At 36.7% G+C, this 72,089-nt stretch overlaps 3 protein-coding genes across 3 annotated transcripts; all 3 read right to left on the minus strand.

The window, feature by feature from the left end:
- Positions 1-21,869: 21,869 nt before the first annotated feature.
- On the minus strand, positions 21,870-26,045 carry LOC104112574 (enoyl-[acyl-carrier-protein] reductase, mitochondrial-like). Its single transcript, XM_009622538.4, has 9 exons — positions 25,865-26,045; positions 25,613-25,710; positions 24,112-24,243; positions 23,442-23,585; positions 23,143-23,345; positions 22,976-23,052; positions 22,799-22,877; positions 22,553-22,665; positions 21,870-22,210 (listed from the first exon to the last, which is right to left on the minus strand). The coding sequence occupies exons 1-9, from the start codon at positions 25,999-26,001 to the stop codon at positions 22,117-22,119; spliced, it is 1,077 nt and encodes a 358-aa protein (XP_009620833.1). The 5' UTR covers positions 26,002-26,045; the 3' UTR covers positions 21,870-22,116.
- Positions 26,046-28,886: 2,841 nt separating this feature from the next.
- Positions 28,887-32,624, minus strand: LOC138902043 (uncharacterized). Its single transcript, XM_070189854.1, has 7 exons — positions 32,532-32,624; positions 31,801-32,177; positions 31,198-31,689; positions 30,730-31,127; positions 29,860-30,103; positions 29,101-29,553; positions 28,887-28,992 (listed from the first exon to the last, which is right to left on the minus strand). The coding sequence occupies exons 1-7, from the start codon at positions 32,622-32,624 to the stop codon at positions 28,887-28,889; spliced, it is 2,163 nt and encodes a 720-aa protein (XP_070045955.1).
- Positions 32,625-36,093: 3,469 nt separating this feature from the next.
- Positions 36,094-47,221, minus strand: LOC104112573 (enoyl-[acyl-carrier-protein] reductase, mitochondrial-like). Its single transcript, XM_009622537.4, has 9 exons — positions 47,160-47,221; positions 46,943-47,040; positions 40,577-40,708; positions 40,006-40,149; positions 39,702-39,904; positions 38,814-38,890; positions 38,630-38,708; positions 38,406-38,518; positions 36,094-36,264 (listed from the first exon to the last, which is right to left on the minus strand). The coding sequence occupies exons 1-9, from the start codon at positions 47,219-47,221 to the stop codon at positions 36,171-36,173; spliced, it is 1,002 nt and encodes a 333-aa protein (XP_009620832.3). The 3' UTR covers positions 36,094-36,170.
- Positions 47,222-72,089: the final 24,868 nt, after the last annotated feature.

Here is a 72,089-nt window from a genome sequence, read left to right on the forward strand (position 1 = left end):
AAGTGTAAATCGGGCGCGTTCATCGAAGATTATCAGTTTGAAAGTTTAAAGAATTTTCGATCATCAATTCATAGTTTTGATGTTGTTTGGTGGGATTTTAGCCCTCGAACAGGTTCGTGTGATATTTTAGGACTGGTTGGTGTGATTGGACGGGGTCCCGGGGGCCTCGGGTGTGTTTCGGGATGGTTTCAGACCATTTTCCTTTGTTTTGTGATTGCTAGTTTCTGGTGTCACGGAAGTTCATCGCGATCACGTAAATTGACTCGCGATTGCGTAGTATTGATTGGGAGCTGGCCGAAGTTGTTTTTCTTGATCGCGTACAGTGGCTCGCGATCGCGTAGTTTGTGCAGATGGTTCATCGCGTTCGCGTTGAGAGGATCGCGAACGCGAAACGTTGCATGGTGGCCTGGTTTGGAGGCTAGCTCTTCACGGTCGTGTGGGTAAGTTCGCGATCACAGAAAGAATAGATGGGGGGCTAGCAGGTTTGGTCTACGCGTTCGCGATGGTTTGGCAGGGTGTGCTTCGCGATCGCATCGCCTACCTCGCATTCACATTGTGTGATTTCTGGGCAAGTTTGGTTTAGCTTTCATGATCGCGAGGGGCTTTCCGCGATCGCGAAGAGGAAGGACCTAGGAAGAACATGGATTTAATTCGGGACTTAGCTCATTTCTCCCATTTTTCACTTGGGTTGGTCGACTTTGGGAGCTCTTGGAGATGAGATTTTCATCATCTATTACAAGGCATGTGATTTCCACTTATTGTGAGTTAACTACTTGGATTATATATAGATTTTACATGGAAATTGATAGAAATTGTGGGATTTTTGAAAAAAAAACCTAGAAATGGTACTTTTGGATTTTAACCATGAAATTGGACATGGAATTAGGAGTAAATCGTATATTTGAGTTCGTAGTGTTATGATAATATTTCTCTTCAAAAATATTCGAAATCCGGGAACGTGGGCCCGAGGGTTGACTTTGTTTAGTTTTCGAGAAGAGTTAGGAATTGTTATAAATTGATTTATCATAAGTGTTGGAGTATATTTTTATTGGTTTTCATGATTGTTTGACTAGTTTCGGATCGATGAGCATTAATTTGAGGTGCTAGAGAGGCGTTGGAGCCAGTTATGATATTTTGAAGTGTGGTAAGTCTGTTGTCTAACCCTGTGAGGGAGAAACTGCCCCCTAGGTGATGTATTTGATATGTGCTACTTGTTGTGGAGGCTACGTACGCACGAGGTGATGAGAGTCCGTACGTAGCTAGATTCATGTTATGTTCGGGTAGACGTAGGCCTTTGTCATGTTATTACTTACACTATTCGAACTCAATGTGCAAGTTTAAATTGCTTGAATTAATACGTAAGAATTTGGTTAAAGATTATGTTAAATCAAGCTTCATTACTTAGAGATTTGTCGGAATGTTTAGTCATTGATGGAAATTTATATTCTTTTATGGGCTTACCCTGAAGTTGTAAATACATAATTCGCAAATCCAAAGCGTGTCTCTATTCTTGTGGATCGGGTCGAATGCCTATTTTGTAATGACCTGGCCGGTCGTTTTGAGTGTTTTAGCCCTGATCCCCTATTTACTGTTTTCCCCGTATCTGTTTCTGCTTATGCGACTTGCCGGGAGGTTTCGTTTTGATTTTTGGAGTGTTTTGGGACACTTAGTCCCTAAATGGAGGTTTAAGTCTCAGGAATTTGACCGTAGTCGAAAGTGTGTGAAGCCGACTCCGGAATAGAGTTCTGTCGGTTCCGTTAGCTCCGTTGGGTAATTTTGGACTTAGGAGCATGTCCGAACTGTGAATTTGAGGTCTGTAGCTAATTTAGGCTTGAAATGGCGAAAGTCGAAATTTGAAAAGTTTGACCGGGGGTTGACTTTTTTATATCGAGGTCGGAATCCGATTTCGGAAGTTGGAATAGGTCTGTAATATTGAATATGACTTGTGTACAAAATTTGAGGTCAATCGGACGTGGTTTGATAGGTTTCGGCGTCGATTGTAGAATTTGAAAGTTTAGAAGTTCTTTAGGCTTGAATCCGGGTGTAATTGGTGTTTTAATGTTGTTTTGAGTTATTCGAAGGCTCAACTAAATTCATATGATGTTTTGGGATGTGTTGGTATGTTTTGTTGAGGTGCCGTGGGCCTCGGGTGAGTTTCGGGTGGTTATCAGATCATTTTTGAACTTGGCTTGACAGCTGAAGTCTGGTTGCAGCAGGTTCTAGTTTCCTTGTACGCGATCGCAGGGATTCATTCGTGATCGCGTAAGCTTATTCGGGACATAGGTGAGTTTTTTCTACGCGACCGCAGAGTTAGGAACGCAATCGGGTATGTGTGCGAAGTCGTACTTCGCGATCGCGTGGCTAAGGTCGCGTTCGCATAGAAGGATTTGAGCAGGAGGGGAGGTGTTGCCGATGTTCTACGCGATCGCGTAGGTATAAGAGGCAGTGATCCGTAATAGCGTGGGTTATTCCGCGATCACGTAGGGTAAAAATGTAGGGCAGCATAGTTGTGCTTCACGATCACGAGGAATGTTCCGTAATATCGAGGTCGGATTCCGATTACGGAGGTTAGAATAGGTCCGTAATGTTGAATATAACTTGTGAGCAAAATTTGAGGTCAATCAGACGCGGTTTGGTAGGTTTCGGCATCGTTTGTGGAATTTGAAAGTTTAGAAGTTCTTTAGGCTTGAATCCGGGTGTAATTGTTGTTTTGATGTTATTTTGAGTGATTCGAAGGCTCGACTAAGTTTGAATGATGTTTTGGGATGTGTTGGTATGTTTGGTTGAGGTCCCGGGGGCCTCGGGTGAGTTTCGGGTGGTTATCGGATCATAGGGTAAAAATGTGGGGCAGCATAGTTGTGCTTCGCGATCGCGAGGAATGTTTCGCGATCGCGATGAAGGATATCTGGGCAAGCAGTATTAATTTCAAAAACGAGGGTTTGAACCCATTTTGCATATTTTGAGCTAGAGAACACGAAATTGGGCGATTCTTGAAGGGATTTTCGTGGAGTGTATTGGGGCAAGTGATTCTTACTTGGTTTTGGTTAAATCCCATGATTTCATCTTTAATTTTATCATCTAATTTGTGATTTGGGGTGAGAAATTGGGGAAAAAGAGGAAGAACTCTTGAGTTGGGATTTTGAGGTTTTGAATGGGATTTTGTTATCGGATTTGAGTAAATTTGGTATGGTTAGATTCATGAGTGAATGGGCTTTCGGGTTTTGTAACTTTTGTCGGATTTCGAAACGTGGGCCCGGGAGCCGGGTTCGGGCCAATTTCGGATTTTTGGCTATAATTTAGTACTTTTCTTGTGGAATTGATCCCTTTAGCCTATATTGATTGTATTGTTCTACTTGTGGCTAGATTCAGGACGTTTGGAGACCGATTTGAGAGGCAAAGGCATTTCGGAGTAGAGATTTGCTCGGTTCGAGGTAAGTAACAGTCTTAAATCTGGTTTTGAGGGTATGAAACCCCGATAATTTGTATGATGTGAGTACTTGGAGGTGACGCACATGCTAGGTGACGGGTGTATGAGCGTGCACCGCGAGGGATTGTGACTTGGTCCATCCCATGAGACTGTAAAGTCGAATAGCCATTGTTATTACTTGTTTTTCCTCGTCTTTGAGCAATTGACTGCCTTTCATGTTAGAAATTGTGCTTAGGCCATATGATATCACTGTTGGGACCCGCAACGGTCGTATACTTGTTGAACTGACTGCTAATTGTTGTTTTGTATTCAGTCACAGTCTTACTTGTGTGTTACATCTCTGTTCCCTCTCAGTTCTTGTTGATACTTGTTGTATTCTCTGTTTGGGCTGATTATTATGATATTCTATGAGCCCGAGGGCTGGAGAGGTTAGTGACTGAGATAGAGCCTGAGTGCCGAGCTGTGAGCTATGTGAGATTATATGGATCGGGTTGCATGCCGCAACGAGCCTTATGGCTACTTATATGATTGGGTCGGGCTGCACGCCGCATCGATATAGTGCTTGGGCTGAAAGGAGCCCCTCCGGAGTCTGAACACCCCAAGTGAGCGCATGTACCTATTGAGAGTGTGTATTGAGGGCTGAGAGCCGAGATTATGAGTTGTTGTGATGAGTTGAGTGACGACTGTCTTGAGAGGCTGTACTTGTTTTTGTTTATTGTTGCACTTAGTTGTTATCTGTTGTTGTGGTGAAATTTTTGGAAGATTCATATCTGTTTTACTTGAGCTCGAACTGATTTGACTTACACCACCGAAATTGAAAGCATGTTCACTCTTTACTGAAAACTTTTGAAATGAACTTTATTTTTATATCTCGTCACTGCTACTCAGTACCTTATTTAATTCTGTTACTTGCTGAGTTGGTTGTACTCATGCTACTATCATGACCCAAATTCCGTTAAAGGTCGTGATGGCGCCAGTTTAAGCCCCATGAGAAGATCTATCCTGTCCACGACCTTGAGTTAGCAACTATTGTTCATGCCTTGAAGATTTGGTGGCACTATTTGTACAGGGACCATTGTGAGATTTACACTGATCATCGGAGTTTGCAGCATCTGTTCAAATAGAAGGATCTTAACTTGCGTCAGCGGAGGTGGTTGGAGCTTCTTAAGGACTATTATATCACCATTTTGTACCATCCAGCAAAGGCCAATATGGTGGCCGATGCCTTGAGTTGCCGGATGGAGAGTTGGGGGAGCTTAGCATATCTTCCAGCAGCAGAGAGGCCATTGGCATTGGATGTTCAAGCCTCAGCTATTCAGTTTGTTAGATTTGATATTTCTGAGCCGAGTCGAGTATTGGCTTGTGTGGCTCTCGGACTTCTCTGTTTGATTGTATCAGGGAGCGTCAGTATGAGTACCCACATCTGCTTGTCCTTAAGGGCACGGTCCAGCACGATAATGCTAAGGAGGTCACAATTGGGGATAATGGTGCACTGAGGATGCAGGGCAGGCTATGTGTGCCAAATGTAGATGGTTTGTGCGAGTTGATTCTTCAGGAGGCTCACAGTTTGCGGTATTCTATTCATCCGGGTGTCGCGAAGGTGTATCAGGACTTGAGACATCATTACTGGTGGAGGAGAATGAAGAAGGACATAGTGGAGTATGTATCTCGGTGCCTAAATTGCCAGCAGGTGAATTATGAGCATCTGTAACCAGGTGGGTTGCTACAGAAGTTAGAGATTCCGGAGTGGAAATAGGAGCGAATCACTAGGGATTTCATTGTTGGACTTCCACGGAATCAGCGAAAGTTTGATCCAGTTTGGGTGATTGTGGACCTGCTGACCAAGTCAGCTCATTTCATTCCTCTGATGACTACCTATTCTTCTAAGCAGTTGGCTCAAGTGTATATCCGCGAGATCGTCAGGCTTCATGGAGTGCCGGTATCTATCATCTCGGACCGGGGTACACCGTTTACATCACGGTTCTGGAGGGCTGTACAGCATGAGTTGGGTACTCGAGTGGAGTTGAGCATAACATTTCACCCTCAGATGGACGGAAAGTCCGAGCGCTCTATTCAAATATTAGAGAATATGCTCTGTGCGTGTGTATGGAGTTTGGGGGTTCGTGGGATCAGTTCTTGCCTCTAGAAGAGTTTGCTTACAACAGTTACCAGTCGAGCATCTATATGGCATCGTATGAGACTCTGTATGGTAGGCGGTGTAGGTCTCCAGTGGGTTAGTTCGAGCCAGGCGAGGCAAGATTATTGGGTACAGACTTGGTTCAGGATGCTCTGGAGAAGGTTAGAGTAATTCAGGATAGACTACGCACATCCCAGTCCAGACAAAAGAGTTATGTAAATTGGAAGGTTCGCGATGTTGCATTCATGGTTGGAGAGCGGGTCTTGCTCCGGGTGTCACCCATGAAGGGTGTTATAAGGTTCGGAAAGAAGGGCAAGCTGAGCCCGAGGTTTATTGTTCTATTTGAGGTATTGCGATGTGTTGGGGAAGTTGCTTACGAGCTTGCCTTGCCTCCCAGTCTAGCAGGAGTTCATCCAGTATTCCATGTTTCTATTCTCCAGAAGTATCACGACGATCCGTCTCACGTGTTGGATTTCAGTTCAGTCTAGCTAGACAAGGATTTATCTTATGTTGAGGAGCCGGTGGCGATCTTAGATAGGCAGGTTCGAAAGCTGAGGTCGAAGAGTATTGCTTCTGTGAAGGTTCAGTGGAGGGGTCAGCCGGTCGAGGAGGCGACTTGGGAGACCGAGCATGATATGCGTAGCCGTTATCCTCATCTTTTCACCACTTCAAGTATGTCTCTATGCTCGTTCCATTGTTTTAAGAGGGGGAGGATGTAACGACCCGTCCGTTCGTTTTGAGTGTATTAGCCCTGATCCCCTATTTACTATTTTCCCCGTATCTATTTATGCTTATGTGACTTGCCGGAAGGTTTCGTTTTGGTTTTGGAGTGTTTTTGGACACTTAGTCCCTAAATGGAGGTTTAAGTCTTAGGAGTTTGACCGTAGTAGGAAGTATGTGAATACGATTCCGGAATGGAGTTCCGTCGGTTCCGTTAGCTCCGTTGGATGATTTTGGACTTAGGAGAGTGTTCGGACTGTGAATTTGAGGTTTGTAGCTAATTTAGGCGTAAAATGGCGAAAGTCGAATTTTGGGAAGTTTGACCAAGGGGTTGACTTTTTGATATCGGCGTCAGATTCCGATTTCGGAGGTTGGAATAGGTCCATAATGTTGAATATAACTTGTGAGCAAAATTTGAGGTCAATCACACGTGGTTTGGTAGGTTTCGGCATCGTTTGTGGAATTTGAAAGTTTAGAAGTTCTTTAGGCTTGAATCCGAGTGTAATTGCTGTTTCGATGTTGTTTTGAGTGATTCGAAGGCTCGACTAAGTTCGAGTGATGTTTTGGGATGTGTTGGTATGTTTGGTTGAGGTCCCGGGGGCCTCAGGTGAGTTTTGGGTAGTTATCGGATCATAGGGTAAAAATGTGGGGCAGCATAGTTGTGCTTCGCGATCGCGAGGAATGTTTCGCGATCGCGATGAAGGATATCTGGGCAAGCAGTATTAATTTCAAAAACGAGGGTTTGAACCCATTTTGCATATTTTGAGCTAGAGAACACGAAATTGGGCGATTCTTGAAGGGATTTTCGTGGAGTGTATTGGGGTAAGTGATTCTTACTTGGTTTTGGTTAAATCCCATGATTTCATCTTTAATTTTATCATCTAATTTGTGATTTGGGGTGAGAAATTGGGGAAAAAGAGGAAGAACTCTTGAGTTGGGATTTTGAGGTTTTGAATGGGATTTTGTTATCGGATTTGAGTAAATTTGGTATGGTTAGATTCATGAGTGAATGGGCTTTCGGGTTTTGTAACTTTTGTCGGATTTCGAAACGTGGGCCCGGGAGCCGGGTTCGGGCCAATTTCGGATTTTTGGCTATAATTTAGTACTTTTCTTGTGGAATTGATCCCTTTAGCCTATATTGATTGTATTGTTCTACTTGTGGTTAGATTCAGGACGTTTGGAGACCGATTTGAGAGGCAAAGGCATTTCGGAGTAGAGATTTACTCGGTTCGAGGTAAGTAACAGTCTTAAATCTGGTTTTGAGGGTATGAAACCCCGATAATTTGTATGATGTGAGTACTTGGAGGTGACGCACATGCTAGGTGACGGGCGTGTGAGCGTGCACCGCGAGGGATTGTGACTTGGTCCGTCCCGTGAGACTGTAAAGTCGAATATCCATTGTTATTACTTGGTTTTCCTCGTCTTTGAGCAACTGACTGCCTTTCATGTTAGAAACCATGCTTAGGCCATATGATATCACTGTTGGGACCCGCAGCAGTTGTATACTTGTTGAATTGACTGCTAATTGTTGTCTTGTACTTAGTCATAGTCTTACTTATGTGTTACATCTCTGTTCCCTCTCAATTCTTGTTGATACTTGTTGTATTCTCTATTTGGACTGATTATTATGATATTCTGTGAGCCTGAGTGGCTGGAGAGGTTAGTGATTGAGATAGGGCCTGAGTGTCGAGCTGTGAGCTATGTGAGGTTATATAGATCGGGTTGCACGCCGCAATGAGCCTTATAGCTATTTATGGACTTTGGATTGGGTTGCACGCTGCAACGAGCCTTATGGCTACTTATATGATTGGGTCGGGCTGTACGCCGCAGTGATATAGTGCTTAGGCTGAAAGGAGGCCCTACGGAGTCTGCACACCCCCAGTGAGCGCGGGTACCTATTGAGAGTGTGTATTGAGGGCTGAGAGCCAAGAGTATGAGTTGTTGTGATGAGTTGAGTGGCAGCTGCCTTGAGAGGCTGTACTTGTTTTTATTTATTGTTGCACTTAGTTGTTATCTGTTGTTGTGGTGAAATTTTTGGAAGATTCATATCTGTTTTACTTGAGCTCGAACTGATTTGACTTACACCACCGGAATTGAAAGCATATTCACTCTTTACTGAAAACTTTTGAAATGAACTGTATTTTTATAGCTCGTCACTGCTTCTCAGATCCTTATTTATTTTTGTTACTTGCTGAGTTGGTTGTACTCATGCTACTATCATGACCCAAATTCCGTTAAAGGTCGTGATGGCGCCGGGCACCATTGTCAGGCAAGCCAACACTAAATAGTTAATTAAATTCTCATTTTAATATTTTTGAAATCGTAAACTTACTTCAATTTAACTAGTAAAAGATGAATTTACAGAGTAGATAACAATGTTTTCCAATTTCAATACAGAACATCCCATAATCATCCCAGAACCCGGCGTCACAAGTGCATGAGCATCAACTAGGAAGATAAAATAAAATACAACACCTGTCTAGAATATAAATTAGACAGAAAAATACATAAGTAACTCTGAAGGGGACTCTGCTAGCTACGGATCGTAGATGGAAATGCAGCTCACCTAAGTCTCTGCATTGACCACACCTCTGCGCCCGCAAGGCTGCTAGACATATATGCACCTGCACAAAAATGTGCACCAAGTGTAGTATGAGTACGTAAATCAACGTGTACCCAGTAAGTATCCAGTCTAACCTCGAAGAAGTAGTGACGAGAGATCGACTCCGACACATACTAGTGGTCCAATAATAATATACCGATAATATAATATATTATGGTTTTTATGAGGAAACGGTAAACTCAATAACGTGAAGCAGGTAAGTAATTCTCTTGTTAATAGGGGATTTCCAAATTTATTTTCATCTTTTAACAATTTATATCTTCGGCTAATGAGGCCATATCAATTACCAATAATTCCAAAACAATCAATTAAGTCATGTGCAAATCATGCCGAGGTCGTACGGCCCGATCCAACATAATATTAAACTGTGCACTGCCGGAGGGTCGAACGGTGCTAACCATAGATGCATCTATTTAATCTGCCGAGGCGTTCGGCCCGTTCCACAAAAGATAAACACATTCAGTCAACCAAATCAAGGATTTATGTAGGTTTGATGTTTAAAGAAATATCAATTCTCATTAACGGTCAAGTGACCCGTCCAAAACCTAAGTAGGTGAAGTCTAACCCTTTTGAAATTACTTTATCAAGTTCTAATCTGTTTTAAGCAGCTAAATTAACAAGTAGGATGCAAGCATCGCAAGTATAACGTGATTTGGGTCCTAGACTACCCGTACATAAACATAATAGTAGCTACGCACGGACTCTCGTCACCTCGTACGTACGTAGCCCCCACAAATAGAAGCACATATTGAATTATTTCACCTATGGGGTAAATTTCCTCTTACAAGGTTAGAAAAGAGACTTACCTTGCTCCGCAACTCCTTAACCAGTTCCCAAGCCCTTTCGACGACTCAAACCGAAGCCCAACGCTCCAAAACTAGCCAATAACTATACAAACCCATAAAGATATACTCTAGTACTTATTATAATCCAAATTATAATAATTTCTAACCCCGATCGAAAAGTCGATAAAAATACACTCGGGCCCACGTGCCCGGATTCCGAAATTTTAAAGATAAACTTTACCCCATGGCACCACGAACTCAAATATGTAATTTATTCCAAATTCCATGTCCAAAATCATGGTCAAAATTCAAAAATACCAAATTCTAGGTTTTCTACCAAACCCCACAATTTCTACTAATTTCCATGTTCAAATCCATATATGACCATGTATTTAGTTTATAGTAAGTGGAAATCACTTACCTTAACATTGATGACGAAGAATGAGCTCCAAAATCGCTCCACGATCGGCTCTCATGAAGGAAATGAGGTCAACATGAGCCAAGCCCTCGTTTTAAAGAACACACTGCCCATCCCCGTCCTTCGCACCTGCGGTCAAGTAGCCGCACCTGCTTCGCAGGAGTGAGAAACCTCCCGCTTCTGCGCCTACTTCCGCTTCTGCGAGGTACTATCCGCTTCTGCGCTTGCGCAAATGCGGCCAAAAGCTCCGCACCTGCGGTCCTTTACCTGGCCAGCCTGCCCCGCTTCTGCGACTCTAATGTCGCTTCTGCGCCCTCCGCACATGCGGTCAAAACCTCGCAGGTGCGGGTACACCAGATATCAGCTGCCTCAACTCTTCTTCAAATTACAAATTTGATCCGTTAACCATCCGGAATCCACCCGAGGCCCTCGAGACCTTAACCAATTATACCAATACGTCCCAAAACACATTACGAACTTAGTCAAGCCTACAAATCACATCAAACAACGTCGAATTCATGAATCGCATCCTATTCCAAGCTTAATGAACTTTAGAATTTCAAACTTCTACCTTCGATGCCGAAACCTATCAAGTCACGTCCGGTTGACCTTAACTTTTGCACACAAGTCATAATTGACATTACGGACCTACTCTAACTTTCGAAATCGGAATCCGACCCCGATATCAAAAAGTCCGCTCCCGGTCAAACTTTCCAAAAGCCTTCAAATTTTCATTTTTCGCCTAATGACCCGAAATGACCTATGGACCTCCGAATCCACTTCCAGATGCGCTCCCAATACCAGAATCACCATACGGAGCTATTTACAAACTCGGAATCCCAAACGGACATTGATGACATTGAAATGCACTTCAACCCAAATTTATGAAATTCTTCCAAAATACCAACCTTCCACAATAGGCGCCGGAATGCACCCGGGTCATCCAAAACTCGATCCGGACATACGCCCAAGTCCAAAATCATCATACGAACCTGTTGGAACCTTCCAATTCCGATTCCGAGGTCGTTTACTCAAAAATCAAACCTTAGTCAATTCTTCCAACTTAAAGCTTTCGAAATTAGAATTTTCTTTCCAAATCAACTCTGAACTTCCCAAAATTCAATTCCGACCACGCGCACAAGTCATAATACCTGAAGTGAAGCTACTCAAGGCCTCAAACCGCCGAACGATGCGCTGGAGATCAAAATGTCCGCACGGGTCGTTACATTCTCTCCCACTTAAACATACGTTCGTCCTCGGACATGCTAAGAACTGCTCTGGAGTTGTTCGAAATCATTGTTTAATACCTTGTGAACCTACCTGTGCTACCACAATTCAGTTGAGCACATTAACTCGAGCTAATATGAAGATTTTCCTTTTTACTTAGCCAAATAGGCCTTAAAGCCCAATTCCAACATCTGGATTTCTCTGCCAAGCATGCTTCCATCATACGGACACCGTATCAATCTCTATACGATGCACCAATACATGATTGCATACCTTTGTTGAATCCACACTATGCACTGCTTAACTCACATGACCATAATAACATCCCCTGATAACAATAGCAAAAATTTCACGAATTCGATGCTCACAATGCACCTCATGGCATATATAAGTCTTGATCCAACTCTTGCAATACCGCCACAACGGAAGAGATGTGTAGAAATTCATAACCAACTGTCGAGTCAACAAACCACCGAATCTCCCTTCTTGACTAGAATCATCACCTCATTATGAACCAAATAATGGTATTTGCTCTTTAATATACTGCATATAATTCGATCGCACTGATCCTAGATCCAATAATCTTGTCTCTACCAGTATAAGATGCTCAAGAAATAAGCCACCCCAGACACGATCAAAGGTCACATGTGATGCCACAATGTTCAACCAAGATACCAATTCGAATGTGATACATAAAGAAAATGAACTCTGGAAAGGACTACTCTACCCACGTAACTAACTAGACAACCGAAAAGGTGTTACGAATCTTCCTCAGAAAATGGAAAACAAAACACACGAAAATAGATATAGGGGACTGTACTCAACATCACACTGTTATGGCGCGCAACCCGATCCAAACAACATGCCTGTGGCAGTGTGCCACCCGATCCACACATAAAATCTATATAAGGAGATGCTTACCGAGCTAGCATGCTCATTATTACAAAATACCCGAATATCGGCCACAAGCACGCTAAGTGTATAATACCATCCCTAGGGAGACAGATAGTGCCATACGCTACAAAATCCAAGCACAACTAAGGTGCGATATATGATTTGAATCTCGAGAGTCATCCTGCTCATATAACATCATCGCTACGCAGAACCTCAACACATGTGGAATTTATCAAGCCGTTTCACAACTCACACGGCATAATATAGTATTACATGAAATAGCCGACGACGAAACGACATCCAACGTCCGAATACTCCTCCATAAGGAGCACTATGCTGAAATGAACACATCCAACCTGATACATAACCCATATTCATATTTAAATCCTTTCATGGACCTCAAGCTGATTCTGCTCGCACCGTACTAGGCTAATAACCTTTCAAGGGTCCATAATAACACCTTTTTCCCATAACACATAAGAACAACCATCATAATCAGAACAAACTTCCACAGTCCACCACCAAACGAACCGAGCGTTCTCCAGGCACAAATTCCTAAATCAGCGTTATTACCACAATCTTCATACTTGGTTTCCATTCTTCAATCAATCAAGTGACTACATGTCACACTTATACAATCTTCCCGTAGGATATTCTCCCAGGACCTTCCGCACCAGGTAACAAGTCTGCACATCCATACCACCGGCCGCACAAATGTTGTAAAGCAAATCAAAAATCCGAAATCACTACTCAAAGCCTCTTACATAGGATACCGATCTCAGGTGACGCTAAAGACAATACCATCTTACTCTAACCATCTGAATCATTTCCTGTTCATCCGAGCTCTTGACATTCTTGTCGACACCAAACTGCAACCTTGATCCTCAACTTCTGAATCCTATGCCGATCACTGCACTTAATCATGCCAATGCGCAGAAGTACAAGAATTTTATCTTAACTATCAAACTACTAATAGGGTAAACACTTCATCACATAGAAACCTTTTACTTAACTCATTCCAAGAGAACCATCGCAACACGCGACTGAATCCTCATATCCGCAGAAAATACTTACCTCAAGTAGTGGTCTAAACCACCATAACCCTTTCGGGATCCATCTACACATAACGGGCCATAATACTCGAAAGCCTCCAAATAAGATCAGTTATGGCGACCGTCAAACCTCGCACATACCGGCACAATTCACATGAATAACCCAACACACTGAAGGAGCTGATCATTGCCATCATTATGCCGATTCAACCATTGCTAACCGACCCGACTCCTTCTAATTTACCCTAGACTTGCCTTAGGAATAATAATAACCCCATTCAAAACATGGCGAACTCAATCTGTATTCGTTCTGAGTGATCCTATTTCACAAGACCACAGTGTCTCAAAACCCACGAACCATTTCATACCCTCCTTATGCGCATAATCGTGTCTTCAACTGATACACCCATTCTGATAATTCTTCTATAAATCCAAAGTTACATGCTCTCCTTCCTCTCATGATACCCCGTAGACCAAAGATAACATGGAACACTCCAAGCTCCTTTATCATAATCCACTGTAAAAGCTCGATATTCAACCATACTATGGACTCGAAATCCTTGGGCACCACACCTTAACTTTTGAATCCACTAGGACCGTTATTGAGAGTCACCCACTCTGACTTGGTCCCGAATATAATCAACTCCAAGGATCTGCTAGCACATGAGCACCCTCTCAAAGAAGAACCTGGCCGAATCATCTTCCATGTAACTCGCCTCTACACGAAGCATAAATCCTGAGTCTACCCAAAGCTTGAGCATGAATTGATAAGGCCAACTATAGCACACATTCCTCAAATCACTTGCTCAAATTACCACTGATGTTCTCTTTCCTTAGTCGTAATAACCCATCAATATGTCGATAACCAAAAATCTTACAAATAGACGACCATGCAATCCAACTATAGGCGGTGGGACTCTCCCACTTAGCTTGAAGCTACTATTGCATAAACCTGGAACCCACCAAGATTCTTCCTTCATCGACATGATCTAGCACGATCAACCTGCCAAATTCCTCGAAATCCTTCCATTAATCTTTAATGAACACTCCGAACCACTAGCCACATTTACATATTCAATCTCTTACTGGGTAGCCAATAGAATTCTTCGCAGAAGCTTCGTCAACACCACGCGACCGCTAACCTGCTCACAGGATATAACCCACATATGGAAATTATATGCCGACATATTCCACGTCGCTGCACTGGGTATAATTACTATGAAATCAATAGATCATCCTGAGTCTAAGCTCATTCACCAGCTGCACCAGTCCGTTCACTCCTCATGGACATCGACTGAAGGTGCGACAATACATTCCAATCCAAAGTCATGTTGTATCCTTCTTCATATCAAGCAACTCTTTCCTGTTGTATCCAATCTCCCGCCGTATAATAGCCAATATTTCAAATTAAGTCTGTAGACCCAATCACCGTCCACCATAATTCCCAAATCACTATAAACTTTCCTCAAGGCGTGTAGCTATCCTACCACAGAACCCACATGCTACTCTGTCACTCTCTTGGTCAAACTCACTCCTTTAAGTAACTACCCGACTCCTGTTTCTCAAACTTGGCTTTATATAAGTTTATTCACGGCAAGGCACCTCCCACATGTCCTTCCTCATCCTTTGCTGCCTAGTTGTTGCCTTAAATCAAAATCTACCTCTGTAGCACTTGAACCAATAGATTGCTACCAACTTTAAACCTTTCCGAAAATCATCTTTCTCGAGTCATCAATACCGGGAATGTCGATTCGATCATGAACCACTGCACACTGCGACCTCTAACAGCCGATTTCCCGGCACCATTTATAATACTCTACCCTAAGGTGAATTGAAGGAAACCATAACACCGGCGAACTTAACACATTCTAACCAATCAAGGACGATGACGCCACATCACAGGCGAAGATTCCACCATGCTCGAAAATATCGAGTCCCGCTACTCCATCTACCCAAGTCTGAACATTCTTAGTTCGATCGGCTTTCCTCCATCGGAAGTAAAATACCGAATCTCTGAATCATCCACTGAGTAAACCTCCTTTCAAGTCATTCACAGCCCTGAGACATAGGCAAGAATCCTACCATCACATCAATATTGTGCGATAGCAATGCACGAATCGTCATAACAATCAATGCCAAGCCTCAAAACCTTAGGTAATACTGATGCTGAGACAGAACGGCCTTCCGCAAGGCGACGACAATAGCCCAATCAAATACGCACGGAGAAACACCCTGCACCACATCTGTAGTACTATTAAAATTCCTCGATTCCAATTTATAACAAGCGCTTCACGTCGCATAAGGTTGAATAGGAAGGCAATAAAGGCATAAGCCTTAAAAGAATCAAATCGCACGATGAGGAATCAAGAAGGAAAATGCTCGTAATAGCCATGTAGCCTCTCGAAAATAAGTACAGACGTCTCTGTACCGATCCGCAAGACTCTACTAGATTCGCTCATGAATCGTGAGACCTAAGTGAACCTAGTGCTCTGATACCATGTTGTCACGACCCAAAATCTGCTAAAGGCCGTGATGGCACCGGACACCATTGTCAGGCAAGCCAACACTAAATAGTTAATTAAATTCTCATTTTAATATTTTTGAAATCGTAAACTTACTTCAATTTAACTAGTAAAAGATGAATTTATAGAGTAGATAACAATATTTTCCAATTTCAATACCGAACATCCCATAATCATCCCAGAACCCGGCGTCACAAGTGAATGAGCATAAACTAGGAAGATAAAATAAAATACAACACATGTCCAGAATACAAATTAGACAGGAAAATACATAAGTAACTCTGAAGGGGACTCTGCTAGCTGCAGATCGTAGATGGAAATACAGCTCACCTAAGTATCCGTATTGACCACACCTCTGCGCCCGCAAGGCTGCTAGACATATATGCACCTGCACAAAAATATGCAACAAGTGTAGTATGAGTACGTAAATCAACGTGTACCTAGAAAGTATCCAGTCTAACCTCGAAAAAATAGTGACGAGAGGTCGACTCCGACACTTACTAGTGATCCAATAATAATATACCGATAATATAATAAATTATAATTTTTATAAGGCAACGGTAAACTCAATAACGTGAAGCAGGTAAGTAATTCTCTTGTTAATAGGGGATTTCCAAATTTATTTTCATCTTTTAACAATTTATATCTCCAGCCAATGAGGCCATGTCAATTACCAATGATTCCAAAACAATAAATTAAATCATGGCGCGAACCATAGATGCATCTATTTAATCTGCCGAGGCGTTCGACCCGTTCCACAAAAGATCTGCTTCTGCGAGGTACAATCCGCTTCTGCGCTTGCGTAGATGCGGCCAAAAGCTCCACACCTGCGGTCCTTCACCTAGCCAGCCTGCCCCGCTTCTGCGACTCTAATGTCGCTTCTGCGCCCTCCGCACCTGCGGTCAAAACCTCACAGGTGCGGGTACACCAGATATCAGTTGCATCAACTCTTCTTCAAATTCCAAATTCGATCCGTTAACCACATGGGGCCCTCAAAACCTTAACCAATTATACCAACACGTCCCAAAACACATTACGAACTTAGTCGAGCCTTCAAATCGCATCAAACAACGTCGAATTCATGCATCGCACCCCATTCCAAGCTTAATGAACTTTAGAATTTCAAACTTCTACCTTCGATGCCGAAACCTATCAAGTCACGTCCGATTGACCTCAACTTATGCTGACAAATCATAATTGACATTACAGACCTACTTAAACTTCCAGAATCGGAATCCGACATTGATATCAAAAAGTCCGCTCCCGGTCAAACTTTCCAAAAACCTTCAAATTTTTATTTTTTGCCAAATGACCCACAGACCTCCGAATCCACTTCCGGACGTGCTCCTAATACTAGAATCACTATACGGAGCTATTTCCAAACTCAGAATCCCAAACGGACATTGATAATATTGAAATGCACTTCAACCCAAATTTATAAATTCTTCCAAAATGCTAACCTTCCACAATATGTGCCGAAACGCTCTGGGGTCATCCAAAACCCGATCCAGATATACGCCCAGGTCCAAAATCATCATATGAACTTGTTGGAACCTTCCAATCCCGATTCTGAGGTCCTTTACTCAAAAATCAAACTTTAGTCAATTCTTCCAACTTAAAGCTTCCGAAATTAGAATTTTCTTTCTAAATCAACTCCGAACTTCTCAAAATTCAATTTCGACCACGCGCAGAAGTCATAATACCTGAAGTGAAGCTACTCAAGGCCTCAAACCGCCTAACGATGCGCTGGAGCTCAAAACAACTAATTAGGTCGTTAGAACTACACCTTGCACTTCATGTGCAGATCCAGGTGCGTACGGTTCTGACGATCACTGAGTTAGTGCGCGGGCTGATCATCTGAGACTTACGAGGTAGTTGTCGGATTTCGCAGTCCTTGTTTCTCCTTTCTTATTATCTTTTCTCTCTTGTATTGGCATTTGGCACAAATTGTAGTAGACTATATTTCTAGATTGGTTGTTAGATGCTCGTGACTTAGTGACACCCCGATGTCGGGCTATTTTTTTTCGCACTTATGTTTTAATTAGATTTTACCCCATTTATGAAAAACTCCGGTTATTTTTAATGTCTTAATTCATTTATGTTAATTTTTTTGAAAGTGTTTTGGAAAGATCGGCTTGTCTAGTACCACGATAGGCGCCATCATGACGGGTTAGGTTTTGGGTCGTGACAAGTTGGTATCAGAGCCTAGATTACATAGGTCTCACGAGTCATGAGCAAATTTAGTAGAGTCTTATGGATCGGTACGGAGACGTCCGTACTTATCTTCGAGAGGCTGTCGAACCCTTAGGAAACTTCACATTCTTGAATTCTTGTCGTGCAAATCTGTTGATTCTAGTAACTAAACATATGTTGTTTCATTCTCTCACAGATGGTGAGGACTCGTGCTACCGGATAGGATGGACAGCCACCAGTACCACCAGCCAGGGTCGCGAGAGGCCGAGGTAAAATGAGCGGTAAAAGAAGTAAGGATAAAACTTGGGTGGCTTTTGAGTAGAACCAATGAAAGAAAGAAAGGTGCACTTGTATTGTAAGGAATACACCACTAACAGGAAAGGTAGAAAAAAAAATATTGTTGAAAAGAAAAAAAAAAATATGTAGCAAAGGAAAATAAGTATATCTTGTCCTTGCTAGTGTGTATGAATTAATGTGGTATTTAAAGAAAGAGAAAATATTTTTCGGGGTGATAATGTTTGTGAAATTGAAGTGGATTGAGAAATTTGCGCTTAAAATTTATTATATGATGTGTTAAAATACTTGGGGAATGAACCACTAATCCAAAATACATCTTACCATTTCCTTAAGCCACATTACATGCATAAAAGGTCCTAATGGCAATTAAGTTTCTTTAAGTGATGATATTAAGGGAAAATAAGTGTGTTTGGTGTCATTAAGTGGCTAATAAGAGTTTTTAAGTGGTGATATTAAGGGCTAATAATTGCCTTTTAAGTAGCGGCATTAAGTGGCTAATAAGTACCTTTAAGTGGTAATATTAAGGGATAATAAGTGCCTTTTAAGTAGCGGCATTAAGTGGCTAATAAGTGCCTTTATGTGGAAGCATTACGTGACCAATAAGTGCTTTTAGGTGATATATCAAGGGATCGTTTGGTAAAGTGTATAAGAATAATACTGAATATGATGTATTTATTTCATGTATGTTGTTTGGTTTTGGTGTATTAAAAATAACATGCATTGCATATTTTTTTTAAATTATATATTTACAAAAATGCCCTTCACATTCTTTGGTAAGGATTTGAAAAGGATTTAAAAGGATATTTATGTCTTTATACATGCTTATCCATGTATTAAAATTCATGATATTGGTAATGCATGATTTGCTATTTATAATAATAATATTGAGTATTGTATATAGCTAATACATGTATTAGTCATACATACGTTAAAAAACACTACCAAATAAGGAATTAACAATACTAATGCTAATTCACATATTATTTTCCCTAATACATATTACCAAATAAGCCCTAAGTGGCTAATAGGTGTATTTACGTGATAGCATTAAGTAGCAAATAAGTACCTTTTAAATGACGGTATTCAGTTGTCAATAAGTGTTGATTTTTTTTTTATCTAAAGAGGTGTAAATGAGAAATAAAGGGAAAAAGTTTGGAGGAAAATGAAAAGATTGAAATATTCCTTTTACCAATGTACTTTGTCTCTCGTCGAAAAATGGAAAGAAATTTTTTGTGCTTATATAGAGAAGCACATCTTCTAGCTCTTAAAGAGCTGGGAAGAAGTGGTGTCTCGTACCGTCGTCGTCGCTCGATCGGCTCGGCTTCGGATTTGGTCAATTAATAATCTATTTTTCGTTTTTCGTTATTTAATTTTTTTCTGACATTTTTTTAATTCTGGCGAACAGACACCATTTCAAACGAACAAGTACCTTGGCACCTGTTGAAACCCAAATCGTTGGCTATAAATACAGAGGAGTAGCCTCACTTTTCACCATCGAAAATCTGCAAACTCTCCCCTCTCTTTCAGGGGCGAAGCTACAGTGTAGCAAGGGTGGTCAATTGACCACCCTTCGTCGGAAAATGTCGAAAAATTAACACTGTGTATATAGGTAAAATTTTAGATCAATGCATGTAATACATATTGAACACCCTTGCAACAATGAAGTTTCATAGCTCAGTGGCAAAGGGTGGTCAAAAGCGTCTCATGGGCGCGGGTTCGAGCTTCACTTTTCACAATTTTTATTTTTCTTGTACAAGTTTGAACACCCTTGAAATATTTTCTAGCTTCGCCACTGCTCTCTGCTACATTTTTGCGTTATTTTTTCAAAGCAAAACGTAAGCATAAGTGTGGTTTACTATCATTTATTGAGTTCGACAAAATTCTATAATTTCTATTGCCGATATTACAAAATAGTTGTTGCATTCTATCTTGAGATGAATTAATCCAATAACCTTGGGGAAAGTAAAAAGATTAAATTCCTTAAGAAAATATATATTTCTGTTGGGTTCGAAACTTTTTATTCTTCTGTTTCTGTTATTGTTTTGCTTTTGCAGAAATAAGTGCCTTTGAAAATATCAGTACTAGTGGCTAGTAAGTGCCTTTAATATGTGCTTTCAAACAAGAAAGAAAAATGGACATTGGTGTCATAAGATGTACGGAGAATAATCAGATTTTAGAAATGACCATAGTATTTTGAAAGCGAAAGGAATCTCCTTCCGCTAGTCCACCAACTCTTGCCACCGCTGTTTTTTGCTTACTTTCCTCAGCGAATGGCCTACTAAACTGTTTTCCTATAATATGGCCAACTTTTGTCGCCTCTTGTCCTTGGCCCGATTAGTCACGTCTCATTTTCTAAAAGCAAAACGATGTCAAAATCTTTATGTCCGGTTCTGGATTTTACCATGTGATATTTATGGTCTTTCTCCAGAATTCTTAATTATTACTTACAATTTAACTTGAGCACAAGAAAGGTTGATCATTGCATACCCGTAACAAAATGGTTAAAAGAAAATAATTATTTATTTATATTATTTATTAAAAAGTAGGTTAGATAATATGGATATTTATTTACCGGATAATTCGTTTTTATCCGTACAAAATACGGATCGAATCAGATAATTTATCCGTTTTTTGAATTATCTATTTTCGACCCGCTCATATTTGACCTGACCCGCCCGTTTGCAACTCGCTTACATCTTAGAGGGCGTTTGGACATAAGAATTGTAAAATTTCGAAAAAAAGTAAAAAAAATTTTCAAGTAAAAATGGTATTTAAAAATTAGAGTTGTGTTTGGACATGAATATAATTTAGTTATTTTTAAATTTTTGTGAGTGATCTTAAATGAAAATTAGATACGAGGTTATTCCATCCGTTTTAATTTATATAACTTCCTTTCATTGGACATGAAGCTTCAGAAAATAATAAAATTTAATAAAATATGTAATATTAAATACGTTATAATATTTGTGTGATTATAAAACATTTAAAGTTTGTGTGGCTATACTAAATTATTCTTTCATTAAAAGAATGAAGCTATTTACTTATCGGTCGGTTTTGAAAAGAATATTATTTTTTTTAAAAGATGTTCAAGATTACAAAGTTTTAATATTTTTATAGTTATACAATTTTTTTTTTGAGATTGCATACTCAATTAAAATACATTATATAGATTGAAGTACTATAACAAAATTCAGCTGAGCTCGTCTCGGTGCGATAGAAGTTCGTCGGCTTTGACTAAGAGACTTGGATTTATGATTTCTAAAACATAATTGCACCACTAAAAAGAAAATAGTATTAAGTGAAAATTGATCTATGTTTATTTGGGTAAATAATTCGTTATTTAACCAAGTGCATCATTTAATATTTTTAAAGCATAGTAGTTAGCATATAATATTAGATTAATTTTAAAAAATTATATAAAATACCTAATTTGACGAGAGATCATTAGTTCACGTATTCTATTATCGAAGCTATAAATTCGCCCCGGTGGGAAGGTTCGAATTTAAAATTATGTCCGACATATTCTTGTCAAACGAAAAATGGATACATCAATTAGAATTGAGGAAACAATGGATAACCAATATCAATACAATTGAAATCACTGAAAATTTGTCCCCTTAAAAACAAAAATTAGACCTAATCTGATTTGACAAGAAAGCATATGAAAATTACAGCAAACCAATATAGATGAGACTAAAAAGTAGATCTGATTATTTAAAATGAAAATATACCCAAAGCTCAGTGGAAAATTGTCGAAGTGTTATAGTGCATAATATAAGTGAATCCTTCAATTTTCTTCACTTATAATCTTAAGTTAGAAGTTAGAACTTAAGAACTTGTTTCTTTCGACTTCCATGCTTCCCCATTGCCTTTTCAAGAGCTGTATGAAAATCATTAAAAGGTACTAGCTCCATCCTGTATTAAATATTTCAACACATCAATATCAGTACATTGTACACTGTTCATTTAATGATACTTGCACTTTGTTGAAATAATGTAAAGCGAAAAACAGAAGTTGTCCATATCAAGTGATACGTGAATTGCTCACTAGTGTTTTGCCACTATCCTAACTGGTGCAAATAACTTATAATTTAAAATGCTCAACTTACTCCTACCCAAAGGGGAAAAAATCTCAGGTCGATTAACTATATACTCCCCATTATTGTAATTTAACTTTTGTGTACTGATCAAGTAACAAAATTTTTAAACTATAAGTTCATCTAAATATATATAGAGAGAGAGGGGGGGAGATCGTACTCATATTTCAATCTCCCGGCACGAGCAAGGGCCAATAGATAATCAATCGAATACCTATATTGTGCTTGGTCTAAATTCTTTTCTTGCAGCCAGAATCCTCTCAATGAAACATCCTGTAAAGAAGGGGGAAAAAAGGAACAAAAATCCCAACAACATTTCAATATTCTTTCTCCAACCAAGTATGTAATTAACAAACCAAAAAATTATGTAATGTTTAAATTTCATATTTGACTGTTTGAAACCAACCTTGAAAATGAAAGTTGAAGTAGATATAGTAATAGGTTTCTTTGACATCCCTCCATATGTAACCATAGTGCCACCTTGCCTGAAATATCATGGTATTATGTTAATTTTCTTTATAACAAATAGGTGAAAACTTAAGCTTAGAAGAAAACCAAATTAAATTAATAAAAGGTGTCTCACTTTAATAATTTTATAACTAAAGTAGCTGCATTGCCACCAATACAGTTCAAACCCAAACGAGGTTCAGGTATATCATCCTAGAACATCCACATAAATAACATTGGAAATTAGTCACTGCTAAATATATTAATAATATAAATTAATTTGTGTTCTAGTATAACCCATACCAGGAGACTTTTGATAGATTTCACATCCAATTCACTCTCAGTAAACACCATATTAGCACCAAGTTTCACTAATTTTTCTTTAACTTCATCAGATCCTGGCTTATCTCTTATGATATTGATGCTATGAATTCCTCGAACTCGAGCTAGCTGAATAACACATTGCCCCACAATACTTGTTGCCCCATTTTGCACAATTGTGTCTCCTATTTTGTAGAGAGAGTAGTTAATTTAAAAACAAAATAGATGGTTTGAAGCAAGAAAACTAAAGTAATTAAAGAGTTTTTGGGAATAAATTAAACCTGGTTTTAAAGCCACAAAGTCCTCGAGCATTCTCAAGGCGCTCAAAGGATTAACAGAACAAGTGGCAGCATATTCAATTGGGGTGCTTTTATCAATTTTATACCATAAACTTTGGTCTTCTACAACGTAGGTCTGCCATGTACCTGAGTAGACACAAAACTACAAATGTCATTGCAAATTACTCCCAGGATTTAGAGTTAGTGAATTTTGTTGTTTATGTATGTGTCAATAATTTTTTCACACAGACAAACTACGTATATAGTCTGAGCTAGACATAGTGAGTTATGTCAAACCTATTGCGTCTAGTCTAACAGCAGGATATCATTGAGCTTTATGTAAATCAGAGGCGGATCCACAAGAAAAATAGTGGATTATCTCATATTCTGATCAAATATCTTTTTATTTACAAAAATCGAGAATATGCACACACTAGAGGAATGTGCTTCCACCAATAACGATTTTGGCAGAATGATAAGTACTTCTCCATCCTCAATCAAAGGCTTCGAGTTTGAGTCCTAAAGTATAAAGTCGTCTTAGTTAGGGAGCATTTTACCCTGAATATGAGACTTCTAGGCGCGATTCCAAATTTAATCGGGCTTTGGACACCCAAAAGAAAAGAAAATAATGTGCACCCATTTCAAATTTTGAATCCACTTAACATAAAAGTACCTGGAAGATATGCAGAATGAATAACCAAATCTCCAGGGGAAAGAGTCTTAACTGCAGAGCCAGCAATATGTACTTCTCCGACCCCTTCCCATCCACCAATTGTTGGTACTTGTGGCCGTACTGGATAGACTCCTGTTATGCAATAATCTCAGTAAAATTTATATATGGGGTTGGTATATTCTAATAAAATTAATAGTACTGATAATAAGAAGAAAAATAGTTGTACTAATAAAACTTTTGATGCAAGATGATGCCAAATGACTATTTAAATCAAGGTTAGTGAAATTATTAGTAGGTTTAGTTTGTCTAATTGTAAAAATGTTTACAGGATAGTGGATTTCATATGGAGTACAATAATAGTTCACTTCAATTCATTAGGCCATTAATTGGTATAATCCTGGAACTTTTACAAGACATGATAACCCTAATTACTGTAAATTAATGAGGTAAAAATAACTAATTTAGTGAAAGCAAACTTGGAATTTATATCATGTGCTTCAAAGAGAAAACAGAAAAGCAAAACTCAAAAGGAGGAACTTTAAGCATTTTCCTCTTTATGCAGTTGATTTGCTAAACTGCAATTTATCTTTGTGAGATATAATCATGATCCCGCCTAATTTTCACGCTCTACGTATGCGTAGAAAATTTTAACCACGTAAAAACATCACGAAACTAGCTATAATTCCAATTTTCGTTTTCTCCTTTTTCCCAAATTTCATTTTTTGAAGTTTCTTGGCCAATGAAAATATTTGAAAAAATGTATAATTAAAAATTAATAATTAGCGAACTGGAGAGTATTTTGAAGAAAAAATTGAGTCTTAAAAATTAATATAAGATAAAAATATTAGTTAAAACAAGTAATATGAAGTTAAAAATTAAAATTATTATTTAAAAAAATTTCTCTAATAGGTAAGGCAAGTCATTTTTATTTTTTGAGAGCGAACATTTTCTGGTAGTCAAACACTATAAAAATGACTCACTAAAAAATACATAACATTTTGAGAAAAATAGCTTTCCTCGTACAAAACACATCCCATGTTTCAAATATCAATGACACAAAAAATGCAAGGTGATTTATTTTTATTTGTCGAAGCATTGGAAGACAGTTAAATCAAAGATGGAGCTAAAATTTAGGTTAAAGATTGAGCTGGTCCGGAGCTTTGGTTCAAACTCATTTTTTTAATTTTTTTATTTATTAAATATATACAAATTATTAATTGAGAACTCAATAACTTAAAATGACTATAATCCTAGATCGTAAGCTTCATATCCTCGCCTTATCTCTTTCAATCTAACATTTGTGAGTAAGAAGCAACAAATAGCAAGTAATGATGTGAACCATCGGCAGAGCTAGGGGACCAAATGCCAAAAAATTATACTGTGCATATAAGGTTAGTTTTTTTTTGTCCATATATGAGAATTTTTGAACTAGTAGATAAATTCTAGCTCCGTCGCTAACGCGAACCCACACAGTTCGCCAAATAAACCCAAGTTATCAAACCTTCTATTCTGTTAATATCGGCAGGATTGATCGGAGCTGCGAGCATTCTAACACAGATGTCGTTCTCAGTGATCTTCACAGGCGGAATCTCTGTCACTCTGCAGAAAAGATTTTCACTTTAAAAATGCAAAACTACACCAGACAAAAGCATTTCTACTTGTAAAGTATGAAATGGCAGTATATAGTACATTGACAAAAAAAATAGTGTGAACAGTGTAAAGCTAGAACAGGAACGTATATGTTGCAACGGACCTAGTGACGGTGTCAGGAGGGCCGTGTTGGTCGTAGACAACGGCCGTAGAAGGCGGAGACACGGCGGCCGGAAAATCTACGATGGAGCTTTGTTTATCATGGCAAAAGGGTACGTAATGTGAACATTGCGATAACATTATTTCCTCTCTCTCTCTCTCTATAGTTTTTGTACTCAATTGCTAAGAATGGAGAAGTGCTGGTACTTAAATACTGGTAAGCAAGAGGTTCACTGAAACCTACCACTCTTTTTTATTTTAACATAAACCTGATTGGGCCCATACACAAAACATTTTGTAGATTTGCTTAAAACTTAAAAAAATAGTTTTTTTTTATGTTGTATTGAAAAACAAAATTGAAAGTTGAATTGTGTTTGGACATATATTTTATTTGATAAAAAGTCAAAGTTTCGTGAATGAAAAAAAATTTCATCTAAAAATCTGCTTCAAACTAGTTTTTGGAAACTTCAATATTTTTTTTAATTATTTTTCAAAAACTGATCATATTCAATAAACAAACGCGAGCTTTGCTTTTTAGGTTACTCTTTCGATCTCATTTTATACTATAGTACCGGTACTACTTATCATGGTATTTAATTGAATACTAAATTTGTGATGCTATATTTTATATACTCTTTTCGTCTCATTTGGTACGTTTTTTTAGTTTGTTTCAAAATAAATATACATTGTTATATTTAAAACTAATTTAACTTTAAATTTTTTATTTAATGAGATGATTTATAGCCACAAAATATTTATGGCTCGCTTGTTATTTCAAAAATTTTGAAAGACTTTTTTATTTTCTTAAACTATGGCCCAATGGGATTGAGGGAGTAGAAATTACTAATAATGGATAAATATGTTAAAATAGTTTTAGTTGATTGAAAATTTAATTAATAATATAAATAAACTATATCATCAAAATTTAAAATGAAAATACTTAAGAAAATTAAAATAGCGTCAAATGTTTTGAACGGACTCAAATTTAAAAAAATGACATAAAAATTTGACAAATAGACTATACTTTTTACTATATTTTACACAAAAAATGCGGTTTATAATTAGTCTTCCTCGAATGAGATAGAAGGATAAAAGAAAGCACACTATGCCAATTTATAAAAGCAACCATAGGAAACCTCGAATAATATTATTTATGCCAAGTCAAATAGCACCCCACGTGTTTTAAATGATTTTGAAAGTAGATCACACATTTATTGCAATAGTACGTTTTAACCCCCTATGTTTCTATAACTTTATTTGAGCCCTGGAACTCTCTGCAGATTACAGCTTCCGCGCACAGTCATCACATCTCCACCACTTCCTTTTTTAAACAAATTTCAACGTACGATCGATAGAGATGGGCAAACAGTTTTGGAAAAAAGGAATCAAATAAGATTTAAGACAGATGTCGTGTTCTTAGTTATGTCTATGCAATAATTCTGGCCTCATACTTTGCAATACGAGAATTCCATTATTTTATATAATAAAACAAAGAGGTAGGAAAAAGATTTTGTTAACATGTTTTAACATTTCTGGTTTATCTCAAATTGATTTTATGTACTACTTTTGTTCTTAAAATGAAAACTTTACACGTTTACAATTCTTTAACCAAAAGTTTTAACGAGTCTCACTTTCTGTTTCTCCTTCTCTTTGAAAACATTCTTTTCTTTTCTTTTTTCATTTATATGCATGATGCAACATACGAACCTCATACAACTAGTGTGGACAGTATTTTATACTGCAGAATTCAACATTTACGCTAGAAATTTCATCAACAATTTCAAGATTTAGTGCGTGTATGAAAAAAAATAATATTTAACCGACACATACATTATTGTTTTCAGGCAAAAGTCATGTAATTTGTAAACATTTGTAGATCAAGAGATTTGAAGAACTGAAATTAGGGTTTAAAAGAGAAAGAAAAATTAAAAAAATTGTGAGCCATCTTTATTAATTCTTTCAGAAGATATCAATCCTCTAGAAACATCTGTATCCTAAAGTCTATATATATATAAGGGTAAAATTGGTATTCCATTCAAACTACATGGGCCATTGCCCGACAGACTCATAAGAAAACTATTGGACTTAGCCAAGTACAAATAAATATAAATATGGCCTAGTCCTTCAGGCAACATTACTATCTCTAATACCCCCCCCCCCCCCCAAGTTGGAGGGTGTGCACACGCCCAACTTGCCAAGCAAATAATGATGAGAAGCACCTACAAGAGACTTAGTGAATACATCAGCTGGCTGGGAAGCAGTATTCATATGACTCAAAGATATCAAACCATCAGCCAACTTAGTGTGAATGAAATGGCAATCGAGCTCAATGTGTTTGGTGCGCTCGTGGAATACCGGATTCTTAGCAGTATGAATCGCAGTCGTGTCACAAAAAATAGGTATAGGTGTTGATAGATGCACACCTAGATCAGAGAACAAGCGAGACAACCAAGACAATTCTGCCACAACTTTACTTAGGGCCCTGTATTCTGCTTCAGCAGAAGAGAGTGACACCACCTACTGTTTTTTAGATTTCTAACTTATCAAACTACCTCCAAAAGTAACACAGAAACCAGTAACTGATTTGCGAGTCTCAGGGAAGGCTGCCCAGTCACTATCACAGTAGCCATGGAGAAAAAAATCAAAAAAATCATTCAAAAGAATACCAACATCAAGAGTGTCCTTTAAGTACCTTAGAACATGTAATGCAACTGCCATATGAGGAACTCGAGGGGCCTTAAGAAATTGATTAAGATGTTGCACAGCAAAACATAAGTCGAGCCTAGTATGAGTGAGAAAATTGAGTTTACCAATTAAGCTCCGATAAGTATCAGGCCTAGGTAAGACATTCCCAACCTCAGAATGTAGCTTTGAAGAGGACAAATAACAGGAGAGACATTTGAACACCCAAACTTAGTCAATAAGTCAGAGATAAATTTCTTCTGGTGTAGAAGAACCCCTGAGGAATGATAAAGCACCTCAATGCCAAGAAAGTAGTTAAGAAGGCCTAAATCCTTGATCTTAAACTAAGCATCCAGAAAACTCTTTAAGGCAGTGATTTCAGCCATGTCATCCCCAGTGAGGATGATATCATCCACATAGACAGCAAGGAAAATAGAGGAAGCAGTAGTTCTTTTAAAAAATAAAGAATAGTCATTTAAGGAATGAGTGTACCCTCTAGAACAAAGAGCCTGAGATAGCTTTGCATACCATTGCCGAGAAACTTATCTCAAACCATACAAGAATTTCTTTAATTTGCAAACCAAATTAGGAGAAGAAGAAGAAGAAGAAGAAGAAGAAGAAGAAGAAGAAGAGGCAATAAGAGAAGAATCAACAGAAAGACCTTGTGGCAACCGCATGTAGACTTCCTCATCTAAGTCCCAATGCAAAAATGCGTTACTCACATCCAATTGAAACAATGACCAATTATGTTTGACAGCAAAAGCAATGAGGCATATAACATTACACATTTTTACAACAGGTGATAATGTTTCATCAAAGTCTATACCCTCTACTTGAGTGTTACCTCTAGCCACTAGCCTCGCCTTATACCTCTCCACAGAACCATCAGTCTTATACTTAATTTTGTAAACCCATTTGCACCCAATTGGTTTCTTACCTTGAGACAAGTCAACAATGTCACATGTGTGATTAGCTTCCAAAACCTCAAACTCTTTCCTCATGGCCTCTTGACTGATGGTAAGAATGAGGCTCAAATGCATCAGTTGGTGTAGCAGTAGTGGTGGCGGTAGATGCGAATAAAGAGGGAGAAAGGGATACTACATAATCCTGAAGGTGAGAAGGAAGAGTGTGAGTTATAGTTGATTTCCTAGGAGTAGAAGGACTAGAAAAAATAGGTGAATGAGAGGAGCTAGCTGGAGATTAAGTAGATTGTGGAGAGAAAGAAGAACTGGAAGGAGGGGAAGTAGGAGTGGAAATAGGTGAGGAAATAGAAATAGGTGAAGAAGGGGTGGAGGAAGGAGGAAAAGAAGCATCAACATCTGAAGAATCGAAGGGTCAGAAATGATAGGAGATGGAGAAGTAGATAAAAGAGAAGATGTGGAATAAGGAGAGATTGAGAGATGAAATGGAAAAACATCTTCATGAAAATTGACATCCCTGGAAATAAGTACAGACTTATTTTCCAAATTGTAAAGCTTATAGCCCTTCTTCCCAAAAGGGTAACCAATGAACACACAAGGGACAGCCCTTGGCTGAAACTTGTCCATTTGGCATTTGGGAACTGTAGCATAGCAAAGGCAGCCAAAAGATTTTAAATGATTATAGGATGGTACTGCACCATATAAGAGTTCAAAAGGAGTTTTGTATGATATTACAGTGGAGGGAAATCTATTTATAAGATATGTGGCAGTTAATACACAATCCCCCCACAATTTGGTAGGAAGTTTTGACTGAAATAAAAGAGCCCTTGAAGTTTCTAAAAGGTGTTTGTATTTTCGCTCAACTACCCCATTTTGTTGAGGTGTGTGGGGGCAACTTGTTTGGTGTAAGATCCCATTTTTAGAGAAAAATTGAGGCATGGAGTGAGAAGAGCCAAGTTCTAGGGCATTGTCACTTCTAATAGTTTTGACAGGGAGCTTGAACTGCGTTTGGACCATTGCAATGAATGCCTTGAGAAGAGGAAAAGCATTACTTCTGGCATGCATTAAATGAGTCCAAGTGGCTCTACTATAATCATCCATAATTGTCAAACATATTTTATACTAGTATATGTTTGTGTATGATATGGTCCCCAAATATCAATATGAACTAGTTGAAACAATGAAGCGGAACTAGAGGTACTATCTGGGAAAGGCAATCTAGGTTGGCTAGCTAGAGGACAAGTTGGACAAATGAAAGATTGCTTACAGGAAATAGTAGGAGAAATAGCAAGAATGACCTTCATTTTAGCAAATGGGATGTGACCCAATCTATGATGCCAAAGAATATCTGAACTAGTTACAACATTCATAGAATTCATACAAGAAACATCAGAGTTTGCACAAGAAAGAGTAGAAGTAGTACTATCAGACACAATTGGTACAGTATTATTCAAAGGTGAATTATTTACAGCTGGTATAGTATCACTTAGGGAAGAGGCAGGGGATGAATGCATGAAAAGTACATTAGCAGTCAAATCTGAAATAATGATATAATTTAGTTTAGGGAGAACAGTAGTATGACTAGAAGTATAAGAGCTAGAAGTGGTGAGTGGAAGAAGCTTGTAAAGACCATGGTGTACTCTACCAAGTTCCAGAAGCTTCTTCCTGGAAGGGTCTTGTATAAAACAGAAACAAGATGTGAAAAGGACAAAAACTGTGAAACTGTTGAATCAACCTATAAACAGATATGAGATTGTATTGAAATGATGGAATATAGAGCACATGATGCAAAACAAAGGAAGGAGACAAAGTAAGTGAACCAATGCATGTTACTTTCACTTTGTATCCATTTGGCAAAGAAACTAAATAGGGTACAAGAAGGGGTTTAATGTCAAAACAGAAATCTTTACTAGATGTCATATGGTCAGTTGCTCCTGAATATACTATCCAAATACTCCTAATAATAATATACAACATGCATGCAGCAAAGCTATCACAATCAGACATAGGTAGAGTAGATATGTTATAAGCAAAGTTTGCAGATCCCATAAGATTTGTCTGAGAGTTAGAGTCCAAAGCTGAATTTTGTAGAAGCATCCACAGTTGACTGCATTGTTCCTTTGTCAGTTGAGGTATCATAGAGTCTTGACCAACAGATCCAAAGGTAGTAGGAGTATCAGGAACTCCAGAATTAGAAGATTCAATGTTGGCAGCAGTACCATACTTCCTACCTTTTATGAATTTAAAATTCTGTGGAAAACCATGCAGCCTGTGCCATGTCTCAATGGTATGGTTATTCTTCTTCCACTACTTGCAGAATAAAGATCCCTTATGCTACCCAAGATTCATCCTTTGATTGGATTGATCAAAATCAACTCTCTGGTTGTATTGTTTGTTGATATTTGGTTGAGAAGGAGGCTTATTGTTGGAACTTGCATGGAAAGAAGCCATATCATAACCAAAATGAGTAGTAGGAATAACTTGTCTTTGTTTTTTATGTTGTAAAAGAATGTTATAGACATTGTCAAGTGAAGGCAGTGGATTCATGAGCAAAATATTGCTCCTAACATTAACATATGTCTCGTTCAAACCCATTAGAAATTGATGCACCCTATTATCTTCTTCTTCCTGCTCCAGACCAGGCTTAGCAACACAATTGCAATTTTTTGCATGATTGGAAGACATGATTGTCAGTTCATCCCAAAGCTTCTTCAACTTGTAAAAATGAGATGCAATATTAAGAGCCCCTTGACATGTAAAAGCCAACTCCCTTTTAATTTCAAATTTTTTAGTTCCATTAATTGTTCCATACCTAGTATTTAATTGCCTTCAAATACTCTCAGCAGTCTCCGAATATTGAACACTTTCTGCAATCTCAAGGGACAGGGAGCTTGTCAATCAGGAAATTACCATGTTGTTCACCCTGTCCCACTGTTTTCACTCGGGTGAATCAATAGGAGGCCTAGGGAGAGTTCCATCGATAAAAGCTATTTTATCTCTAGCTGAAAGAGACACGATAATGCTCCTTTTTCAACCTCCAAATCCAGTACCGGAGAAAGGAACACAAACCAGTGATATACCAGGGACATCACTAGGATGAAGGAACAGAGGACTTGAAGCAAGAGGAGTAAATTCAAACTCATTACTAGTAGTACTAGTCATTTTTGTGAATTAATACCAACACTATTCAAACAACCAAAATAGGGATTGTATAACTCTACCTCAGTTTGATATATGCAATGAAGATGAAAACGAGCAGAAAATAAAATGGATGTTATCCAAATTCTTCGTAACCGGAAGATACGGCCTTTTAACAGAAGCCCTAGCTCTGACGAAGATTCAAAAGAAAAGCAGAAACTTTCGAACCAGTGGATGGTGAAGGATCCAAAAATCAATCGTTCCTCGCTGGAATACTAGGAAAACATCAAAAAATCCAAAAACAAAACGAGCCTTATCGGCAAAAACTCAAACGGCGGCAAAACCGAGAAATTGATGCACATAAAAAACTCCACCAGAACAGCTCGAGGGTAATATTGATCGATAGAGAATGACGAAATTCATCAGGATCGACCGCTCGGATACCATGTAAACATTTGTAGATCAAGATATTTGAAGAAAAGTAATTAGGGTTTAAAAGAGAGAGAGAAAGAAATCGGGAGTCATCTTTATTAATTCTTTTAGAATATATCAATCCTTTAGAAATATTTGTATCCTAAAGTCTATATATATATATATATATATAAGGGTAAAAATGGTATTCAACTCAAACTACATGGGCCACTGCCCGATAAACTCATAAGAAAAGCCCAGTACAAATAAATTCAAATGTGGCTCAATCCTTCAAATAACATCATAAATTCTTCAAATTTTTTAACGTAAAATCATATTATATAAAAGGGAATATAACTCATCGTAGCAAATAATTTAAAATATTTAAAAAGAGTTTGAGTAAATTGTAGTTAAAAAAAAAACTTAGCTAGCGTTTGGCCATAGATTCCCAAATTTATTTTTAAAAAATCTAATTTGGGTCAAGTTTGGTTTGAAGATAAAAATCTGTTTGGACATAATTTTTCAAAACATATTTCATTTAAAAAAAAAAAAATGAAATGTGACCTATACCCATAAGTTTTAAAACAATCAATAATACCCAACAACTCTGAAGAAAATTCATAAAAAATAAGCGAAACAAATCTGAAGAAAATTCAAACAAAACAAGCGAAACAAATCTGAAGAAAATTTATATAAACATTAGCAGATTTTAGCAAATTACCTTCAACTTTTGTCTTTGCCATGAATTGCCACAGATTGGCACAACAACTTTGACGAAGGTTTTCTTCTGTTTATAGAGAATAGCAAAGCCATGTGAGTTAATGAGAAAAATGTGGGTAGATATGGATTAGTTGGGTCATAAATAACAAAAGTGCGCTTTTATAAAATCCAAAAAGTTTGGGATAATTTTTAAAGCTTTTTTAAAACCAAACGGTAATATTTTGGACCAAAAACAGCTCTTGAGCTAGTTTTGGGATTTGAAAATTTGCCAAAATATTAATAAAATTTATAAACAAACAAGTATTTGCCAAAAAAAATTTAAAAAAATTGACAAAATCTATGGCCAAATAGGGCTAAGTGTCCAGATAGTACACTTTCATAGAAAATGGGATGTAGGTAGTATACTAGTATTATTTACTGTTTAATCATTTCTCAAACTGAACCGAGAGATAAAATATAGCACATGCACTCGTTTCGATCTTGATTTTTTTTTGGTATACCTATTTGATATTCGAAATTTACTGGTTTGAATAATTCAGATTCATGTCGGGTATGATCACAAGGGGAACACCATTTACCAAGGATTTTTTCTATTTCTAAATCTCGAAATCAAAACTTTCCATTAAAAGTTGAGGAATATCGTTCATCTCATTCAGTAAAAGCCTCTTGGTTTAATTTGCCTTTTTCTTCTTCTTCTTCTAGCCCGAATTATAAGCAAAATATCACCAATTCAAGTTATTTACCCTTTTTTCTCTCATTGGAAGAAATAATATGGGAAACACAAGAACAGAAAAAAAAACCCATGTAAAATTGAAAACAGATACTAAAACTCGTTTAAATTGCATTTTGATTTGTTTTATATATTTAAAAACTTAGTAAATTTAAGTTTTTGTCAAAATAAATGAAGTATGAGTACCATTAAATTTAAACTAATCAACACCTTAAAGTCACATTCTTTAACATTTGAAAAGTCTAATATGTCTTCATTAGCAACTACTCTTATTTTATATCGCGAGTTTAAAGAAAAAACAACTAAAACAAAATTTAATATTGCCTCCTTCCGATAGACCACCTATGTACCTACCCCTGCCACCACTTTAATCACCGTAGTTTGCTTCACCAACCGCCCGTAATACCTTTCTCTATGATTGGTCCACGTGTCCGTATTCCTCATACTACTACTTCTTCTTTTTATTTATTTTTTGTTATTATTTTTGCCTACCACCATTGCATTGCTCATATCGCGACATACACGAGAATATTGGTGATTGTATTTATTTTTATTTTCTAATTATCCCTAAATTTATTCATATTTCTTAAAATAAGAAAAATTTATACTTTATATAATTTTGTCTCAAAATACTTACTTTTTAATTCTTTTGCATTATTATTGTATTCGTGAAAAATAGATTTACTACGTGGGCTAATTAAATCTCGACACATGTCAAGAATATTAGAAAATTACAGAATAAATGAGTCCAAAATCAATCAAGTTGAGAGTTATTTAACATCGGTATCGTTTGTACCGTTATTATCAATACCAGTATCGTTTAATTATTCTGTAATCATTTAAGGGTCAATACAGAAGATCTGTCTAGAAGACACATAATTATGAAAAATAGGAGAACCATTCAATCCGGAATAAAGCGGGATTTAGTATAACTTCTCGAGGGTTACAGATTCTCTTACTTTGTAGTTATAGCACTGTATCTCTTGCAAGTGAAACGAAGTAGAATCCGAGATAGAGACTATCTTAACCAATAAGAATCCTATATGCTTTTATTTTATATTTGATTTCCTTATATATTGTTTGCTTGTAATTTGTACCTATTGTTATGCGGCATTAACAATGGATTGAATTGCGTGGATATAAACAAATAATACGATCCATCCCTATTTAATGCTTAATTTTTCTTCTTTATTGTGTAGGTTATTCTCCTTTACTGTATTGATTACATCAGCAATCTTCGCAAAGGACCAACATTAAAGTTTCCACTCTGCACATTTATTTCAAGAAATGGTTGAAAATTGTTTAAAATGATGGCACCGTTAAAGGAAAAAAAAAAAAAGAAAAAAAAGAAGAAGAAAAAACATCCAAACACGAAAGCTTCTGAAAAATACAGCATCACAACATGTGAAATTGAGAAGAATATCCGATAATTTAACTTGAAAATATATCTCAAAACTAGTGAATCTATTTTTTTTTTTTTTTGATTTTCTGTCTAGTGTCCGATATTCAAATTGGATTCTGACTAAATCTAGATTCGCGCCGGAACGTCTTATATTTGAGAGTAAAGTGTTCGCTAACAAAAACAACTTCATACCAAGAGCGCAAACCTGAGACTTCTAGTTACGAATAAACTGGACTCCATACTAGTGAATCTATTCTCCAAACTAATTGTTGCAATACTTTGACAATAAAATTACATTTCCCATGGCTTAGAATTTAAGGACTTGTTTCCCTCGACTTCCTTGTTTTCCCATTGATTTTCCAAGAGCTATATAAAAATCATTAAAAGGTACCATCTCCATCCTGTATGAGAATAGACCAACATCAGTACACTGTCAAGATAATGATATTTTGCTTTATATTTAAGAGAATTATTAGTACAGCTACAGACTCACCTACCCCCAACCCAAAAAAATAAAAACAAAAAAGAGAAGGAAAATATTCGACATAATAATATATTAATAGCTGTCTCTTTCTCAGGTCACTTTACTATCACCAAACAATTCACACGTTTCCTTTCTCAGGGGTTCTGTTTACTCGTGGTAGTTGTACAATCATTCAAAATGTTTAGATTTATTAAGGGCCCGTTTGGCCATAATTTATTTTTTTACTTTTTTCGATTTTTTTTAATTACTTTTTTGGGAATCAGTATTTGGCAATAAAAATTCTAATTTCACTTAAAGTTGAATTTCAGAATTTTTCGAAAATTTAAAAAACTTCAAAAAGCTATTTTTTCAAAATTTTCATTTCAAATCAGTCACAAAAAATTCAAAACATATATTCATGCTCAAACACAACTCTGATTTTCAAATATCATTTTCACTCAAATTCTTTTTTATTTTTTTTCTGAAATTTCACAATTTTTATGTCCCCCACTAAACAATGATCCCCCATTTTCTCGCTTGCGAAGTATCAGAGTTCCAACCCATTGCAGTTTATAACGTCACATTCATATTATTTGTCTTTTAAGATCTCTATGCACCCTTATAAAATATTCTTTTTTGTCCCCACTTTAATTGATTTTTGTAATTTTTTTTATAGTTCACGATATTTGATTTTTTTCGTATATCAAATAGAAATTAATTTCTTTTTTCCAAAGTTACCTTGGAGTAAAGAACCTAGGAGTATTTGTTATATTTTTAATGAATAAATTAAGATTAATATTGTCAATTTTATTGTTAATTAATACTACAAGATGAGTTCCTTAATATGTGTGAAAACATTCCATTAAAATGGACATGAAGGATTACATAATAAATTAAATCATACAAGTATTTAGTCTAAACTAATACTCCCTCTATTTACTTTTACTTGTCCAGTATTCTAAAAATAGATTTTCATATTTACTTGTAACTTTTAGCATATTAAGAGAAGACAATTTTTTTTCCTGTTATACCCACCGTATTAATTACTCATTTCAAATCATTCTCTCAAATCTATTAAAAATATGCACCAATTAATATGGGTATCATGGTAAATTATGTACTTCATTTATTATTTCTTAAGAGGTGTGCAAAGTCCATAGTCGACAAATAAAAGTGAACGGATGGAGTATTTACTCCCTCCGGTCCACAATAAGTGACTTTTTTGTCTTTGGTACACCCCTTAAGAAAATACTAACTCCTAAAAAAAAAAAATTTGATTATATTACCCTTAATTAAAATTTGTATATTGTTAACTTGACACATTGAGATTCGTAAATAAGGGCAAATTTGACAAATTAAAGTTAATTCATTCTTGATTATGTAAAAATGATATTTATTTTGAATTAAAATAAAAAGGCCAAAAAGTCACTTGTTATGGATAGGAGGGAGTACCTCTCGTCAAATGTCTCACATAATTAATATTCCACTTATTGGAATTATTAGATTTATAAAAACATTATTTAATGGCTTCTTATTTTCTAACATATCAAATATTTAGAGACACATTCAATTTGTTAAAACGAACTAAATGTTTGGCACCGAAAAATGTATTATCTTGTTCCAAATGACTGATAAATGTTTTTGTACTCCTTTTGCTTAATGTTTTTTCATCTACCATCGCCTCTCCAACCTTTTTAGTCTAATTCTCTACTTTTGCTGACCCTTGGCCTTTAGTATAGTATTAACTAAAATGTACTTCCTTAGTTGCATTTTATTTTATATTATTTTTTTCTTAGCCCATTTTAAAAATAATGATATTGTTTTAATATTTCTTTAATGAAAAGTTTTTATAGTCCATACAAATAATATGACATGTTTAAAATCATAATTTTTAAAAATTTTATGGTACATAAATATGTGACATTTTTTAGATCACAAACTTAAGAGTTTTTCTTTATTTCTTAACCATACAAATTAAAATTAAGGAGTTTACTTCTTATTAATATGCTTCACAGTCCAAACTATCCTTTCACGTGCATATGACTTGGGAATATAAAGAACAAGTAAAAAAGAACTTACTCATATTTCAGTTTTCCAACACGAGCTAGGGCCAAGAGATAATCGATCCAATCCCTATATTTTGCTTGATCTAATTTCCATTCTTGTAACCAGAATCCTTTCAACGTAATATCCTTCAACAAAAATCCCATTAAATATCTGGCATTCTTTCTCTAATCCAATTATATAACAATAAAAAATAATTAATGTTTATTAATAGTCCCATTTCTCTGTTTGAAACTAACCTTGAATACGAAATATGAAGTAGATACAGTAACTGGCTCTTTCGACATCCCTCCGTATGTAACCATAGTACCACCTTGCCTGGAAAGAACATGCAGTGAGAAGTTAATTATAATTAATCACTTATAATTGAAAGCTGAATACTTTAACTTAAGAAGAAAATTAAATTGAAAATAGCTGTCTTACTTCAAGAATTTGACGACCAAAGTAGCAGCATTGCCACCAACACAGTTCAAACCCAAAATAGGTTCAGATATATCACCCTAGATCATGCAACAAAAAACTAGAAGTTAATTGTAATCAATTATCATCCTTGAAACGTAAGGTTAATTTCGCATATGATCACTAAGTTAAATCCAATATACTAGTAACATTGTAATATTATTTTCTATTACATTAAAGAAATACATAATTTAACTAATATAACTTATCGTTATAGTAGTTTTTGAATATACCATCATAGTGGATAAGAAAGAGAGTTTTGGAGCAACGGTAAAGTTTGTTTTCATGTAACCTATAGGTCACGAGTTCGAGCCATGTAATCAGCCACTGATGTTTGCATCAGAATATATGCTTCCAACATCACATCACCTTGGGGTGCGGTCCTTCCCCGCATCCTGCGTGAACGCGAGATGCTTTGTGCACCGAGCTGCCCCTTTTCCCTGTCATCGTGGATAAATTTTACTCCCTCCGGTCCATTTTAATTAATTTTTTGGTATTTTTCTTGTGGTCCATAATATTTGATTTTTTCAGATATCAAGAGAATTAATTTCTTTTTTCCAAAGTTGCCCTTGGAATAAAGAGCCGATGAGTATTTGTTATATTTTTAATGAACAAATTAAGGTTAATATGGTCATTTTTATTGTTAATTAATGCAAAAATATGAAATATTTAATATGTGGTAAAACAGCTAAAACAATTAATTAAAATGGACCGATGGGTATAGTAACTTTATTGTTAGTGAATACAATTTTTTGTGATTTTTAATGGCTAAAATACAGTGACCGTGCGAGAAAATTATCAACTCACATGCAATCAAAAACGAAAATTAAATGAGTTTTAGTATAATAATACCAGGAGACTTTTGACACGTTTGACATTCAACTCTTTCTCAGTAAACACCTTATCAGCACCAATTTTCTTTAATTTTTCTTTAACTTCATCAGATCCTGGCTTATCTCTGATGATATTAATGCTATAAATTCCACGAAGTCGAGCTAGCTGAATAATACATTGCCCCGTAATACTTGTGGCTCCATTTTGCACAATCGAGTCTCCTATTTATGGAAATTAAACACACAAATTAATGAGTAAAAAAAGAGAGGGAATTAAACAATAAAACACTAAGTAATTAATTAAAGAGATTTGACAAATTAACCTGGTTTTAAAGTAACAAACTCATCGAGCATTCTCAAGGCGCTCACTGGATTTACAGAAACAGTGGCAGCATATTCTATTGGCGTGCTTTTATCAATTTTGTGCCACATACTTTCTTCTTGTACAATGTAGGTTTGCCATGACCCTGAGCACAACATAAAGCTACAACATTAATTAATTATCGCATTTAACTTATATATACTGATCATGCAAAGAATTTTTACAGTTATCACATTGTAATTTAACGTTTTGTAGCTGATCGTCTACTTTATTTAAGAGTTATTAATTACCCTTACTATAGACAATTTTTTGTTGCTACAATTTTTAATATTATTTGATAGTACATAAATTTTTTATACCGTCAGTATATAGAAGCTGCGTCGATCTTACATCCTGATGCAATGTAGAAACAATTCACTGTAGACTTGTGTTACGCATAGATAATAATGATTAAGCAAGAGAAGTCTACATCCAAATATATGTGGTGTATTTATTGGTTTTGTCTGAATAATTTTTTTACCAGAGTAATGAATCTGTAAAATATGGTAATTATAAGACACATAAAATATTACCTTGAATATAAGGGAAACGGATAACCAAATCTCCAGGTGAAAGAGCCTTAACAGCATAGCCAACAGAATGTATAATTCCCACCCCTTCCCCTCCACCAATTATTGGTAGTGGTGACTGGTCTGGATATACTCCTGTTGATCAATTAATTATTCAGCAAAATTTAAGAAGTATATATTATTCTAATAATATTCAGAAACTATTTAATACTAAATAGTAAATAGGGATAGAAAAAGAGACTAAAAGAGTAAAGAATAAAAGCAAAATGTGATGAGTCAATTCGTCCCGAGCGCCATTAAGATTAAATACTATTCTCTCTAGTCCACTTTAGTTGGTTTTTTTGGCCATTTTTTTGTAGTCCATAATATTTAATTTTTTTAGATATCAAGAAGTAATTAATTTCTTTTTTTCAAAGTTACCGTTGAAGTAAAGAGCCTAAGAGTTTTTTCTTATATTTTAAGGAATAAATTAAGATTAATATGATTAATTTTATTATTAATTAATGTTAAAAGATAAATTCCTTAATATACGTGAAAACAATAAAAAAAAATCAATTAAAATAGACCGAAATATATTACTCGGAACAGAATCCGATCCAATACGTACTTAATAAATGCTATCCCAACAAAATATCGAGTCAAATCCTATTTTAAATGCCAGACCCTGAGATTATAATAAAACAAAAAGATTTGCTGCAGAATAAAAACTCTTAGATATTACTTCAAAATCCAACTAGTGATCAATTAATGTTTATCATGCATATATAGTTATTTTACAAATAATCTGATTATATAAATATAAAATATTTTTCAAATCTTCAATGTATAAAACTTAAGCTCCAAATAAAAATAGATCACGCTTTGACTTTCCTTATTTTTTTCTTTTCTTGTCCTTTCTAATCCCACTTTAAAGGCAGAAAAATAATAATTTGAACCCCCCTCCACCCCCCTTGTCGGAGCTACTTCTATAGAAGGGGTGTTAATTTGACACCCCTTCATAAAAAATTACACCGTGTAGAGAGGTTAAATTTTTTTAATATGTATATATACTCAGTGGCGGAGCAAAAATTTTTATTAAGGGGTGTTAAAATATATAAAAGTAACATACCAGAAAATTAAGGGGAGTCAATACATTGTATATACATACAAATTATTATTTTTACCTACCTACACAGTGTTGTAGGCATGCAAAATTTATTGGATTTAAATTCAATAAAATAATTTGGATATTTTAAATATATTAGTTCAAATAAATATTATGGGCTAATATAATTGGATTAATTACTTAAATCCAATAAATATTGACTAGGCTAGCCCATTTAGTTGGTCCACGAATGATGAGTCCACTTCATTAGGCTCAATATGTCATCTTCCTAGAGGCCCAGCTTGGTGTCACGTGTCAAATGATGTGGCACGCCAAGTCAAACGGAAGAGCCAATAGGATCATGCCATATGTCAAAATGACAAGTCATGCCAAGATAAATTAAAAGGCTAATGAAACCGCGCCACATGTGCAAGTGACATGTTCTGACCAATCAAATGTGGCTTTGTCACTCTGCAATCTGATTGGTCTGAAGGAGTTCATCACAACTCTTCCCTCCCACAACTATAAATAAGGGTATTCATAACTCAAAAAATGGACTAGAAGTTATAACAAGAAGCAAGAGAGAGCTCGTGAATCAAACGCTGTAAATTTCTCTACAAGTTTCAAGCTTTAAGCAATCAAGTTCAAGTTCAAGAAATCAAGTTCAAGCTCAAGAACGAAGAACAAATCAAGATTCGAGAAGTACGAGTTCAAATCAAAGTTCGTGCTAGTAAATTCAAGATCATCGTTCGTGACAACAAATATAGATTCAAGATCAATCTCAAAGGCGCTTGAATTTATTTACTATTGAAAAGAAGAATTAGAGGATTGATAGAGATTGTACACTCATATTACTTGAAATCAAATACTACGATTATTGTAATATTTTCGGTCTCGATTATTTTCTTGACGCAAATTTATTGTCTACAAATTCTGGAACACCCAGTGGGACCATCTCTACCTCCCATCTCTTCTTTTCTATGTTCAAGAACAAGATCTAACAATTCGATCATGGAAAAACAACTTGCAAATTTGACCAAAGCACTTGAGAAGTTGGCCAAGTATATGAAGGATCGAGATACTCGCCTCGAAAAGTTAGCAAGTGAGATCGAGAGCTTAGCAGAAGCAATATCAATTCAAGCACTTGTAGAGCTTTCCGAAGATAAAGAAGATGGAGAATCCTCTGCGAGGCAAACAATCGTGGGCAAAGAGATCCAAGTTTCTTTAGAAGGTCTAATTCATGTTGATCAATTGAAGGACTTCATCATGGGGATAATTAAAGATAAAATTGATCATTCGATTAAATCTTCCCTCACATATGCAAAGTAATACACACAACAGATTGATAACTTGAAGATGCCTACTGGATATCAACCTCCAAAGCTTCAACAATTTTATGGAAAAGAAAATCCCAAGCAACATGTGATGCATTTCGTCGAGACATGTAACAACACTGGGACTTATGCATTCGATTGGTACACAGATCTCGAACCTGGTTCTATTGATTATTGAGAGCAGTTGGAACAAGAGTTTTTCAATCATTTTTATAGCACAATACACATCGTAATCATGATCGAACTTACAAACACTCATCAAGGAAAGGATGAGCCAGTTATTGACTTTATCAATCGCCGGAGGAACTTAAGCCTCAACTGCAAAGATCACCTTAGGAAAACTTCTGGCATCGAAATGTGCATTCAAGGCATGCATTAGAGTCTTCGCTATATCTTACAAGGCATAAAGCCCAAAATATTTGAAGAACTAGCAACTCGTGCGCATGATATAGAATTGAGTATGGCTACAAGTGGAGATCAAAGGTTTCTTGGCTTTGAACCGCATGATGAAATAGAAGCACACGATGCTGAGAATGAGGGCTAGTATTCATCCGAAGATGAAACTGAAAATTCCATGCATGTTGAAATGCTCCTTGACGCATGAGCCTAAACTGCAAGTCGTAACGCTCCTTAACGCACGAGCCTAAACTGCAAGTTATAATGCTCCTCAATACACGAGCCTAAACTGCATGTTGCAATGCTCCTTAACGCATGAGCCTAAACTGCAAGTTATAATGCTTCTTAGTATATGGGTATATATTGTATGTCACGAAACTCTCCAATTTTGAACTAAATCTTTAAGGCATAAAGCTCTTCGAATTCGAGCAAAGTCTTCCAGTTGTAGAGCTCTTCAAATTTGGGTAAAGTGTTTAAGTCGCAAAGCTCTTCAAATACGAGCAAAGACTCAAGTCTAAAGATCTTCAAAGGTGAACAAGGACTTCAAATCACAAAGTTTTTTAAATTCGAGCCAAACTTCAAGATGTTAAAATTCGGCAAAGTCTTCAAGTTATAAAACTCTTAAAATTTGAGCAAAGCGTTAAAGTTGCAAAGCTCTTCAACTTTAAGCTAAATCTTCAAGTCACGAAGCTCTTCAAATTCGAGTGGAACTTCAAGTTGCAAAACTCTTCAAAATTGAGCAAGTCTTGAAGTTATGAAACATTTCGAATTGTAAGCTAAATCTTTAAATTACAACGCTCCGGACGCACGAGCCTAAAATTCAGGCCATAAAGCTTTTCAAATTCGAGCAAAATCTTCAAGTTGCAAAGCTCCTCAGAACACGAGCTTAAATTGCAAGTCGCTATGCTACTTAACACACGAGCATAAACTGCATGTTACTTCTGACCCGCAAGAGTATAAATTGTGTACGACCCAAAAAAAGTCCGTTGGGTTGAAAAGCTCGAAAGAGGCGGCCTGGGCAAAAGTTTAGCAAATGAAAAAAAAAGAAGTCTGCTAGGTTGAAAACCTCGAAAGAGGCGGCCTAGGCAAAAGTTAGGACTATTAAATAAAAAACACTCACCCATTCTGAACTTGATCATCTTCACCGTAGTACGTAGGCAGCTTAGAGTTTCATTTTGAGTTCAGTCGAATAAGTTCAAAATATACATATTGCCCCAATTGTTGTTCAAGTGAAGTATGACGAAATGTAATCCATGCAATCAATACTTGAAAATCGAGCTAAAACATCATTCTTCTGTTGAATTTTGGATCCCATTATTAAAGAGGGCAAGCCTTCATAGTAAATTGGTACTTCAATGGGACGATTTTATGAGGATGCCAATTATTTACATTGAAGTTTGGAGATTCGCTATGTCTTCAAGTTCGCCAAACCTTCAAGTTTTTGGTCTTCAAGTTGAAGTGTTTAATTACTCCAAGTCTTTTTTGAAGTCTTCGAATTTGTCAAGCCTCCAAGTTGAAGTCTACAAACCCACCAAGTCTTCAAGACGACCGATCTTCTAGTTAAAATTTTCAGATCCGCTAGTTCTTCAAGTTGAAGTTTTCAAGTCCACCTCCCTTCAAGTTGAAGTCTACAAGTCTGTTAGTCTTTAAGTTGAGGTATTCAAGCCCTCCAACTCTTCAAGTCCACCGATCTTCAAGTTGAAGTCCTTAAGTTCGCCACTCTTCAAATTGAGTTGTTTAAGCCTTCCAAGCCTTTAAGTTGAAGTCTACAAGTCTGTTAATTCTTCAAGTTGAAGTTTAAAGTCCACCGCTCTTCAAGTTGACACGTCATAGTCCGCCCAAATCTTTAAATCCGTCAAATCATTAAGTTTGTCAGTCTTCAAGTTGAAGTCCATAAATCCACCAATATTTTAAGTTGAGGCTTTATAATTTTTTTAAATATATATATATATATATATACTCAGTGGCAGAGCTAGAATTTCATTAAGGATTGTCAAAATATATAAATGTAAACATAGGAAAAAATTAAGGGGAGACAATACATAATATATATACATATAAATTATTATTTTTACCTACCTACACAGTGTTGTAGGCATGCAAAATTTATTGGATTTAAATTCAATAAAATAATTTGGATATTTTAAATATATTAGCTCAAATAAATATTATGGGCTAATATAATTGGATTAATTACTTAAGTCCAATAAATATTGACTAGGCTAGCCCGTTTAGTTGGGCTACAAAGGATGAGCCCACTTCATTAGGCCTAATATGTCATCTTCCTAGAGACCCAGTTTGGTGCCACGTGTCAAATGACGTGGCACGCTAAGTCAAACGGAAGAGCCAATAGGATCATGCCATGTGTTAAAATGACAAGGCATGCCAAGATAAATTAAAAGGCCAATGAAACCGCGCCACATGTGCAAGTGACATGTTCTCACCAATCAAATGTGGCTTTATCACTCTGCAATCTGATTGGTCTGAAGGAGTTTGTTCTCATCACAACTCTTCACTCCCATAACTATAAATAGGGGTATTCATAACTCAGAAAAGGGACCAGAAGTTATAACAAGAAGCATGAGAGAGCTCGTGGATCAAATGCTGTAAATTTTTCTACAAGTTTCAAACTTTAAGCAATCAAGTTCAAGCTCAAGAACGAAGAACAAATCAAGATTCGAGGAGTACGAGTTCAAATCAAAGTTCGTGCTAGTAAATTCAAGATCATTGTTCGTGACAACAAATATAGATTCAAGATCAAACTCAAAGGCGCTTGAATTTATTTACTATTGAAAAGAAGAATGTGAGGATTCATAGAGATTGTACAATCATATTACTTGAAATCAAATACTATTATTGTTGCAATATTTTCGGTCTCGATTATTTTCTTGACGCAAATTTATTGTCTACAAGTGTATTCTTCCCGCGAAGGGGTGTCATTTGATACCCCTTCCTATAATGTCATTTGACACCCCTTCCTATAAGGTGGCTCCGCCACTGTATATACTATATGTTGAATCCCCTTAACTTTTTCGTAGTGAAGAACTTTTTGAGAGTCCTTAGTGAAGAACTTTCCTCAGCCACAGCCCCACCCCAAAACACCACATACACTCAAATGTTAGTGAGAATTGGTACTGTTAGGTCCTGGGTTCGAGTCACGCTGGAGGGGAAGTGTGGAAACACTATAGATTCTCCTAATTTGGGAGGAGTTTTAAAAAAAAAAGAAAAAAAAAAAGGCAAGTGAGGCTTGCTCAATTGGTAAAAGCACCTCCACCTATGACCGTTAGGTCCTGGGTTCGAGTTACCCTAGAGGGAAAGTGTGAAAACACTATAGATTATCCTAATTTGGGAGGGGTGTTTAAAAAAAAGTGAGAAGTGGTCCACGTAAGCCATTAAATAAGTTTTACATTTTTATTCTTTTTCCCTAAATAACATTATGAAGCTATTGCCACATTTTATTTTTTTATTTTTTGTATGTTGACATGTTACGTTTTCTCCATGCTTTAATTTTGTTAAAAGATGGCCAAACAACAAAGTTAGTAATATATATCGAACCTTCTATTTTGTTGATATCTGCAGGATTAATTGGAGCCGCAAGCATTCTAACGCACACGTCGTTTTCTGTGATCTTCACCGGCGGAATTTCAGTGAGTCTGCATTAATTAAATAAAAAAGATTACACTTAATTCCATAAAACAGAAATATATCTATAGAGTACTTTAACTTTTATATAATGATAGTATAAAATAATTATTTAGCGGTGAGTTTTGACCTAGTGGCGGTGTCAGGTGGGCCGTGGTGATCGTAGACAACAGCCGTAGATGGCGGAGACATGGTGGCCGGAAAATCTCCGGCTAAGTAATGTGATTGCTGTGACGACATAGTCCTCTATCTGTAGTCTAACTCTCTGAAAATGGGCTAGATGTTGCTACTTAAATAGTGGTGAATGGTGAGAAAGAAATTAATTAGCAACGGTTCTTTTCAATTATGAAAATCTATACACTAAATCTGATATAGTAACTGGGAATAAAAACAGGTAAATTGTTAGAATGAAATTAATTCACACTGATTGTGTAAATATTTGCATCAAATTAAAATTATTATACTTACTTATCTCTTACCTTATCTAGACATATTTTGGTATGTTACTTATGAGAGCAAAACAGAAAAAGAATAAAATATTTATAAAATCTCCCGGAACAACCAAAGGGTACTCAAATTTAATAAAAACGAAACTAATTAAGCAAACACATGGTTCAAACACAACTGTAATTTAGACAAAGGTATATTTTTAGTGGCTTCCAAAAATAATAGCGGACAAATTCTTTATATATATATATATATATATATATATATATATATATTATACTTTTCGGTTAGCGAATACAATTCGTTTTGGCCGACCGACCAATTTTGTATTTTGCCCATTAATTTATCTGATACTATATAAGGGTAAGTAACAACATTGAGGTTGGAGTATGTAACGTTTAGTTATTTTAATGCTGTCAAAAATATTTTATAACTAAACTGGGAGCCAAAAAGAATATTTTGTCATTTAACAGAATCGTGTGACTAGCATAAATTTGTAGTGAGGCAACTTAAGTTCCATTCATTCTGATTGGATCTCATATCCATGTGGACTAATAAATCAGTACCACATGTTTAATTAAAAATCCACATATTCCATGCCAGCTCCCATTAAAACATATGAATTTTATACTTAAAAATAACTCTGATTTTGATCTCATCCAGTATTAATTTCTTAATATTCTTTCAAAAGTAAAATTTAAATAACTAGAAATTACATAAGAAATAATAGAAACGTTGTATTATTTATAACTATTCAAAGAGTATCTTGAAAAGTTATAGTTTGAAAAAATATTGTTTAACTCCTCAAATAGTTGTACAATAGTATCATATAAAGTGAAATATGGCATATTCTGGACATTTGTTAAACTATGTACACAGTCCAGGACCTGAACCCACTGCCCTTCTACAGTTCTACAATATCAGCCCAAGACTCCTTGGGCTTGCTAATGGGGATAATGGGGCCCTTCAATCTTCACAAGGGTGAAGTAAAAAATGAACAATTAACCCAAATAGTCATTAACTTAAATAGTCATCTACCCAATCATTTAAATTAAAAATAGTCGGAGGATATATAATACATATATAATTTATGTACAACATGTGTATAATCAGTATATACTGGCTAAAAAAAGAAAATAATAAATTTGGCTGGCTATTTGTGTAAAGATCCCTTGTTAAACAAACAGCCGGTCAGATTCAATGTTTATTTTTTGTAATCTGTATATATAAATTATATATTGATTATACACAATTACACATATATTATACAAAAATCATACATATATTATATATCCGCCGTCTATTTATAGTTTAAAAAATTATGTAAGCGGCTATTTGGGTTAACTCTTAGGGTTACAGGGTAAAATAAATTTATAAAGTATGTATATATAATAAAATAAATATTTTAATTATATATGGAGTTAACTAATATTTTCAGTATATATATATATATATATATATATATTCTAAACTAGCACATATGCCATGAAAAGAGGGGTAGTGCAATTATAATCAATACTAAAATTTGACGCAAGAAGAGTCAGTTGATTTCGTGTTTAAACTTTTTGGAGGTTAACTGTTACCTAACTTCACTGCAACTGTAATATACTGTAATAAATGCTTACTGGAAAAAAAATCACCTTATTTTTCCTTCAGCAAAGTCATGGTCTGCTTGCCCTCCTTTGAATTAATGGACCGGGTAAAAAAAAGTCCATGGACATTTAATTGGGCCGTGGGCCCCTTTATTGACTTATATCCAGCTCTTCTAACAGTATGCCACACTTCAAATGGTCTTTACTCTTCTACAGTCAACACCAAATATTTTAGATTTTTTTTTTGGTGAAAACAAAAGCTAGTCAGTTTCAGATTGATAATTAAAAAATAGCACAAGTAATTGAAATATAGAAAAAAGGAAGTTCCAGCATAATATGCTAGATTGGATTATAGAACTCCTGCGTATAAACTTCCAGCAAATTATGCTGGGTATTTTTGTTCAGATTTTATCTTTACATAAAAAAATAACTAATTTTTGATTACTTTTGAAATTGTGGCTATTTTTCGCTTACCAGTTGTAAATTAGGCTATTTATGATTATTTTTTTTCCCCAAAAGAAAAAAATCAATAAATTCGTTGAGTGGAAGAGAAGAAACATGTTGTGTTCCTCAGATTTTGTCAAAAAGAATAATGACACCCATACATGAAGGGATAAAAGGACAAATGGGTTTGCTCAATGGTCTAATATTATTTTGCTTATTTATGGTGCCCTGAGATTTATTTAAATAGGAGAAATATGATTAGCGATAATTCATATCGCTGATCGCCTAACCACTAAAGTATAATTTTTTTTATCGTTACTGTATCGAAGACTAAAGTAAAAACTATGTTTGTTTGAGACGCTTTAAAGTTTTTTCTTTAGCACACAATAAAAGTTCTAAAAGACAATTATAATCCAAACACTTCCTTTTCTTCGGTAAACATTTATCCCAAAATAGTTAGAAATAGAAGTAACCTAAACAAACTCCTTTTGAACTTTAAAAGTGGTACCAATGTTAGATTTAGAACCAACTATTTTATTAGTGGTTCGAATAATTATATTGTATATAGAAAATTAGCAATGTATAAGTTACAAATTATTTTTTAAATATGTATATTAATCTTAAATATTCTTAGTTAAATTATACGTCTCCACTTAACCTTTTTTATTACTTTGTGAATTACACTAGCATATGAGATATGTCTTTGTCTTTTTAATATTTTGTAAGCCTTTGTTATAACAATGCTTCTATTGTTGCCCTCTTAGAAATTAAAACCGTCCTATAATTTATAAATTCTTACTTTTTAAACCAACTGGACATCTGTCTGATCTCTAGCCGTTTTTATTAATTCAAAGATATATGGCCGAAAAGGGGTAATAAAATTTCAAAGAATTGTAGGGATGACACGTAATATAACACTTAATTGATGCTTTTTAATTAGTACAAGAAAGTTGAATTTTAAATTTAATGCTGCTTCAACAACCAACATATCAAGTTCCTAAGACGCGTCGAAATATATCTAGCAACGTCCAAAAACATTAAACATGTCATGTTGGTCCTCAAATATAATTTCAGTCTACTTCAATTAATTCACTGGCAGTGTTTAATGTTAAATTTATATTTTCGACATTAGGAAATTAAAGAACCTTTTGGTAATATATTCTTTTGTTTTGGGTTTATGACATATAATCCTTTGGACTTGAAAATGTATAAAACTTTTTCAAGATCATGGATTGAAGTGTTTTTCTTCCAAATTAAAAGAGGTTAGCAAGGGGTCGTTTGGTAGGATGTATTAGGGGGAAATAATACATGTATTGATTTTGGTATTATTAATCTCTTATTTAGTAGTATTTTTCTATCTATGTATAATTAATATATGTATTAGTTATACATTTTATTTGGTATTATTCTATGTATAACTAATACATAGTAAACCATGACATTAGTAAGGCCATGATTTTTAATATATGGATAAGCATGTATACACCACTATGCGATGCATGTTATTTTTAATACGGAAAAGGGCTAACAATACCCCTAACGTATTGAAAATGGCTCAAAAATATCCTCCGTTAACCTTTTGGTCCGCAAAGGCCCCTAACGTTTGTTTTTGGGCTCAAACTTACCTCTATATCTAACAATAGGGTCAACAATACCCCTAACGTATCGAAAATGGTTCAAAAATACCCTCTGTTAACCTTTTGGTTCGCAAATGCCCCTAACGTTTGTTTTTGGGCTCAAACTTACCCCTATCTCTAACAGAACTAACCTGGTCAATTTTTTGACTTTAACTTCGCTATGTGGCATTTTCTTAATCCACCACGTATATTATATGTATTAAATAAACCCACATGTATCTTTTAAAATACTCAACAACCCTGACCCACTCCTATATATTTGGACGGTCGGATAAAAATAATTACATTCGCTAGTTAAATATATAAAAAATATACATTGATTATATATAAAAATATGTATATTATACGTTGATATTTTAATATATATTTTACATGATATTATTTTTAGGAGAAATAATATCATGTAAATATATATATTATTATACGATAGAACTACACCGTATAATTTCTCCTAAAAATAATATCATGTAAATATATATTAAAATATTAATGTATAATAATACATATTTTTATATATAATCAATGTATATTTTTTATATATATATTTAACTAGCAAATATAATTATTTTTAGCTGACCGTCCAAATATATAGGAGTGGGTCAGGGTCGTTGGATATTTTAAAAGATACAGGTGGGTTTTATTTAATACAAATAATACAAGTGGCGGGTTAAAAAATGCTACATGGCGAAGTTAAAGTCAAAAAATTGATCATGTTAGTTCTGTTAGATATAGGGGTAAGTTTTAGCCCAAAAACAAACGTTAGGGGCATTTGCGGACCAAAAGATTAACAGATGGTATTTTTGAACCATTTTTAATATGTTAGGAGTATTGTTGAACCCAAAAACAAATGTTAGGGGCGTTTGCGGACCAAAAGGTTAACAGAGGGTATTTTTGAGCCATTTTCAATACGTTAAGGGTATTGTTGGCCCTTTTCCGTTTTTAATATACCAAACCAAACAGGATAAGAAATAATCCCAACATTATTAATATGCCCTATTCATACACCTACCAAATGACCCCTAACTAAGGGCTCGTTAAGGGTCGTTTGGTATGAGGGATAAGGAATACCAAACGACCTTATGGGAGGGTGGGATAACAATTATGGGATAATTAACCCTGGAATAACTTGTTTCCCAACCAAATGAACTAATGTTTAGATCGATCATGAAATCCCTCATTCTTAACCGGAGTTTTAGATTCGAACTTTGGGAATTGAGAAATTATTGATTAAAGTTTGATGCAACGTAAATACAGAATAGTCGAAATTAACGCCATATACCGCAATTTGTTTTTTTTTTTAAAAACAAAAAACCAATGGTGATATAAATAGAATTGCATTTAAGGTGAATGTTTATATTTTAGAAAAATTTTAGGGATTATTACTTGGTGGCTAAGTCACTATTTTCCTATACATAGAGGGGTTCTATTCTATTGTAACTGATCCCAAAATCAATAAGAATCCTCTCTTTACTTTTCTCTGCAATACTATTCTTCTTCTTTTATTGTTTTATAACATGTTATCAATACGAGACTCTAACCAATTGAGTAGGCATTTGCTTTGGTCACCAAGAATTGGCATATGTGCATGAAGCTCAACTTTTACATAATATTGAGCATAATGGTTGTCAATTGATACATGAACTTCCTTCAGGAATAAATTCTAGATTTAAGGCAAGTATTTTACCTTATTTTTCTCTTTTAATTTTTTGAAATTCTATAATTTGATTTTAAATACAAACAAAGACAATAAATTTTGATTATAACTCTAATAGAGTTTGTAAGAAATTATAATCACGCGAAGTGGTAAACTTTCTATGTCTCGCCATGATCAAACTCATGTATGATTGTGGGTACAAAAAGTGAAAACCCGTCCCATTGAATTTGCTTCATTCTCATTCCCTTAAAAGAATATGATAGTAGTATGTGATAAGTCTGAAAGAAGACAAAATTATTACCATAAAGGTATCAATAAATATGGACGTGGCAATAGACGAAATTATAATCGTCATCATTGTGATAATGAGAATAATAAGGATTCTCAAAATAATCCTTCACTCTATGAAAGTAGTATTTGTCATCGATTTGACATGAGATTTTGTAAGGCACATATAGATGATTATGGTCCATTCATGATGTGAATGTGACAACATCTGATTTATGATTACATATTCATTTTTGGAAGAATATGAACGTACTAGTGGTAGTGGATATACCACACTAATCTCTAGAAAGAGGTTTGAGATGAAATAAGAAAATAATTTCATTATTATGGCATGAATGGTCATTGATAACGTACCTATTGTGATTATGCCAAAATATTATGGTAATGTGATTATTACAAGGCAGAAGTAATAGAAGCAACATATCTTGCCTATAATGATTTTGACCATGACATAATGGTATAACTATATCCTTAAAAGAGATATTCACCATATGGTGTTGATGAATATGTGGTAGTACCAAATTAATTGAGAGCTCTGAAAGAGCCAATTTTTACTATTTTGGAAAAATAAAATTGATTATCAATAAGGTATTGTGTTGTAGTAAGTTTCAAAGAAACTTATTTAGTTTCTAAAGTATTCGCGAAAGTGGTTAGTTATATTGAGACTATAAATAAAGAAAAGATTTAATATCTTCTTTTACTACAACTTGTAGCGAGGTAACCTATATGTGAAAAGCTACCCGCTTTATTCTCTAGATTGTACTACACAAATAAAAGAATAACACAATAAAGTAAGAGTTTATTGATATAAAAACCCATATGATAATAAATTTGGAGTTTATTGATAGTTGCACACGTCATGGTGTAAACCTGAAGTTATCAATATTGATAATTTATCCAATTGGCATAATTGGTTTAGCCATGTTAATTTAAGTATGATGTGCAAAAATAAAAGAGAATTCACATGGGTAAATATTAAAGAACTAGAAAGTTTTTTACGAATTATCTTATGTTGCTTGTTCTCATTAATTAATAGACCAACTAAAATTGGGATTGAATCCCATGAATACTGAAAATATCAAAGGTGAATATGGGGCCCATTTACCTGTCATGTATACCACATAAGATGCATCTATGAGATGGTTATATGTGCGATTATTATAACCCGCAACCTGGTGTTTGCGAGGTAACTTGCTCAATAGTTTAATTTAGAGCATAATTTTCACATTTTCTAGTCAAGACAGTTTATCTTGATAAGTTGATTTACATCACAGTTGGTTTAGCAAAATGATTTATTGAGTGCCTCCACTTAATAGTTAAACTATTGCTTATGAGAACAAATTTATCTATATTAGTTTGATATACATTATATACAAAATTATGTTACATTCTCCCCTCATAAGTGGTTCAGGGTCAATAATCAAATAATTCCATCTTATTATTATTGATGTGCGATGTATATTTTGAATAACATCATATCGCATAAAGGTGTGTTTTTACAAAGTTGAGGAAGCAAGTTAATTTTTCTAACATGAGGGGGAGACATGATAAACAATTGAGAAAATGTTACGAGGAATGAATTATCATTTATACATCTAACAACAACAACAACAACAACAACCCAGTATAATCCACTAGTGGGGTCTGAGGAGGGTAATGTGTACGCAAACCTTACCCCTACCCTAGGGTAGAGAGGTTGTTTCCGATAGACCCTCGCTCCCTCCCTCCAAGAACTCCCCACCTTGCTCTTGGGGTGACTCGAACACACAACCTCTTAGTTGGAAGTGGAGGGTGCTCACCACTAGAGCAACCCACTTGTACATCTAGATCCTCGAATAAAACAATATGAACTTGAAGTTCATAAAAAGATAATTCATCTACAATATATTGCAAAGCATACCAGACGCATTTGCTGACTCAAAGAAAGTAACGATATTCTCACTGCAAATGCTTCTATTAGAATAAGTCCTAGAAGGACAAAGTCTATTATACGCTTAAAGCGTATAGACAAATCGGTTTCAAATAAAATTCTTGATAAAGAAGATGAGAAAATGATCATAATAAGGAGGCAAGTGATCTAGAAGATCACATGACATAACACTTCATAAAATCTCTGGAGAGGTTCAGATACCTGAAAATATGAATGAAGAGATCTCTATGTTATGTCTTTATGAAAAAATATTGGAACCGATATAAAATGTTCGTCGACGACATCTATGATAGCGCTAAGTATATATGGGGATCTTAAGTCTGTTGAATACGGACACAAAAATTTTGGCAAATAAAAGGGACAAAATTCGAATAGAATTTGTTTTATATGAAAGACATATAGTTTTGGACCTGCAGTTCGAACACTTGAAAGTATAAAGTCAATGGTGTGTACAATCACTTTTATCTATATTAGATGTCTAGCATGACATGAAAACTTGATATGCATCTAAAGTCTATTTAAATAGCTTATATGACTTAACTTATATGCCAATCCCTTAAGGATTTAAATTGCTTAAAGTATATACAATCCTAAGTGTAATTTGTGTACATATGTATCTTACTATAACTGTTAGTATGATAATGTGATAACGAGAATTTTCAAGGTACAACATATTCATTGGAGTTAATGTGGTTGATTTATTCATCAAATCTCTACCGACGTCAACCTTCAAGAAGCTAGTGCACAAGATTGGAACGTGAAAGCTCAAAGATGTGAATTGATGCACTCATCAGGGGGAGTTAATACGCGTTGTATTTTTTTTTCCTTACAAGGTTTTGTCCCACTAAATTTTTGTAATACCGTATATATTAATAGGGGCATATAAGTCTTTAACTAAAGTTTTAAAAAAAGATAATAGAAGAATGGGCTAAAGCCCACTGGAAAGAGAAACGAGAAAAGGGAAAAGGGGACGCAGCAAAGCTGCTGCTAAACAACGGAAGCTAAACACTAAGAAAGAAAGAAAAAAACCGTAAAGGAGGAGAAGAAGAAGAAGAAGAAGAAGAAGAAGAAGAAGAGGAAGAAAAAGAAGAAGAAGAAGTAAGAGGCAGGAACCAAACCTTGAGAAATTTTAATACGTACTGGCTCTTACGGGTAATACTTGAATTTCTCATCTGGGTTCTATTATTCTGGTAATTCTTTTTATCTCAGTTTATATATTTGAAGGGTTTCACAAGGTATAAGAAATTTAATACCAATAAGAGTTATTCTGGGCAAATTATGAAATTGAAAGTTGGCTCAATGCTACTGTAGGATAAATTCACTTGGAAAAAGAAGGGTATTGATGTATTTGTACTTAAACTAGTCTCATTATATATGATATTTGTTAGGTGTAAATTAAGTTAGGGTACAAGGATTGAGTTTTGATATTTAACTGTAATGCAATGGACAATATTGAATTTGGGTTTGAATGTGGTAAGTCTAGTATTGAGTACAAAAGATAAGTACCAATTAAGAAGGAATATTATGGACAGTAACATTATTTCAGTTTCAACTTATGCACACGATTAATGAAATTTAACAGTACAAGGAATAAACTATATAAATACCTTTTTATTTAAAAAATTTTGGACTAATTTAAATTACTCATAGCATGGGTAAATATAATTCGGCGAATTGATGATAAAATATAAAACTCGGAGGATTGAGTATTCTAAATTAGTGATGAATTTAGCCTAAATGAGGCAATTAACACGAGATCGATGTTGATGTGATTATAGATTGATTGAAGAAAGTCATACGGATCGCTCGAGGTGACGAGTTGGTATTTCATACGAGTACTGTGAGTAATAATCTTACCGCAATTTGTATTTTCATAACTTGCATGATTTACACATGATTTTTAATGTGAATATGTTACCGATTATTTTGAGTTGAATGTGGGACAAGTATTTTACTCGACATGATACCGAAATAGTTATTTAAAATGATTACCGTTGTTTTAAATATTATTGTTGTCATTAGATATGTTTTATCATTAATTGAATTTACTGTTATCGAAATGAAATTACATGATTTGATAAGAACCAAAATGCCCTATATTGTTTTAAAATATATTTCTATGAGTATATACGGATTACTTAGACAAGTATAAATGGGAGTAGACTTTGAAGGATCTCGTAGCTAACGGCAGGTTCGTTAGACCCGGTGCACCTTGCAATTACCGATTACTGTTACAGCCCTCGCTAGTGGGAAGGTAGAACTAGCATATCGTTACTGAGTTCTCTCGAGTAGGGACTACCGTTATATTTGACTTCTTGCGAAGAAGTCCACAGTTATACCGACTACATGATCCGTTCATGGAAATCTCTCAAATATGAATATTGATATTATACAGTGGTTACTGAGCTTATTACTGAATTGTCAATTGTATTACACTACAAGAAAAATATGATGAGACTGAATATTGTTTATTGTTTATGAAAGGGCATTTTTATGATATTTTTTGTTTAATATACTAGCATGTTTTCTAACTTGTCCCCAATAAAAATGGTTGTGGTTAACTGTTATTACTCACTGAGCTAGCGACTCACTCCCCGCTATTTTTTTTACTGAGACAACAGTTGACGCATGTTAGGATTTCATTAATTAGAGTGCGCATATTGATAGTTCTTGGTGAACCTCGCATTCGCGTGGGCGGAGATTTTATTTTTTGTTATGGTCTTTTCTTTAAACTCTTAGATTCTCTCCATAGCCATTCTTTTAGTGTCATGAGTATTCTTTCGTTATTATTGACTTATGACGAGTATTGCACTTTCTCATCGAATTTGGAGATAAATTAATATTTTTAGTTGTTAGTGGGTTGATTAGAAATGATGGAGACTTGTTTTCGTTAATTGATAAGTTGTTGATTATTTGGTTTGATATTAGGATGGTTGGTTGTTGATTTTGAGACAGGAAACTTTTTTGGATAGTCCAAAAACAGGGGAAACTCTGTCTGTTTTATCTGTAAAATACCGTTAAGGCTTTTCTTTGGAGCACTTGCTCCTAAGCGCCGGTCTCGATCCTAAATTAGATCGTGACAAAGTTGGTATCAGAGCTTAGGCTTTAAGTCCCGAGTCATGGAGTAATATTTAGTAGAGTCTTGTTCATGGGTATGTAGGCGTACATACTTATGATCTTGAGGCTACTGAACATCTAAGAATGTTTTCCCTTCTTTCATTCTTTGATCGTGCGTTGATATAACTTGAGATTGACTTTGGATTATTTCTTTCTTAGATGGCTAGGACACGCATACCTTCATCTGCTGGATGTGGTGCTACACGTGGTACTACCCGAGGTGGTGGTCAAATTGGGGTTTATGAAACTAGAATACAGGCTGCTCCTCAACCTGAAGTTGGGAACATGGGTCAACCCCAAGCTACTGTGCCAGATCAAGTGCAAGAACAGGGGGTTCAGGACGCTCCATCACCAGTACCAACTATTGTACCTACTGTTACCTTACCTGCAGACGCAGTGGCAAGGTTATTGAATGTGTTAGAGGCATTGGTGCCTACTCAGGATGGAAGTTCAACTCCTCAGGCTACCTTACAGACACAAGCACATGCACAGACTCAGACTTTCGGGAATAAGGAGGTATCCCTATAAGAGTTCCTGAAATTGAAATCACCAAAATTCACAGGTTCTGAGAGAGTCATAGAGCTCGCAGCATGCAAACCAGAGGATATGGCCAATACATGGTATGAAACTGTATTGCTAAGAAGGCCAGCAAGAGCAACACTACTGACATGGGACGAGTTCCGTAAGTTGTTCATGTATCATTTTCTTCCAGACAGCCTGAGGCAAAAATATGCTAGAGACTTTGAGAGATTGGTTCAGACTCTAGATATGGATGTGTCAACATATAACACCAAGTTTTGTAATTTGGCTAGATATGCTCCTTACTTAGTGCCTACCCAAGAAGCCCGAGTTTATAGGTTTGTTGATGGGTTGGTTGGTCGTCTATACACTACAGTAGCCCCATAGATGAAGACTTTGTCCTACTCTGATGCAGTCGATCTCGCTAGAAAGATTGAAACCAAGGGACGTGACGAGCGTGCAACTAGTGATTTACGTAAGAAGGCCAAGACATGGGGATCTTTCAATGGCAGTTTTAGTGAAAATCGCAGAGCAGAAAGTCAGGGACAACAACAACAGGGTTCTCAGATAGGGACACACTTATCTTCACAGTCCACATACATACCACATTACAGTCAGGGTACTAGGGGACCATCATCATCTGGACATCGTAATTCTGAGTAGATATATGCCATTACTCCAGTCTGCCAGACCTGTGGTAGATCACATTTGGGCCATTGTCGTGTTCTGACTGGAGAGTGCTTTCGGTGTGGCCAGTTGGGACATCACTTGAGGGATTGCCTTAAGCCTCCAAGGAATTTCAGCCAAACTCCTATTCAGTCAGTTGCACCTACTCAGACCACTCGTAATACTTCAGGTGCTACAGGTACAGGAAATAGAGGTCGAGGTGCTGGCGATCGTGCTATTGTGAATCAAGGATAATGGAATGCTGGTAGAGGTCAGGCGAGAGTTTTTGCATTTACTAGATAGGATGCTCAGGCCTCGAATATTGTGGTTACATGTATTCTTTTTGTCTGTTCATTTGATGCAATTGCGTTGATTGATCCGGGATCTACTCACTCCTATGTGTCCTCGTACTTTGCTTTGAGGTTTGGTAGACAACCTGAGCTATTGAATGATCCTTTCCTAGTTGCTACTCCTGTTGGAGAGTCCCTAGTAGCTGAATACGTGTATTGTGCTTGTCAGATTCGGGTTGAGGGTATAGATACTCTAGCTGACCTTATTATACTTGATATGATTGACTTTGACATGCTGATGGGAATGGATTGGTTATCTTCTTGCTATGCTATCGTCGATTGTCATGCAAAGATAGTTAAGTTTGAGATACCAAACGAACCCAGTTTTATTCTAAAAGGGGGTCAGGTTCCAGAGACTTACAAAGTTGTATCTTTTATGAAGGCTCAACAACTTCTGAATAAAGATTGCTTGGGCCTCTTAGCTATTGTAAATGACACAAGAAAGGAAACAATTAGCATAGAAAATGTACCAGTAGTGAGAGAATTTTCTGATGTATTTCCCGAGGATTTACTAGGATTGCCTCCCGTACGAGAAATAGACTTTGGTATTGATTTTCCACCTGACACACAGCCCATATCGATACCCCCATATCGGATGGCACCAGCAGAATTGAGGGATCTAAAGTAACAGTTTCAGGATTTGTCAGATAAGGGTTTTATTAGACCTAGTGTATCACCATAGGGTGCACCAATATTGTTCGTAAAGAAGAAAGACGGATCTCTAAGAATGTACATTGACTGCAGGCAGTTGAACAAGATAATAATACGCAATAAATATCCTTTGCCTCGTATAGATGACATGTTTGATTAGTTACAAGGAGCTGCCCACTTTTCAAAGATTGACCTCCGATATGGTTTTCATCAACTTAGAATCAAAGATGACGATATTTCTAAGACTGCTTTCAGGACTCGGTACAGGTACTATGAGTTTCTGGTAATGCCTTTCGGATTGACTAACGCCCCAGCTGCATTCATGGATTTAATAAATAGGGTGTTCAAGTCGTTTCTGGATAGATTTGTAATAGTATTTATTGATGATATCCTGATATATTCTCATAGCCAAGGAGAACATAAGTATCATCTCAGGACTGTGTTGCAGACATTGCGAGAACATCGACTTTATGCTAAGTTCTTGAAGTTCCAAAGATAGATTTATGGTAGATCCTAAGAAGACAGAAGCTGTGCAGAAATGGCCCAGACCTACTTCTCCTACAGAGATTTGCATCTTTTTAGGCTTAGCAGGCTATTACAGGTAGGGGTGGTCATAAAATCCGAAAAACCGAATTTCGAACCAGACCGAATTAATTCGGTATTTCGGTTTTGGTTTTTTCGATATAATTCAGTATTAAATTTTTAGTATTTCGGTATAACGGTACGTTCCTCAGTATTAATATTTTGATATTTCGGTATACCGAAATACCGAATTTATAAAGTATTCCATATACTTCCTAGACCAGTCCAAATTTTTTAGTTTATTTCTAGCTCAATAACTCAAGACTAAACCCAAGTTCATTACTCTCTTAAGTCTCTTTCCCTTGTTTCTAAGGTTTGGAATTAGAATTAGGTTTCTCTCAATTCTCAAGAAAGAAGTGAAGAACAGATCGGCTGTTAGCTTGTGGCTGTGACTGCAAGTGCTGCGAGTGTGATAGAGACGGCGTCTTGGCGACTTCACGACCTCGGCGCCGACGACTATCAAGTGTGACTGCTTATTTCCTCATTTTTGACCTTCATTCTTCACTCTTCAACTCTTCAACAGGTTCACACAAATGGGTCTTAATTTTGACAGGGTGAAGTAAGTGCATTTCTGGAACATGTAATTTTTTTTTCCTGGCTATGATTCCTAACTAGGCAAGTTCCAGATATTAATTTAGAGATTTTTGAATTGCATTTTCTGCTCTCTTGTTAAAATTTAGATCGGATAGATGATTAATGGGTTGAGTAGAAACTAGACAATCATAAATTAATAAATATTCAGTTCATATATCGTGCTTTTACTTTTTGTTGTCTGACAAAGAATACCGTAAGACTTCTAGAAAGCAATATGACTATTTAAAGCTAATACTTTAGTTGCTTATACAAACTGTGGGAGCTCAACATTAGCAGCTTTGCAATTTTGGTAAAGCTTGTTTGATCTACAAAATTTAAAATTTTTTAATGGCTATGAATGCGAATGGTCAAGACAAAGCAGATTCATGTTAGATACAAGAAGCAGAAATAGAACATGAACAAAAAATTTCTCATCTAAACAATGAGCAAGCGTGGGCAGGGATGTATTTTTCAGTATGATTTTGCAGTCCATTTTTGGTTTTAGTGGTGCTGATGCCTCTGGATTTGATTTATTTCGGAAAGATTTTCCTTTTAGTCGGAATCTTTCCTTTCATATTAGTATTAAATTTAGTCATTATCATTTTTCAGTCCAAAGGAAAGATATTACTTATTAGTGGTGCTGAATGCTGATACTTCTAGATTTCATTTCCTTTCAATCAGAAATAAAAGGAAAGATTTTCCTTAATTAGGAATGCACTGCAATTTTGTTTCTACTTGCTAAGGCTCTTAGCACTTAGCAGTACATGACATATGAATATGTATCAAACCGAAACTGTACTGAAATTGTACCGAACCAAAAGAAGAAATACCGAAGCATACCGAATTACTTTGGTATAATATTTGGTATACATAATTAATAATCCGAATACCGAAATACCTAACCGAAATACCGAATGTCCACCCCTATTTACAGGCATTTTGTGCAGGATTTCTCCAGAATAGCAGTGCCACTAACTAAGCTAACACAAAAAAAAATGCAAAGTTTCAGTGGATGGAGGAATGTGAGCAGAGCTTTCACAAACTCAAAACATGTTTAACAACTGCACCAATATTAGCCTTACCATCAGGTTTTGGAGGATTTACAATATTATGTGACGCCTCGAGGGTGGGATTAGGATGTGTTCTCATGCAAAATGGTCGCGTTATAGCTTATGCTTCGAGACAATTGAAAAGGCACGAGCAAAACTATCCTACACATGTTTTGGAGATGGCTGTTGCGGTATTTGCTCTAAAATTTTGGAGGTATTACCTATACGGCGAAACTTGTGAGATTTATATTGACCATAAAAGTCTGAAATATATCTTTCAGCAGCGAGATCTGAATCTTCGGCAGCGTCGGTGGATGGAACTACTCAAAGACTATGACTTTTTTATTTTGTATCATCCTGGAAAAGCCAATGTGGTGGCTGATACATTGAGTAGAAAATCTATGGGGAATTTGGCATATATAGCTCCTGCAAAGAGACTTTTGGCCAAAGATATTCAGAGACTAGAAGATACAGGTATCAGATTTAGTGTCGAAAATTCATAGGCATTGTTGGCTTGTGCTTAGGCTTAGTCTTCATTAGTTGAGCGCATTAAGGCCACCCAATATGAGGATGAGCGATTATGAAAATACAGAGATGAGGCCTTAGCTAGTAAAAGCAAGGATATGATTGTTGAAAGTGATGGTGTTCTTTGAATGGGTGACATGCTATGTGTAGCAAACACGGATGGGTTGAGACAAGCTATTCTGAAGAATCCCACAACTCTAGATACACTATACATCCTAGATCCACAAAAATGTACCATGACCTGAAGCAATTTTATTGGTGGGAAGGTATGAAGAAAGATGTTGCTAACTTTGTTTCTAACTGTTTGACTTGTCAGCAGGTCAAGGCTGAGCATCAGCGACCCGCATGACTACTACAACAAATTAAGATTCCAGAGTAGAAATGGGAAAGAATTACTATAGATTTTGTCATTGGGCTACCACGAACCCTTAGAGGTTATGACTATGTATGGGTGATTATAGATCGTTTGACAAAATCAGCACACTTTTTGCCGGTAAAGACTACATATGGAGGAGTGAGGTATGCACATATATTTATGAACAAAATTGTCCGACTTCACAGAGTTCCAGTATCCATCATCTCTGATAGAGGATCATAGTTCACTTTACTCTTTTGGAAATCTTTTCAAGAAGCATTGGGTACATGAGTAGATCTTAGTACTGCATTTCATCCACAGACAGACTGGCAGTCAGAACGTACTATACAAATCTTGGAGGATATGTTGAGAGCTTGTATTCTTGAGTTTGGAGGTAGTTGGATGCTTATCTACCTTTAGCTGAATTTGCTTACAACAATAGCTTCCAATCCAGTATTCAAATGGCACCGTACGAAGCATTGTATGGTAGAAGATGTCGTTTTCCTATCGGATGGTTTGAAGCTGGTGAGACTAACTTATTGGGACCCGACATAGTACAAGAAGCTATCGATAAGGTCCAATTAATCATGCAGAGATTGCTCACGGCTCAAAGCAGACAAAAGTCTTATGCAGATAAGAGAAGAAGAGATTTAATATTCACAATTGAGGATAAAGTGTTCCTACGAGTCTCTCCTATGAAAGGTGTGATGCGGTTTGGGAAAAGAGGCAAGCTGAGCCCCAGGTTTATAGGACCGTATAAGATACTAGACCGAGTGGGATCTGTGGCTTATCGTTTGGCACTTCTGATAAGTGGGAATTTTGACCGATTATTTGCTCTCTTTTACATCCGATTAAGCTCAAAAATGCTTAAAGGCATTCCCGGAAACTAACAAAATGTGCTAACTTGCAGGAATATTGGGGCACGAGCCAAAGAAGTCAAAATCAACTCATAAAGGAGTCAAAAGTGAACAAGAACCAAAACAGGGCAAAAAGGCAAGCAGTGCGGCCGCAGATGGGAGATTCAGAGAGTATTTTTTGGGCCAGCTAAAGGCATGCGGACCGCACCAAAATTGTGCGGCCGCAGGAGGCCAAGTGCGACTGCATTCATTATTATGCGGTCCGCAAGGGTGAAGAATCAGAGAGTTGTGTTAAGTCCAAAAAAGCAAGGAGTGCGGACCGCAGCAGTTTTGTGTGGCCGCATAATCATAAGTGCGGCCACGCACATTTTTATACGGACTGCAGAAGCCCCTGAGTTCCAAGCCCAAGTTCCCAAGAATGCGGACCGCACGATAATTGTGCGGCCGCGGTAGCTCATTGTGCGGACCGCACCAGAATTATGCGGCTGCACAACCTTCGTAGGGGAATTTTTGTCATATATTTTCTGCGTAGTATAAATAGAACTTTTTGTCATTTTTAGGTTAAGTGGATCTTTCAGAAGTGCACTGGGCATTTTTCTTTACTGTATTGAGTAATTTTGTACTATATTAACTTCTTAACATTAGATTTTCTTTGTCTAATCAATTATTATGTATTTTATCTTAATCTCTTCTTGTATTTATTTATTTTTCATGAGTAGCTAAATCTTTATCTAGGGTTGTGACCCAACCCTACTGTGGGTATTTGATGGGTGCTTAATTTAGGGCTTATTTTTTATTGGGTTAGTGATATTTAGCCTTGTTCATGATTGAACCCTAGAATCAATGGTTGCAAACATTGATTCATGCCTATTTAACTTAGCCTCTACTTGAGAAAGCGAGACTAAGTCTAGGAAAACATGGCTAACAAGAAATTGGGGTGAACTCAAGAAATTGATAGCCCCAATTAAAGGGTTAAACCTAAAGATAATAATACCCGACTTGAGCTAATATCACTTGTATTGTACAAATACCCAATTGGTCTTGAGAAAGCCAAATTGGGCAAAATCACTCAAACTACCGAGAGGTATAGAGTGAGTAACCGGATGTGATTGCTAAATCACGACCCCAACTAATCAAATTTGCCCTGGAGTTTACAACCCATTAGATAACCACCTAGGTAGAAGTCACGGCCCTAGTCCCTTTTAATCATTTGAAAAACTCAAAACCAAAAATATTGTCCTTAGTTTTATACTTGCAAACAATAGAGTAAAGTAGAAGTAAAACACCAATCAAGTTTGTGGAAGTGTAATTGGAGCCAAAACTTGCAATTAACTTAGATATACACCTAATCCCATATTCTAGCTCCCTGTGGATTCGATCCCGACCTTTGTTGGGTTTATTATTGCATCGACCGCTTCACTACTTAAATGTGGTGTGGGTTTGGCCGAGATCAAGGTTTGGCGCCGTTGCCGGGGAGTTAAACGGATTTATCTATATATCTAGGTATTTGTGTGTTTTGTCTTTCTTTCCTTCCGAGTCACTAATTTTATTTGTGAATTGCTTTTAGGTACAAAATGGCCCTTAACAACGAGCCCCTCGAAAATTTACCATTGGGGGAGGAGGTAGATGATGATCAAGTGAATGAGGTTCATCCCGAGCCTCAAGTAAACAGGCGAGGCCGACCGCCTCAAGATAATGTCCCAAACCCTCCCCCACCTCCACCAAGAGCAGCGCACCAGGTGTTGCCGAACGAGGGCTATGCAAGTGCAATAGTCCCGCCCCGGATTAGGGCAGGCAACTTCTAAATAACCAACGTGATGCTTATACTACTTGAGCAGCGGGGTTTCTTCACCAGAGCTCCAAGCCAAAATGCCTACAAGCATCTCAAGGGTTTCGTCGATACTTGTTGGGGGAGCAAGCAAACAAATGTCACCGAGGATGCACTGCGGTTAAGGTTGTTTCCCTTTTCTCTACGGGGAAAGGCTTTGGACTGGCTAGAGAGATTGCCCAATCATTCCATCCACACTTGGGATGAGTTGGCCGAGAAGTTCATTGCCAAATTCTTCTCTCCGGGGCATATGGCTACGCTAAGAGATGAAATTCTAGCCTTCAAACAAGAGCCCACTGAGCCATTGCACGAGATTTGGGAAAGATATCGTGCCATGGTCAAAGAATGCCCGAATAATGATATGACCGAGGCCATGATCCAACAGACCTTCTACAGGGGGATCAACACAACGAATCAGTGTGTGGTAAATCAACTCGCTGGGGGTAACTTCATAAACACGCCTTATTCTGAAGCTAGTGAAATCTTGGATGAGATGGAGGACACCTCTTCTAAGTGGAAAAGTAGAGCCAATGTTCCTCAGGGTAACCCAAATGTTATTCACCTACACAAGGAGCTACATGATCATGGGCAAGCTATTGCGAAGTTGAAAACCACCATGAACTAATTGGCCAAGGCTGAGCTTCAACAGGTTCAAGGGTCGAAATAGGTGAATGCTATGGAAGGGGTAAACATGATGGTAAACAAGAGACGGCAACGAGGTCAACAAGTACAAAACCATCCAGAATAATTTGAGCAAAGTAATAGAGGGTATAATCAAGATGATTCATATGATGAGCAAGATGAAGAGGTTCAATATGTCAACAATTATCAAGGTCAAAGAAGCAATGCTCCAAATCAACAACAATGGAGATCACAAGGAAACCAAGGAAATTGGAACAATCAAGGCCACCAAGAAAATTGGAGTGGTGGCAACAACAATATTCAAAGTAATTGGGGTAATCAAGGCAATTGGGGAGTAAATAATCAAGGTAATTTAGGTGGCAACAATCAAAGCAATTGGGGAGAAAACATTAATCAAGGGGGTTGGAACAATAACAATCAAGGAAATCGGGGGTCAGGCTTTCAGAGGCCCCCGATGTATCAACAACCAAACAACCCACCTCCATATCCGTCGCAAGCTCCTAGTTCTTCCAATAGTGAAATGGGACGAATTGAAAACATGTTTAAGCAAATGATGGAGAAAACCCGACTTCGATGCCTAATTAGCCTCCCATAACACTTCTATCCGCAACATAGAGGTTCAACTTGGCCAAATTTCTCAACCTTTAAATACTCGCCCAAAGGGGGCACTACCTAGTGATACGGTGGTGAACCCGAAAGGTAGGAGTACGGGGCATGCAATGGCCGTGACAACAAGAAGTAGGAGACGTGGAGTTGTGAATACATCAACCAAAGAAGACATGTGGGTGATGATGTGTTGGTGAAAGATGATGATGAGCCAAGCAATGGTGTTCAAGCTAATGAATAAGTAAGGATTGACATTGATGAAAATGTGGAGGAGACGCAAGAAGAAGTGAACCCGTCTAGGGAGTACGTGATTGACATGCCGGAGCTGGTAGTGCCTAAGGCTAAGGCACTAATGCCAAGGCCTCCTCCTCCATACCCTCAAAGACTTGCAAAGCAAAACAATGAGAATCAATTCAAGAAATTCATTGATATGATGAAAAGTTTGTCCATAAATGTGACATTGGTTGAAGCCTTCGGGATATGCTAAGTTCATGAAGGATTTTGGTAACAAAGAAGAGATCAATGAACTGTAAAACGATCAAAATGACACATCAAGTGAGTGATATTGTGCACTCCATGGCTCCAAAGTTGGAAGACCTCGATGCTTTCACAATCCCGTGCACTATTGGGAGTGCCGATTTCACAAAAGCTTTATGTGACTTGGGGGCAAGCATTAACTTGATGCCCTATTCTGTGTTCAAAATGTTGGGGATTGGGCATCCAAGACCCACATCCATGAGGATGCAAATGGCGGATCGGACAATGAAAAAGCCATTAGGGATAATTGATGATGTGTTAGTTCGGGTCGAGAAGTTCATCCTTCCCGCAGATTTTGTGATACTTGACTGTGAGGTTGACTACGAGGTGCCAATCATTTTGGGGAGACCTTTCCTTGCTACAGGGAAGACCTTAGTTGATGTGGAAGCTGGAGATCTCACCTTCCGGGTGGGCGATGAAAAAGTGGTGTTCCATGTTTGTAAATCAACGAGGCAGTCAAATAGCAATGAAGTGTGTTCGTTCGTGGATCTTGTAATCAAAGTAATTGTTGATGACACAAGTGTTGTGATAAATGTTGAAGATACCTTGGAAGCTGTATTGTTGAATCATGATGAGGATGAGAAGGAAGGCTGTATATAATGTGTCAATGTTTTGCAAGGAATGGGATCATATACTTATGAGCCCCGAAAACTTTCCTTGGATCTCGAAAATCGGAAGACGCCACCAACAAAGTCCTCAATCGAGGAGCCTCCCACCTTGGAGTTAAACCCTTTGCCTTCACACCTCAGGTATGAGTTTCTAGGCCCTTGTTCCACTTTATCTGTTATTATTTCCTCGTTCTTAACTAACATGTAGGTAGATTCTACCCTTGTGGTGCTCCAAAGGAGGAAGAAAGAAAGAGGTTGGACATCGGCGGATATTCAGGGTATAAGTCCCGCCTTTTGCATGCACAAAATCATTTTGGAGGAGGATGCCAAACCCTCCATTGAACATCAAAGACGATTGAATAAGGCCATGCAAGAGGTAGTAAAGAAAGAGATCATCAAGTGGTTGGATGTCGGGGTTGTTTACCCCAATTCCGATAGTTTGTGGACCTCGCCGGTGAAATGTGTCCCAAAGAAATGGGGCATGACTGTGATAACAAATGAAAAAAATGAATTGATCCCCACAAGAACTGTCACCGGGTGGAGAGTGTGCATGGATTATAGGAAGTTCAACAAAGTTACTTGGAAAGACCATTCTCCGCTTCTATTTCTTGATCAAATATAGGATAGGTTAGTCGGACGTGCTTATTATTGCTTCCTTGATGGATATTCCGGGTATAGCCAGATTCGTATTGCTCCTGAAGACCAAGAGAAGATCACTTTCACTTGTCCCTATGGCACTTTCACATTCTCGCGGATGCCATTCGGGTTATGCAATGCACCGATAACTTTTTAACGGTGCATGATGGCCATCTTCACTGATATGGTAGAGGACTTTCTTGAGGTTTTCATGGATGATTTTTCTGTCATGGGAAATTCTTTTGAAGAGTGCTTGGAGAACTTGGATAAGGTATTGGCACGTTGTGAGGAAACTAACTTGGTGTTGAATTGGGAGAAGTGTCACTTTATGGTCGAGGAGGGTATTGTCCTCGGTCACCAGATTTCCAAGAATGGTATTGAGGTTGATAAAGCAAAAATTGAAATGACATCAAAACTCCCTCCCCCTACTTCCGTAAAGGGAGTGAGGAGCTTTCTAGGTCATGCGGAATTTTACCGCCGATTCATCAAGGACTTTTCTAAGGTAGTAAACCCCTTGTGCAAACTCTTGGAGAAAGATGCCAAGTTCATTTTCAATGAAGATTGTATGAAGGCATTTGAACTACTCAAGTATAAGTTGACTATCACTCCTATTATCACCGCGCCAAATTGAAGCTTACCATTTGAGCTCATGTGTGATGCAAGCGATGTGGCGGTTGGAGCGGTATTGGGGCAACAAATTAACAAGATCTTTCATCCGGTCTACTATGCTAGCAAGACCATGAACAAGGCCCAAGTCAACTATATGCTGACCGAGAAAGAACTCCTAGCCATTGTCTTTGCTATGGAGAAGTTCTGCCCGTACCTAATGGGTACGAAGGTGATTGTTCACACCGACCATGCGGCACTTCATTATTTGATGAGTAAGAAAGACTTTAAGGCAAGGTTGATGCGGTGGGTGCTTCTATTGCAAGAATTTGATCTAGAGATTCAAGACCGCAAGGGTAGTGAGAATCAAGTGGCGGACCACTTGTCCCGATTGGAGGAGGAGGGGAGGCCACATAATGTTCTTGAGATCAATGATTCATTTCCTGACGAACAACTCCTTTCCATTTCTATGACTGGGATGCCATGGTTTGCCGATGTGGCTAACTATCTTGTGAGTGGCATTGTTCCGAATGATCTCTCTTCAAACCAAAGGAAGAATCTCAAACGGGACTGCCTGGACTACTATTGGGATGAGCCATATCTCTTCAAAATTTATATTGATAGTGTTATCCGAAGATGTGTATCAGAAGAAGAACAATTGGGTATTCTTGAAGCTTGCCACTCTTCGCCATATGGTGGTCACCATGGTGGAGCGAGAACTGCTATAAAGGTGCTAAGCTGTGGATTCTATTGGCCTACCCTTTACAAAGATGCTAGCGATCTCGTTAAGCGTTGTGATGAATGCCAAAGGGCTGGTGGGATCTCTAAAAAAAACATGAGATGCCTCTCACCACCATCCTAGAGATTGATATTTTTGATGTTTGGGGCATTGATTTTATGGATCCATTTATGAGCTCATGTGGGAACACCTATATATTGGTAGATGTGGATTACGTGTCCAAATGGGTTGAAGTTGTGGCTTTGCCCAACAATAAAGCTCGGAGTGTGGTAGCTTTCTTGAAGAAGAACATATTCACTAGGTTTGGTACTCCAAGGGCCATCATTAGTGATGTGGGATCACACTTTTGCAACAAAGATTTTGATACTTTACTCTCCAAGTATGGTATCACTCACAAAGTGTCGACCCCCTATCATCCTCAAGAAAGTGGACAGGTTGAAGTTCCCAACCGGGAGATCAAGAGTATTCTGTTAAAGACTGTGAATGCCAACTGGACAGATTGGTCGAAGAAACTTGACGATGCTCTTTGGGCTTATAGAACAACTTACAAAACACCAATTGGTATATCTCCGTATCGGTTAGTGTTCGGGAAAGCTTGTCACCTACCGGTGGAACTTGAGCATAAGGCTATGTGGGCATTGAAGAAGCTTAACCTTGAGTGGGATGTAGCTGCGAATCTTAGGGTGGAGCAATTGAATGAACTTGATGAGTTCCGGTTCCATGCATACTCCAGTTCGTCCTTGTATAAGGACAAGATGAAGTACCTCCATGACAAGTATATCCACAACAAGGAACTCAAAGAAGGTGATATTGTGCTATTGTTCAACTCCCGGTTACGGATGTTTCCGGGAAAGTTAAAGTCAAAATGGAGTGGGCCATTTGAAGTGGTGAATGTAACCCCCTTTGGTTCTCTAGATTTGAAAAATAAGAATGATGAGGTGTTTAGAGTCAACGGGCATCGGGTTAAACATTATCTTGGCAAGGTTGATGATGGCCACATTGTGGCGTTGATCCATTTCAAGTGATTGATGGTAACATGCGTCGTCCAGGCGCTTCTTGGGAGGCAACCCATGTCTTTTTCTTTCTTTTGTTTTTCTTCTTTAGATTAGATAGGCTTTGTTTTGTGCTAACTAGTTTTGAAGTGTATGTAGGAATGGGTGTGCATGGCAGGGACTGTGCAAGAAAATTTGGCTAAGTGTCAAAATGTATGGTCTCTGAAGTTTAGCCTGTCAAAAATGCTGAACAAATTGCGGCCGTACATATTTTTGTATGGTCCGCGATGGGTAGTCTACGGCCGCACTCACTTTTGTATGGTCTGCAACGAGACTTCTCAAAGGCAGGTAAGGAGTGCAGTCCGCATCAAAATTATGCGGCCGCACTTAGGTAAAAATCTGGGGCCCACGGGTGAAAGTATAAATAGGGCTTCTCTCATCATTTTAAACTTTTCGATCTTCTGAGCCCTGAAGCTAGACTAGCACAGTAAATTTCCCCATTGTTCTCAAATTGTCCCTCATTTCATCACCTGCATCTTCATAACTGGTATGTTAATTCCATCTATAGATTTTTCATCTTTTATTTTGTTTTGTTCTTTGATTTAGGGTTAATTACATGTCTAAAATGTC

Source organism: Nicotiana tomentosiformis, chromosome 11 (assembly GCF_000390325.3).
Source record: "Nicotiana tomentosiformis chromosome 11, ASM39032v3, whole genome shotgun sequence".
NCBI lineage: Eukaryota > Viridiplantae > Streptophyta > Magnoliopsida > Solanales > Solanaceae > Nicotiana > Nicotiana tomentosiformis.

Coding starts and splice junctions, on each gene's coding strand:
- LOC138902043 (XM_070189854.1), bottom strand. CDS start 32,624: ATGACTAGTACTACTAGTAATGAGTTTGAATTTACTCCTCTTGCTTCA. Junction 32,178..32,531: donor ATGTCCCTGGTATATCACTG/GTTTGTGTTCCT, acceptor CATTTTTACAAG/TTGAAGAAGCTTTGGGATGA. Junction 28,993..29,100: donor TGCAAATTAAAGAAATTCTT/GTATGGTTTGAG, acceptor ATTTTTTAAAAG/AACTACTGCTTCCTCTATTT.
- LOC104112574 (XM_009622538.4), bottom strand. CDS start 26,001: ATGTTATCGCAATGTTCACATTACGTACCCTTTTGCCATGATAAACAA. Junction 24,244..25,612: donor CGATATTAACAGAATAGAAG/GTTTGATAACTT, acceptor ATTGCATAACAG/GAGTCTATCCAGTACGGCCA. Junction 23,346..23,441: donor CTTTGTGGCTTTAAAACCAG/GTTTAATTTATT, acceptor TCTACAAAATAG/GAGACACAATTGTGCAAAAT.
- LOC104112573 (XM_009622537.4), bottom strand. CDS start 47,221: ATGTCTCCGCCATCTACGGCTGTTGTCTACGATCACCACGGCCCACCT. Junction 47,041..47,159: donor CCACCTGACACCGCCACTAG/GTCAAAACTCAC, acceptor TAATTAATGCAG/ACTCACTGAAATTCCGCCGG. Junction 38,519..38,629: donor CTTCATATTTCGTATTCAAG/GTTAGTTTCAAA, acceptor TTTTTGTTGAAG/GATATTACGTTGAAAGGATT.